The 72,089-nt window shown below is 35.6% G+C and overlaps 8 protein-coding genes across 8 annotated transcripts; 4 read left to right on the top strand and 4 right to left on the bottom strand.

Moving 5' to 3' along the window:
• Window positions 1–8,150: 8,150 nt before the first annotated feature.
• LOC131801742 (larval cuticle protein 9-like) lies at window positions 8,151–8,504 on the bottom strand. Its single transcript, XM_059120685.1, has 2 exons — window positions 8,493–8,504; window positions 8,151–8,423 (listed from the first exon to the last, which is right to left on the bottom strand). The coding sequence occupies exons 1-2, from the start codon at window positions 8,502–8,504 to the stop codon at window positions 8,151–8,153; spliced, it is 285 nt and encodes a 94-aa protein (XP_058976668.1).
• A 4,342-nt stretch (window positions 8,505–12,846) lies between these two features.
• Window positions 12,847–13,306, bottom strand: LOC131801602 (larval cuticle protein 9-like). Its single transcript, XM_059120417.1, has 2 exons — window positions 13,269–13,306; window positions 12,847–13,206 (listed from the first exon to the last, which is right to left on the bottom strand). The coding sequence occupies exons 1-2, from the start codon at window positions 13,278–13,280 to the stop codon at window positions 12,934–12,936; spliced, it is 285 nt and encodes a 94-aa protein (XP_058976400.1). The 5' UTR covers window positions 13,281–13,306; the 3' UTR covers window positions 12,847–12,933.
• Window positions 13,307–22,739: 9,433 nt separating this feature from the next.
• LOC131801601 (larval cuticle protein 9-like) lies at window positions 22,740–23,182 on the top strand. Its single transcript, XM_059120416.1, has 2 exons — window positions 22,740–22,818; window positions 22,879–23,182. Exons 1-2 carry the CDS (start codon window positions 22,807–22,809, stop codon window positions 23,149–23,151), a joined length of 285 nt encoding a protein of 94 aa, XP_058976399.1. The 5' UTR covers window positions 22,740–22,806; the 3' UTR covers window positions 23,152–23,182.
• A 9,332-nt stretch (window positions 23,183–32,514) lies between these two features.
• LOC131801603 (larval cuticle protein 9-like) lies at window positions 32,515–33,073 on the top strand. The gene is made up of 2 exons (XM_059120418.1): window positions 32,515–32,674; window positions 32,761–33,073. The coding sequence occupies exons 1-2, from the start codon at window positions 32,663–32,665 to the stop codon at window positions 33,025–33,027; spliced, it is 279 nt and encodes a 92-aa protein (XP_058976401.1). The 5' UTR covers window positions 32,515–32,662; the 3' UTR covers window positions 33,028–33,073.
• A 14,063-nt stretch (window positions 33,074–47,136) lies between these two features.
• Window positions 47,137–47,678, top strand: LOC101891609 (larval cuticle protein 9-like). Its single transcript, XM_005190156.4, has 2 exons — window positions 47,137–47,295; window positions 47,369–47,678. Exons 1-2 carry the CDS (start codon window positions 47,284–47,286, stop codon window positions 47,633–47,635), a joined length of 279 nt encoding a protein of 92 aa, XP_005190213.1. The 5' UTR covers window positions 47,137–47,283; the 3' UTR covers window positions 47,636–47,678.
• A 7,683-nt stretch (window positions 47,679–55,361) lies between these two features.
• LOC131801599 (histidine-rich glycoprotein-like) lies at window positions 55,362–56,878 on the bottom strand. Its single transcript, XM_059120414.1, has 2 exons — window positions 55,988–56,878; window positions 55,362–55,920 (listed from the first exon to the last, which is right to left on the bottom strand). The coding sequence occupies exons 1-2, from the start codon at window positions 55,997–55,999 to the stop codon at window positions 55,453–55,455; spliced, it is 480 nt and encodes a 159-aa protein (XP_058976397.1). The 5' UTR covers window positions 56,000–56,878; the 3' UTR covers window positions 55,362–55,452.
• A 7,118-nt stretch (window positions 56,879–63,996) lies between these two features.
• On the top strand, window positions 63,997–65,053 carry LOC131801598 (uncharacterized). The gene is made up of 2 exons (XM_059120413.1): window positions 63,997–64,131; window positions 64,203–65,053. Exons 1-2 carry the CDS (start codon window positions 64,120–64,122, stop codon window positions 64,770–64,772), a joined length of 582 nt encoding a protein of 193 aa, XP_058976396.1. The 5' UTR covers window positions 63,997–64,119; the 3' UTR covers window positions 64,773–65,053.
• A 5,262-nt stretch (window positions 65,054–70,315) lies between these two features.
• LOC101892070 (histidine-rich glycoprotein-like) lies at window positions 70,316–71,094 on the bottom strand. Its single transcript, XM_005190159.4, has 2 exons — window positions 70,942–71,094; window positions 70,316–70,856 (listed from the first exon to the last, which is right to left on the bottom strand). The coding sequence occupies exons 1-2, from the start codon at window positions 71,044–71,046 to the stop codon at window positions 70,395–70,397; spliced, it is 567 nt and encodes a 188-aa protein (XP_005190216.3). The 5' UTR covers window positions 71,047–71,094; the 3' UTR covers window positions 70,316–70,394.
• Between the last annotated feature and the right edge of the window lie 995 nt (window positions 71,095–72,089).

Genomic DNA, 72,089 nt, shown 5'->3' with positions numbered 1-72,089 from the left:
TAGTTTTTAATTTTTCACGGTATTTTAAGTTCGTAATGGGTACCAGTCTATGCCGGAAAATTGTATATGCAGGCCCAAGTCATCGTATTGCCCCAATGTAACGGAACCTCCTTATATTCGGTATTTTTATGATTTAAGCGACATTATTCATGGGATATGTTTCAAAATTGAAGTGCATAATGGGCACTACAATCTGTCTTCGTATAGACCCCAGAATAACGTTACTTCCCTATATTCGGAATTTTTAAGATTTTAAACTCCAACTCCAACGGATTCTGTTTTTATACCCTACTACACTATGTGTTGGGGGTATTATAAGTTTGGTAATATATAGTTGGTGAAATAGATCATAACATTTGTGTTAAGTAAAAGTCAAATTTTCCATTGAACCGGGTATATTTTAATCCCGGCGAAATAACAAATAAATGAACAGGTCAATTCTGATCGCTACGTAGACGCCGATAGTAAATATATCGGATAAATATAGCAAAATATATACAATGTGTATATACAAAGGAAGGGGATGTTAGCAAGAATGCTTATATCTCGAAAATGGCTGTACCGATTTTGACAAATGTTGTCAATTCAGAATGCCCTCTTGGCATAGAAGTATAAAATCTAAAAAAACTCACCAGAAGATGCCAATAATGATATTAATATAGATTTTGTATTATTTTGCGATATTATTTTATTTTTTCATATTTTTTATCGCATGCGAATTTTTCAATTTGATTTATAATATTGGAGTGTATATATTTTGTAGTATTTTTTTACCTTACAACACAGGTTGGGGTTATTATATATAGATTGCAATTATCTCCCGATCCAAACGAAAATTTTACAAGAGCAGGGTTAGGATCAGGAGGACTAGCCCTATTGCTTTCGAAGATGTCCGCAATATATTCAGGTATTGCAATGGCCCAACAACTAAAATGTTCCTGATTTTGTAGCCGTTATAAAGGTCACAAATAGAAACGAAAGGACACGAAATCTCGCATTAAATTAGAGATTAGGGCAGCGGGTAGAATGGACCACTACCTTTGTGTGAAAAAATCCAGCATTACTTTCAGGCGATATCCGAAATACACAAACGGCGAATTTCGGGATTTTTATGCTGATTTAGTTGACGAATATAGTGAAATATCGTAGAAAAGCAAATAATATAGATGAGTCTAAAGTTGGAGATACATAGCGGCCTCTTGCTTTCGGAGATGATCGGTCACGTACTCGTTTAGGTACATGTATAATATAATGTTATCTCCTAACACTCTCCGACCAGACGAGCCTTATTTCAATCCAATGGGATTGGAAATTTGCTATAATAAAACAGTAAGGCTACGTTTCAATACAAACCTTCTCTAGCTGTAATTTTAGTAACTTTGAATCTCTTAGTCCTTAGTTCTTTCAACTTCTGTGACTTTAAATTCATATTTTCAATGATAGATCACAATTCTAGTGAAAATTTAAAAATGGGGATCTTTTCTTTGTCCCTGCCGAACATAACACGTTTTTTATTTCATTATATTTTAATGCAGTTTACCACTTCAGTGAATACAGGGTTAGATAAAAAACTGCAACAAAATCAAACGCCATAATTTTTACATTTCTTTTTTAAAATTTTATTGAATGAAAGCAAAAAAGGTAGAATATAGCATCAAATTTTAGAATAAGTTTCGAATTAGTCACCTTTGGCACGAATTATGGCCTTCAAACGGCCAATGAAACCGTCACACCCTGCCCGATTGTTGCTCTGCGGTATTTTGGCCCATTCCCAGGGGAAGCGCTTGCTTGCTTGCCAAAATACTCCAGACACAATAGCCCAACGGTTGGTATCCGGAGATTTTGGTGACCATTGTGCGCTGGAAATGAACCGAGGAACCTTATTTTGTAACCATTCTTGGGTGGCGCGTGCTGAGTGCGATGGTGCTGAGTCCTGTTGGAATGTCCAAGGTCTGCGGCCAAAATGTTTGCGTGCCCAATGCTTTAAGCCAGAATATTTTCGCGATACACCATCACCATGGTCGGAGCTTGAGTTCTGGTGGCCAACTGAGGATGCACATTTTCATCTGACCTCTTTGGCAAGTAAACACGATCATTTTGTTTGTTTACAAACTGCTGGACAACGAACGTTTTCTCATCGGATAAAACAAAAGTCGGCAGTCCACAACTTTCGTCCAAGCGAAGCAACTTTTTAGCTCATATTTTCTTTCTGCTGCGGTGTAAGTTCTTGAACTTTTCGGAATTTCAATTGCCTTACCACGAGCTCATTTTTCAATATTTGCCGAATGGAATAGTGCGATATGTTCAGCTTACGAGCCATTTTTCGGCCACTGCGACGCGAACCATTTACTTCTCGAACCATTTCTGCTGATGTTGCTGTTTTCTGTCGTCCATTTCCTTGACGCCGGACTACGCTACCAGTATCACGGTAACGAGCGATGGTACGAGACACAAAAGATTTATTCACATTTAAATGCTGGAGTGCTCTGGCTGGGTTTCTAGCCAAATTTTCTGGAAAATTCTCACTAAAAAGCTTTTGTACGCTTTTAAACAATATAATGAGCCGTCACAAGAATAATTTTAACAGCTGTCGGACGAGTGGCCTAGAAATGGCAGCAGTCTGAAGTTGGTTACAGTTTTTTCATCTCATCCTGTATGTATCTACAAAAGCGTTACTGTGTGACACTAATTAAGCACTATTTCCAAATTTGAATTTAGAATCATACAAATCAATTATTTAATTTGCTATTTTTTATATTTATTTATAATTGTTATATTATAACAATTTAATTATCCTAATAAGTTAATAAACATTTACTAATTTATTCGGAATGTTCTACTTTGGGATGATAACCGTAGTCATCGGCGGTGTAAGTCACTTTGACGTGTTTGCCATCCTTGGTGACGAATTCGTATTCACCCTTGACCAACCAGGTCTTCTCACCCTCCAAATGACCTTCTTGGAAGGCACGGATTTTGTTGGTCAATTCGTAGCCATATTTGAAATCTTCTTTGTTAACTTCACGGAATTCTTTGATGACATCGGCTTCCTCGTTGGCGAAGGCAACGGCGAAAAGACAGGCAAGGAGAACAATCTAGAAAATATTTTGTTATGTTAGTTTCAGGTTTCATATTTAAGGAGGACAACGAATACTCACAGTGAATTTCATTTTGATTTTGGGTCTAGTTTGATTATGTTTCCAGAACTTAACTGACTTTCTTAGGATTGCAGCATGCATTTATATGAAGAAGTTTTGTAGTTGTTCTAATTAATAATATGAAAAACTAGTTCGGTAATAATAATTGTGATTATTATGTTAATGGGTTGCTGCAAATTGGTTTATGTTTTGAAATCTAAAAAAATCAGGTTTTAAATAATTTAAAAAAACGGAAATCCGAATAGTATTTCAAATCCCATATGGGTCATCCATTAGAGAAAGAAAAGGTGTGGCAACGAGATCCTATCTTAAAACTTGAGACATGGCATAGATTTAAAACAAAAACAAGTTAAATATATGTTTATTTCTCCTTTGGGACGAAATTAAATTCGCAATTTATTTATTTTGAAAGAAATTACATGAACAGCTGAACTAGAATCTAAGTGTCTGTTGTGGTGTGAGGAAAGATATTGTTCTGTTCAAACTTTGTTGAATTTTAGCAACAATAACAACAATAAGAAATCCACAAACACACATCCAAAGAGGATATAGGATAGATGGTCCGAAGGCTTCTTTAAATAAATCAGTTTTTTTGAAAATTCGAAAAACAAGAACAAGAAAAGTACCTTGTTGTGCTAAATATGGTATAACTTTGAAATTCGGCATAAGGTTCCCTTTTAGTGTGTAGGTTTGAGATTTGCAGGTGGCTATTGGTAAACGTACTTAAAAATATGAAAAATTCTGAATTTGGTATTTGGGGAAGGCATAGAGTTAGATATGTAATATTTGGTATAAAATGTAACGTGATTTTCTCTCACAGCATCTCCATAAGGACCCACTTAACGTTTTGAAATAAGAGGAGTAGAATTCTCCCGTACCTGGCGGTAAAAATCGGGTGTTTTTATACCCTACACCACAAGGTGGTCAGGGTATTATGTCTTTGTGCATTTGTTTGTAACAGGCAAAAGGAAACGAGATAGACCCATAGTTCCTTTTGATGATCTGCATAGAATCACATTCTGAGTCAATTTATGCATGTCCGTCCGTCCGTCCGTCTGTCCATGTATTTTTGTAAACAAAGTACAGGTCGCATTTATTGCCCGATCCAGATGAAATTTTTCACAGATCACAGAAATTGGAGATAATCGGTCAAAATTTAGATATAGCTCCCATATATATCTTCGTCCGATTTGCTTTTTATTGTGCACCAAACGTGTAATATCAGCCCGAATTGTATGGAATTTTGCACATACAACCAAATTAGGCCTGAAAATATGTATGCCAAATTTGATCGAGATCGGTTCAGATATAGCTATAGCTCCCATATATATTGTTCATCCGATTTGTTATTTTTTTCCACCGCTGCCGTAATATGCACTCTGCAACAACAATATTTAGGGAAATATATCAAATACAGCTCAGAAATACATTTGCAAAATTTTATCGACATCGGTTCAGATTTGGATATAGCTCCCATATATAACTTCGGCCGATTTACCTTTTATTGTGCACCAAACGTCTAATATTTGTCCAAATGGAATGGAATTTGGCACATACGACCGAATTGAGTCTAGAAGCTAGTATGTCAAATTTGGTGAAGATCGGTTCAGATATAGCTATAGCCTCCATATATATTATTCATCCGATTTGTTACATTTGTTACCCACAACCGTAATATGCACTCCGTAACAACGATATTCAGGGAAATATATCAAATACAGCTCAGAAATATCTTTGCCAAATTTTATCGAGATCGGTTCAGATTTGGATATAGCTCCTATATATATATTTATCCGATTTTAAATTAATTGTGCACCAAATGGTCAATACAAGTCCGAATTTAAAAGATACAAATGCTTCGGCATGTTTAGTCCTTTGAACTTTAAATTATAATTATAATCATAGCGTGTATGATTAAATTCTCCCATAAAAACTTTTAATTGTTATGTGGAGCTCTACTAAATTAGCAAAGTGGTGTAGGGTATCATAAAGTCGGCCCCGCCGACTTTAAGACTTTCTTTACTGGTTTTTTTTTTTGATTTTTACTAAAACAAATTACAATCTACTCATGTAGAAATATGATAAGATGAATATGGGATATTAGATGGCGAATGGACTTCGGAGATGTTCGGGAATTCAAAGCAGTGTTGTTGAAATGATAATTGGGAATTTAACATTCATATTCTAAGGGTAAACGATTCGTGAAAAGCCAGGAACTATGATGTCGGGTTGTTTGCGATTGGTACTCGGGCCGTTGATGTGAAGTGTGATTAGCCGAAAATTCGATAGGTACTCGTGGATACCAGTCGGATGTTGACAAGTGATGAAGATCAGAGTTATGATGTATGTGTTCGGGTGACGCTGGCGTTTGGGAATGTTGACGATTTGAATGTAATCGGGAACTTATGGTCGTCGTTTGCCTCGATTTGAACGTAGTCAGGAATTGCAATGGCTACGTAGGCATTCGGAGCAGTGACGATACTACGGCTTATGACTACCTCTAATCCATTACCAATGCTTGTGCTATGATACGGAACAGTGAGGCGAACTTCCTGCGAAACAACGATTCGAAACATCTGTTTGGAAAAACGTATAACAAAAGTACGAATAGTCCTAAATAGTTTTTAATTTTTGTATTTATTAAAAGCTATAATCCTGAAATTAAAAATGAGATTCGTTGACGGGATGCAGAATAAATGTACAACAAGTTTTTTTATATAATCACTCTAGCTTCCGAACAAATTGAAATAGGCCAATAACATTTTACTCAAATGTGTGTTTCGTTCGCAAGACATTTTGGTATTGAAAATGGGCTATATAAATTCACTTTTAGTTATGGCCCCCATATATATGTACCGCCTATATTCGATATTTTTATGACTTTAGCGACATTGTTCGAAGGAATCGTTTCATATTTCATAATTATGATTTTAGTGACATTATTCGCCGGAATTGCTTTAACTTTCGTATTTAAAGTTCGTAATAGGTGCTACAACCTGTGACAGAAAATGGTTTTTGCAGATCCAGATCTTCATATAGCCCCCATAAAATGGTACCTCTCCATATTGGGTATTTGTAAGGTTTTAACTTTTAGTTTATAATTTTTAACTGTATTTTAAGTTCTTAATGGGTACCGGTCTATGCCAGAAAATTGCATATGCAGGCCCAAGTCATCGTTTTGACCCAATGTAACGGATCCTCCTTATATTCGGTATTATTATAATTTAAGCGACATTATTCATGGGATATGTTTCAAAATTGATGTGCATAATAGGCACTACAGTCTGTCTTCGTATAAACCCCAGAATAACGTTACTTACCTATATTCGAAATTTTTAAGCTTTTAAACTCCATTTTTAACGGATTCTGTTTTTATACCCTACTACACTATGGTTGGGGGTATTATAAGTTTGATTGGGTTAAACATTATGTAACACCTCGAAATATTGGTTTTCCGCATAGGAAAGTATATATGGATCTTCCTATCTAGCCGAGCTAAGTCAATCTAGCTATATATGTCCGTCCGTCTGTTCTTCTCTCCGTGTTCATTTGTAATCACGCTACATGTCGCAATTACGGCCGATCCTCACAAAATTGAAAATGGTGGTGGGGCTATGTTCAGAATAGAAGCCTGTTGTTTCTGGAGATGATCGCAAAATATTTAAGGGTTGAAATGGAGCAAAAACTGAAAATTTTCCTGAATTTTCAGTTGCTTTGCAGGTCGAGGAAGTTAGCATGGGGCTAGAGCTTCGGGCTGGGTGGAAGTCTTGCAATTTTGATTATCATCGGGTAACATTTGTTAAGTAAAAATCATTTGTGTTAAGTAAAAGTCAAATTTAAATTTTAATCCCGGTGAAATAACAAATAGACGAACAGGTCAATTCTGACCGTTACGTAGACGCCGATATATATAATAAATAATATATCGGATATATATAGCAAAATATATACAATGTGTATATACAAAGGTAGGGGATGTTATCAAGAATGCTTATATCTCGAAAATGACTGGACCCATTTTGACAAATGTTGTCAATTCAGAATGCCCTCTTGGCATAGAAGTATAAAATCTAAAAAAAGTTATCAGAAGATGCCAATAATGATCTTAATATAGATTTTGTAGTATTTTGTGGACTAGCCCTATTGTTTTCGAAGATGTCCGCAATATATTCAGGTGTTGCAATGGCCCAACAACTAAAATGTTCCTGATTTTGTAGCCGTTATAAAGGTCACAAATAGAAACGAAAGGACACGAAATCTCACATTAAATTAGAGATTAGGGCAGCGGGTAGAATGGACCACTACCTTTGTGTGAAAAAAATACAGCATTACTTTCAGGCGATATCCGAAATACACAGACGGCGAATTTCGGGCTTTTTATGCTGATTTCGTTGACGAATATAGTGAAATATCGTAGACAAGCAAATCATATAGATGAGTCTAAAGTTGGAGATGCAGAGGGGCCTCTTGTTTTTGGAGATGATCGGTCACGTCCTCGTTTAGGTACATGTATAATATAATGTTATCTCCTAACACTCTCCGACCAGACGAGCCTTATTTCAATGCAATGGGATGGGAAATTTGCTATAATAAAACAGTAAGGCTACGTTTCAATACAAACATTCTCCAACTGTAATTTTAGTAACTTTGAATCTCTTAGTCCTTAGTTCTTTCAACTTCTGTGACTTTAAATTCATGTTTTCAATGATAGATCGCAATTCAAGTGAAAATTTAAAAATGGGGACCATTTCTTTGTCCTGCTGAACCTAACTCTTTTTCATTTTTATTTCATTATATTTTAATGCACTTTACCACTTCAATAAATATGGATCTACAAAAGTGTTTTTGTGTGCCACTAATTTAACTCTATTTCCAAATTTTAATTTAGAATCATACAAATCAATGATTTAATTTGCTATTTTTTATATTTATTTATAATTGTTATATTATAACAATTTAATTATCCTAATAAGTTAATAAACATTTACTAATTTATTCGGAATGTTCTACTTTGGGATGGTAACCGTAGTCATCGGCGGTGTAGGTCACTTTAACGTGTTTGCCATCCTTGGTGACGAATTCGTATTCACCCTTGACTATCCAGGTTTTTTCATCCTCCAAATGACCTTCTTGGAAAGCACGAATTTTGTTGGTCAATTCGTAGCCATATTTGAAATCTTCCTTGTTAACTTCACGGAATTCCTTAACGACATCGGCTTCTTCGTTGGCAAAGGCAACGGCGAAAAGGCAGGCAAAGAGAACAATCTGGAAAAAATTATTGTTTTTATTAACAAATTAGAATTTAAAGAGAAATTTCGATTTTGAAATACTTACGGTGAATTTCATTTTGAATATGCTTTTAGTTTGATTATGTTTCCAGAACTTAACTGTCTTTCCTGTGAAAGCATCCGCTATTTATATGGAGAAATTTGTATATAGTTGTTCTAGTTATTAATATGAAAAACTAGTTAGGCATTAATAAATGTGATTTAGTATGTTAATGGGTTAGTGCAAATTCATTTGTGCAATAAAATTAAGAAGTGTTGAATCAAGTTTTGCTAAAAATTAATATTATTATTTAAAATTAAAGCCAATAGTTGCTAGTAAAAACTGCTAGCATGAACATTTTGGGATGCTCATATTGGATTAATAGCAGTAAGCGACGGACTCAAATACAAAATCTTATGAAACATATACATGCGACCTATAGCTATATCCGAACCAATTTTCAACTAATTTGGCGCAATTTCTTCCTGCCCTAATTCGATTGTACGGGCCCAAAATCAATTCAATTCGAACATATATAAACAATTTGTGCACAATAAAGATATATATGGGACCTTTTGTCAAATCTGAAGAGAACAGAACAATTTGGCAAATGTATTTCTGAGCTGCTTCTGATACTGTTTCACGAATATTGTTTTATGGAGTACGTATTACGGCTATGGGGGACAAAAATACAAATTTGATGAACAATATCCATGAGAGCTACACCACACTGTAGTCGCACTATTACGTCTTTAAACATTTGTTTGTAACATGGATATATGTGTTCCATCAGGTTTTGTATTTATTTAGTTGGTAGAATGTAAAGTTTGCGATGGAAAAACTGCAACCAATCTCAGACTGCTGTAATTTTTAAACCACTCGTCCGACAGCTGTTAAAGTTATTCCAGTGACAGCTCATTATATTGTTTCGAGCGTACAGAAGTATTTTGTTTAAAATTTTCCAAAAAAAAAGTTATTCGTGATGGAATTCAAGCGTGATAGTGTGATTTCTTCATATTTGGCTGGAAAACCACAAGTGGCTGTCGTTAGAGCACTCCAGCATTTAAATGTGAATAAATCCTTTGTGTCTCGTACCATCGTTCGTAAGGCAGCCCGACGTCAAGGAAGTGGACGGAAGAAAACAGCAACATCAGCAGAAATGGTTCGAAAAGTAAAGAAGATCGAAACCCGCGTCGGGCTCGGGGTGAAGCCATTGAAATTCCAAAAAGTGCAAGAACTTACACCGCAACAGGAAGAAAATAGACTCAAATGAGCTAAAGAGTTGCTTCGCTTGGCCCAAAGTGGTGAACTGCCGAATTTAGGTTTCTCCGATGAGAAAACATTCGTTGTGAAGCAGTTTGTAAACAAACAAAATAATCGTGTTTACTTGCCAAAGAGGTCAGCTGTCGGTTGGCCACTAGATATCAAGTGCCAGCCATGGTGATGGTGTAGGGAGCAATAACAGTCGATGGTTGCTCTCCGCTCTTAATCGACCGTGGCACCAATGGCCTCCAAGGTTGGCACTAAAAAAAATACCAAAAAATACCTCAATCAAGCGCTTCGCCGGGAATGGACCAAAATACCGTAGAGCAACATTCGGGCAGCATGTGTTTGAAGGCCACAATTCGTGCCAAAGTTGTCCAATTCGAACAAATCTGAACTTATTCTAAAATTTGATACTATCTTCGACATTTTTTGCTTTCATTTAATGAAATTAAAAAAAATGTAAAAACTAGGGTGTTTGACTTTGTTGAAGTTTTATATCTCACCCTTATATATTTATAAAAGAGGAAAATGTTTGTTTGTTTGTAATGTTTGTAATGTAAAAGTATACTACAACAGCGCTTGAGAGTAACATAGGCTGTATAAATTTTTGAAATTCCAGTTGGAACTGTAGATATAACATCAGAATCGGAAGAACCTCCCAAAAATTTAAATTTTATAAGCACATATATATTGATTGATTACAGATACAGCCCTTAAATTTGGAATGCGTAACGGAATTTGGACCAAAATAAATTCGCTAAATTATATTGAAATCGGTTCAGATTTGGATATGGCTCCAACATATATTTTCGCCGATTTCATATATTTGATGCATTAAACAGGCTTTGTACGCCACATTTCAATGAAATTTGGAATGTGTAATGGAATATGTCTAAAAAATTTTTTTCCAAATTATATTGGTTCAGATTTGGATATAGTTCCCATATACATATTCCGCCGATTTCAAATATTTGATGCACCAAACATGATACGTATGTCCGATTCCAATGAAATTCAGCATGAGTGACTAAATTTGGTACAAAAATAAATTTGTCAAATTACATTCAAATCAGTTCAGATTTGGATATAGCTCCCATACATATTTTCGACCGATTTCGTTTATTTGATCCACCCAATGCGATATGTATGTCCGATTCCAATGAAATTCGGACGAAATTTGGTACCAAAAAAAAAAAAAAAAACAACAAATAACTTTTTATACCCTCCACCATTTGGTACAAACTTGGCAATTTGCAGAAAAAAAATCCTGCTAAAATCTTAAAAATACCGAATGTAGCCGTATATTAGGATCTATACGACGACGTTGTCCAGCATAGGCAACTTTCGTCATAAGCTATTACAATATTCAAATTCGAAATTGAAATTCGTGGACCTGCACAGATAATTTTCTGGCATAGGCTGTAGTATCCATTACGAACTTCAAATACAAAGTGTGAAATAATTCCGGTACATAATGTCACTAAAATCATTAAAATACCGAATATCGGGAGTACCGTTATATGGGGTACTTCCGAATATCGGGAGTACCGTTATACGAAGACTTCGACCTGCACAGACAATTTTCTGGCATAGGATGTAGTATCAATTACGAACTTCAAATGCGGAATTTGAAAAAATTCGGGTAAATAATGTCGCTAAAATCATCAAAAAACCAAGTATCGGGGGCTACCGTTATATGGGGGCTATACGAAGACGTGAACCTGCACAGACAATTTTCTGGCATAGGCTGTAGTATCAATAACGAACTTCAAGTACCAAATTTAAAATAGTCCAAATATCGAATATCGGAGGTACCGTTATATGGAGGCTATACGAAGACGTGGACCTGAATAGACAATTTTCTGTCACAGGGTGGAGTATTCATTACGAACTTAAAATACCCAATTTGAAATAGTTCCGGTAAAAAATGTCTCTAAAATCTTCAAAATACCAAATATCGGGAGGAACCGTTATATGGGGGCTATACCAAGACGTGAACCTACATGGCCCATTTTCTGTCTTATGCTGTAGTATCTATTACAAACTTCAAATACCGAATTGGAAACAATTCCGGTAAATAATGTCGCTTAAATCACCAAAATACTGCATATCGGGAGGTACCCATATATGGGGACTATACGAAGACGTGGACCTACATGGTCCATTTTCAATACCAAAAGTCCTGCAGACATAATACACATTTGAGTAATTTTTTATCAACTTACTTCATTCGGAATCTAGAGGGATTTCCACAGACGGACAGACTGATGGTCAAACGGACATTGCTAAAGCGACATTGAATTTTATGCTGATCAAGAATATATACACTTTGCGGGGTCTAAAATGTATATTTCGAGGTGTTACAAACGGAATGACAAACTTAATATACCCTCCATATTATGGTATACATATCAAACACGATATGTATGGCCGATTCCAATGAAATTCAGAATGTGTGGTGGCATTTGGTTACAATAACAAATTTGAAAAATTAATAAGAAATCAGTTAAGATTTGGATATAGCTACTTTATATCTATTCTCGGCAGATTTCTCACATTTGATGCACTCAACACGGTATGTACCTTCAATGTCAATAATATATGGAAGGATTGACGGAATTTGGTGTAAAAGTAAATTGTGTCAAATTATATTTAAATTGGTTCAGATTAACAATAAAAAACTACACAGCAATTTAATTTAGATACGCTTATTATGGGGAAGTATGTTGTTACCTCGAATTCAATAAAGGCAAAAGAAATACCACTCAACTTCAGAAGATTGCAGTTTCTTGCATGCTTGGCATTTGCTATGAAATTAATAAATCCGAAAGAAAACTAAATTTGGCATGTTCCTGCTTCTGTCGAGCTTTTTGTTTGTTTACGCATTAAAGTATTACAATAAATACATTTTTTAAATTTTTGAATTTGTTTTTTTTTTAACAAATATTCGCATATCAAATTTGAATGCATATAAAATCAAGCGCTAGTCATATCTATAGAGATAATGTTATGACTTCTGGAAGCCTTGTGTGTACTAAAAGTTAATTTTATTTTTTTAAAATTTTCCACTCCTTTCTTTGACATTTTTTCAATCATTAACCCTGTGATTTTAAAAAATATATAACGACGAAATTATTTCTTAATATTTAAACACAATAAATTGTGTAATGTTTATTTCTTATTGTTATATTATAACAATTTAACGGCAAATAAATTAATAAATAAATATTAGTTTACTAATTTATTCGGAATGTTCTACTTTGGGATGGTAACCGTAGTCATCGGCGGTGTAGGTAACTTTGACATGTTTGCCATCCTTGGTGACGAATTCATATTCACCCTTGACAATCCAGGTTTTTTCATCCTCCAAATGACCTTCTTGGAAAGCACGGATTTTGTTTGTCAATTCATAGCCATATTTGAAGTCTTCCTTGTTGACTTCACGGAATTCCTTAACGACATCGGCTTCTTCGTTGGCGAAGGCAACGGCGAACAGGCAGGCAAGGAGAACAAACTGCAAATAAAGATTTTTTATAAGATATGTTTTTGAAAAATCGTTTCCTTCACTACACTTACGGTGAATTTCATTTTGTTATAAATGTTTAGTTTTTGTGGATTTCTTCAACTGAACTGTTTTTTGGTAACAATGCAATCCGTATTTATACGAAGACATTATTTTGTAGTTCTAGTTTTTGAAAACACAAACTGGAATTCGTTCAGTACAAATATAATTTGATTTAGTATGGCAATTCTGTGTTAATGGGTTAGTGGGAATGGGACATAAAAAGTAGTTTGGAAGATTCGCTTCATGTTTTATATAACACTGATTATATTGTTGTTGTAGAGAGAGAGGAAGAGAGAGTTGTGTAATCAAAGATACAGGAATAATGATTTCATAGCGATATCTACCATGATGTCATATGTTCCAGACAACTCAGTAGCATTTATGATCGCGTTCGCAAAAATAAAACTATTTCAAGAGTTAAATAATTTCCAATCAAATATCAATACTACGGGAAGAATGTTGTGACTTTGAGAATACTTCAAAATAAATCCGGATAAAACAACTTAATTGGACAAATATAGGAATCTGAACCAATCTCGACAAAAATCGGCAAAGAAATCTTACATCTTGTAACGAAAATTCTTGTTATTAAGTGTATAACACGGATTTGAAGAACTTAGATATAAAATAGGATGAAACATAAAAATGGGAGCTATAGCTAAATCTCATACTATTTGGGCTAAAGTTACACATTTTGCGAATGAAGATATACATGGGAGATAGAACTACATAAGAACCCATGTCGTTAAAATTTTACAAGAGTATTTCTTTATATTTGGCTGGAAAACCAAAGGGCTATGGTTAGGGCACTATAGCATTTAAATGCGATAAAGCAAAATATATACAATATCACATATCAAAGAAGGGGATGTAAGTTAGACAGCTTATAACTCAAGGACGGCTGGACGGATTCTGGGAACTCTCACCAATTCAAAATAGCCTTTTGGCAGAAAAGAAGAAAACATCATTTAAAGATGCTAATAACAGTAACAGTGTATATTTTTATACCCCCCACCAAAAAAGTATGGAGGGTATATTAAGTTCGTCATTCCGTTTGTAACTCATCGAAATAATCATTTTAAACCCAACAAAGTATATATATTCTTGATCAGCGTAAAATTCTAAGACGATTTAGCCCTGTCCGTATGTCTGTCCGTCTGTTGTAATCACGCTACAGTCTAAACGAATTAAGATAGGAAGCTAAAATTTTGCACAGATCTCTCTTTTGTCTGCAGGCAGGTCAAGTTCGAAGATGGGCTATATCGGTCCACGATATCGTATAGCCCCCATATAACAGTACCCCCGATACTCGGTATTTTGATGATGTTAGCCACATTTTTCAATGGAATTGTCTGAAAATCCACACAAGTAGTTCCTTGTGGGTACTTTATACCTCGGCAGAGAATTATCTATATAGGTCCACAATATCGTATGGCCTCTATATAACGGTATTCGGCATTTTGATGATTTTAGCCACATTTTTCAATGGAATTGTCGGAAATTCCACAAAAGGAGTCCTTTGTGAGCATTTTGCCCCCTTAAAAAAAATTGTTTATATAGGTCCACGATATCGTATATCCCCCATATAACTGTGCCCCCCGATATTCGGTATTTTGATGATGTTAGCCACATTTTTTAATGGAATTGTCTTAAAATCGACACAAGGAGTTCCTTGTGAGTACCTTATACGCAGACATAGATTTGTCTTTATAGGTCCACAATATCGTATATCCCCCCATATATCGGCACCTTCCTTTATTAGATATTTTAAAGATTTTAAAAGATTTTTTAATGGATTTTATTTTTTTGAAAATTTTCCAATTCGTTCCAAATGGTGGAGGGTATTCAAAGTTCGGCCCGGCCGAACTTACTGCCTTTTTACTTGTTTATGTAATATTTTGTGATATTTTTTATCGCACGAGACTTTTTCATTTTGACTTACCATTCTGAATTGTACATTTTGTAATACTTTTTCCACCTTGTGTTAGAGGTATCCTATTCAAGTTGCAATTATATCCGATCTACATGAAATTTTGCATGGGTGTAGGATAGGGTTAGGATCATTGAATGAAAAGAAAAAAATGTCGGAAATAGCATCAAATATTAGAACAAGTTTAGATTTGATCGAATTGGTCACCTTTGGCACGAATTATAGCCTTCAAACGACCAATGAAACCTTTACACGCTGCAACAATGTTGCTCTGCGGTATTTTGGTCCATTCCCGGCAAAGCGTTTGTTTGAGGTGATCGACACTATGGTATTTTTTAATGCCAAACTTGCTTTCCAAAATACTCCAGACACAGTAGTCCAACGGATAGGTATCCAGAAATTTTGGTGGCCATTGTGCGCTGGAAATGAAGCGAAGAACCTCATTTTGTAACTATTCTTGGCTGGCGCGTGCTGAGTCCTGTTGGAAAGTCTAAGGTCTGCGGTAAAAATGTTTGCGTTTTCGAACCTTTTTTTTACTTTTCGAGCCATTTCTGCTGATGTTGCTGTTGTCTTCCTTCTACTTCCTTGACGTCGGTCTACGATACCAGTATCACGGTAGCGATGGTACGAGACACAAAAGAGTTATTCACATTTAAATGCTGGAGTGCTCTAACGATAGCCACTTGTGGTATTCCAGCCAAATATAAAGAAATCACACTATCACGCTTGAATTCCATCACGATTTTTTTTATTTTTGTTTTCTGGAAAATTCTCACTAAAATGCTTTAAATATATAAAATGCTTTAAATATAAACAATATAATGAGCTTTCACTGGGATAATTTTAATAGATGTCGGGCGAGTGGCTTTGAAATGACAGCAGTCTGAAGTTGGTTGCAGTTTTTTCATCTCACCCTGTATGAATGGCAAAATTATGAAACAGAAATTATTAATCGAATGCAATAAGAAAATAGATACGATATGTTTATGGGCATTTATTTAAATTTTTCAATAGTTTGTTAGAGTTTAAACATATTTTAGATAACAAGTTTTGCGCTTCCCATTATGATTTTGCAGCAAACTGATTGTGGCTTTTTAAAAAATGCATAATGCAAATACATAAACTGTCTACAAACACTGAGTGGGCGGGCGAACATAAATTTGAAATATATTTAAATCGCATTCAAAATATGAGTCATAATTTCTATATTTTATTGAAACATAGTGCAGACAACAAAAACAAGTAATTTATTATGTATACATACATTAAATGTATTTAATAGATAATTATGTAACAACTCCATGGTAGATAAGAATTTTTGGAAAATTAAATTTATTTGCAAGTAGTAGTAACAATACCATTGCTAAATCTAATTTCTACCTCCATTTTTCAAAAGTATGCTATCAGTGCAAAAAATTGTGGCAAAGCCACATAAGGATGAATGCTCCGCTTTACATAATATTTAATTTGTATGAAAATAAGAAATTGTATATGCCAGATACAAAACTGAATTTAACAAGTAAGGAAAGGATGTTCGGGGCTGACTTTATATTACCCAAATGCAATATGCATATTTAGTACAGCTAATCGTAATGTACTAACGTTTATACAGGGTTGCCCATATTCGACGGACCCATCTGGCAACGCCATAACTTTTGACAGAGATGTCACATCGCTTAATGACATACCGCGTTTGAAGTGTCAGTCCTAGCAGATTTTTACCATGAACCAATACACGCCACGCGAAATAGTTGAAATTTACATTTAACAGAAGAAGTCAATTGTGAAAACTCAACGTGCTTTTAAAACTTAAAAAAATGTGAGAAGTGCGCCTTCTAAGAACACCATTAAGCGTTTATACGAAAAAATTTCGACTGGTAAGGCTCTTTCTAATCCGAAGAGGCGATATAAAAGTCGACCAAGGCGATCGGCGGAGAACATCCCAAAAACGCCGTTCTCAGCAGTTGGGCATGGCTCGGTCCACTTTACAACAGATTATTCGCATTGATTTGCATTTGTTCCCGTACAAAATTCAATTGACGCAAAGAATGTTGCCTGCGGACAAGCCTCGTCGATTGGAATGGGCCCAAAAGGCCCAAAGGTCCGTCGAATATGGGCAACCCTGTATTCGGAATTTATATGTAGTAAATGATGCAAAATATGATCGTTATTGATAGCGTGTTACGGCTTTAGAACGGTTTAAATTAAAAAATGGACTAACGTATAAATGTTATGTCTTAAACTTAATCGCTTTAAACCAAATTTGATGCAGATATTTTTATGTTTTCAGGCCAAAAATCATTGCAATAAAGCGCATGGTATGACCTTGAGAAGATTGAAATTTTAGTCGGCTAACACATATGGAATTTTATCTTCGAAAGACGGTAGATCACATTGCAAACTCCAAATGCCAACATGACCTTGAGAAGAGAAAATTTCGTATAAAAAATATCATCTATTTAAACTTTATATACTTGGACCTTTATGGACCGTTCCTTCCAAGAATGCTTTCCGCACGCAAACTGGCCGGACATAACCCCAATGCAATTAAGGTCCTGTTTTGTTTTGATCAGGACCCGCATAATAAAGTCCACTTCCAAAACGGATATAATCCCCATGAAGGGTATGACCGTTTGCTGTTGGGTTTATGTCCGAAAATTTTACGAACATAATCCTCAGAAGAAAACAAGGCTTTAGTTGGGTTTATTGTCTATGCTCGGATTGACCTGAAATTATGGAGGTATTTATACGCTACACCACGTAGTGGTGGTGTCTTTGTGCATGTGTTTGTTACATGGAAAAAGAATCGATATAGACTCATAGTTACTTTTGAGGATCTTCGTAGTATCACTTTCTGACACGAGTCATGCATGTCAGTTCGTCTGTCCGTGTATTTGAGATGAAAATTTCCACACAATATTTGTTTGGCCCAAGGACGAACCCTACGAACTGGTGGAAATCGGTTCAAATTTAGATATATCTCTCATTTATATCTTCAACCGATTTCGAATTAATTGTGCACTAAATGGCCAATATCAGTCTAAAAGAAATGAATTTTGGGCACGTCCGACCATATTCAGTCTAGAAGCAAATACATCAAATTTCGTGAAAATCGGTTCTAATATACTCATTGCTCCCATATATATGTTTTATCCGATTTGGTGTTTAAGTCCCTTATATTCCTAATATCCACTCCAAAAGAATGAAATTTGGTTTGGTATACATCTCGGAAATGCCCCAAAAATACCTTTGCCTAATTTTATCAAGATCGGTTCAGATTTAGGTATAGCTCACATATACTTTTATCCGATTTCAGGTTTATTGTGCACCAAATGACTAATACAAGCCCAAATGTGCAACTTCCGACCGAATTCAACCTAGAGTCATGTACTTTAAATTTGGTGAAAATCGGTTCACATATACCTATAGCTTCCATATATACGTTTCATCCGATTTGGTGCTAAAGTCCCTCACATGCGTAATTTGCACTCCACAACAATCGTATTTGATACTAGACATCAGATAAAGCTAGAAAATACCTGTGCCAAATTTTATCGAGATTTTTATATAGCTTCGATATGTATGTCTGTCCGTCTGTCTGTTGAAATCACGATACAGGCCACGTAGAGCGTCAAAATTTAGCAGAACAATTTGTATTGTGTCTAGGATGGTTGGTATTGAAAATGAGACATATCGGTCCACGTTTTGGTATAGTCCCCATATAACGGTACTTCCCGATATTCGGTATTTTGATGATTTCTGCCACATTTTTTTCACGGATTTGTCTGAAAATTGGCATTTGTAGGTCATAATAGGTCCTAGTTTGTGTGGTGGAATATTGTAGCCCCCATATAACGGTACCTCCCGATTTTTAGTATTTTTATGATTTTTGCCACATTTTTCATGGATTTGTCTAAAAAATAGTATTTGTTGGTCATAATGGGTTCTAGCTCCTGTGGCGAAACATTGCATGTAAACGTCCACGATTTGGCATAGTCCCCATATAATAGTACCTCCCGATATTCGGTATTTTGATGGTTTTTGTCACATTTGTTCACTGATTTGTCTAAAAAATGGTATTTGTTGGTCATAATTGGTTCTGGCTGCGGTGGCGAAACATGATATGTATAGGTCCACGTTTTGGAAAAGCTCCCTTATAACGGTATATTCAGATATTCGGTTTTTTAACGATTTTTGCCACATTTCTTCGCGGATTTGTCTAAAAATTGGTATTTGTGTGTCTTAATGGGTTATAGCTTTGTTGCAGAAACATTGTATGTAGAGGTTCACGTTTTTATAGCATTATATAGCAGTACCTCCCGATATTCGATATTTTTATGATTTTTGCCACATTTCCCAAGAATATGTCTAGAAATTGGTATTTGTGGGTCACAATGGGTTCTAATGTTCCCTTTCCCATAAGGTGGAAGGTCCGGCCGAACTTAATGTTTTTTTAATAGTTTAATATTATCTTAATGAAACAAGTGTTTTTCGAGCTTGAGGTCTTGAGAAAAACACATGTTTCATTAAAATATAAAAAGGTCGAATAAAAAGGAAAAACATTAAAAGTTTAATATTATCCTTATCGAAGTCATAAACTTTTTTGTTACGGGAGATCTTCAGAATACGCATAGTGGTTTAGGGTATCATATAGTCGACCCCGTCCAACGTTTGACCTTTCCCTACTGGTTTTAACATGATTGCTGCATAGTTATGCGATTCTACAAAACTGATATGTTCAAAACTACAAGAGATATCAGCACATTTTGCACCATTTTGAAAGGCAGGGGTATAGGCTATAATGTAGTAGGTAGATCTTAATTCCCAATAATAGATCCATTTTCGTTTTTTGGGAGTTTTCAAAAAGTCCAGATACAAAATTAATCATTTTTTTATTGCTCCAGAACCGGTTCAAACAACCATCATATGACCAGTTGTTGGATAGGCATTTTCATAAGCTTGAAAATCGTACCGTCAAAGGATGATACATTTTGTACATATCAATTTTCTAGAACCGAATTTTGTATTCGAACTTTCGGGTCGACTAACCGGGCAACCGGGTATTTCCCCCACGAAAAAAATTAATTTGCCATTTTAGGGTTTATGTCCGCTGTTTCTGGGGATTATGACCGATTTTTACGGAGATTATGGGAATTATTTCCTTTTTTGGGCCATAACCCCATAATGGAATGGGGATTATGTGCGTGGGGATTATGAAACGACAACTATAACGATACCAATCGATATTCTATACTCTGATAATTTAAGTCTTAATATTTAGCGAAATCGTTTTAAATTCGTATGTAGAGTTCGCCATGGGTTCTATCTTCTGTGACAGAATATGCCGGAATATGTCTACGATTTCTTACTCCTCCGGTAACTCGGCATATTTGGTATTTTAGTGATTGTAGCTACAGTTTTCAACAGAATTGTTTGAATTTTGAAATTCGCACTAAATAACAAACGCTCAAACTTAACGACACCGTTAGCTTTTTCAGACTTTTTACTAACCGATTTTACTTGCAAAAATAGAACTGGCTCGAATATTACATCCCAGTACTATTATTATTTTTTTATACCCTCCACCAAAAAAAGTATGGAGGGTATATTAAGTTCGTCATTCCGTTTGTAACTCATCGAAATAATCATTTTAGACCCAACAAAGTATATATATTCTTGACCGTCCGTCCGTCAGTCTGTCCGTCTGTTGTAATCAAGCTACAGTCTAAACGAATTAAGATAGGAAGCTAAAATTTTGCACAGATCTCTCTTTTGTCTGCAGGCAGGTCAAGTTCGAAGACGGGCTATATCGGTCCACGATATCGTATAGCCCCCATATAACGGTACCCCGATATTCGGTATTTTGATGATTTTAGCCACACTTTTCAATGGAATTGTTTGAAAATCCACACAAGTAGTTCCTTGTGGGTACTTTATACCTCGGAAGAGAATTATCTATATAGGTCTACAATATCACTTAATATCAAAAAGAATTGTCTATGTAGGTCCACGATATCGTATATCCCCCATATAACTGTACCCCCCGATATTCGGTATTTTGATGATGTTAGCCACACTTTTCAATGGAATTGTCTTAAAATCCCCACAAGTAGTTCCTTGTAAGTACTTCACCCCCTGAGGGCGAGTTGTCTATACGGGTCCACGATATCGTATATCCCCCATATAACGGCACCCCCCGATATTCGGTATTTTTATGATTTTAGCCACATTTTTCATCGGAATTGTCTGAAAGTCCACACAAGGTGTTCCTTGTGGGTACTTTATACCTCGGCAGAGAATTATCTATATAGGTCCACGATATCGTATAGCCCTCATATAACGGTACCCCCGATATTCGGTATTTTGATGTTTTTAGCCATATTTTTCAACGGAATGATCGCAAGGGGTTCTTTGTGAGCACTTTACACTTCACTACGTCCATGAAATGAGGTACGGACATTTGATGCAATATATTTATACCCTACACCACAAGGTGGTCAGGGTATTATGTCTTTGTGCAGAAGGAAACGAGATAGACACATAGTTCCTTTTGATGATCTGCATAGAATCACATTCTGAGTCGATTTATTGCACGATCCAGATGAAATTTTGCACAGATCATTTGTTGGGCCCAAGGACGAACCCTATTGAAATTGGAGATAATCGGTCAAAATTTAGATATAGCTCCCATATATATCTTCGTCCGATTTGCCTTTTATTGTGCACCAAACGTGTAATATCAGCCCGAATTGTATGGAATTTTGCATATACGCCCAAATTAGGCCTGAAAATATGTATGCCAAATTTGATCGAAATCGGTTCAGATATAGCTATAGTTCCCATATATATTGTTCATCGGTTTTGTTATTTTTGTCCACCGCCGCCGTAATATGCACTCCGTAACAACGATATTCAGGGAAATATATCAAATATAGCTCAGAAATATCTTTGCCAAATTTTATCGAGACCGGTTCAGATTTGAATATAGCTCCCATATATATCTTTATCCGATTTCAAATTAATTGTGCACCAAATGGGCAATACAATTCCGAATTTAAAAGATACAAATGCTTCGCCATGTTTAGTCCTTTGAACTTTAAATTATAATTATAATCATGGCGTGTATGATTGAATTCTCCCATAAATTGGCAAAGTGGTGTAGGGTATCATAAAGTCGGCCCCGCCCGACTTTAAAACTTTCTTTACTGGTTCAACATTACGGTTTAAATAACCGATTTTCAAAATATGTATAATATTCGATATGTAACATAGCATACCTTACCATAAATTAATCAACTAACCAGGTTTGAAAACGAAACATTTTTCTCAATAGGAATTTCCTTGTTTCAGTAAGGATTTCATAAATAGATATTGGAATGCAAGTGCATGCATGAATTGACAAAACATGACAGACACATGTGCATTTTCTAAAGAACTTAATTAAAAACTAGAAAACTATTCCAAAAATAACTGTTACCGACACACTAAATCAAATTTCACATTCCGGTTTCGCTATCACTTTCAGACTTGAACTACTCCACGAATTTCCCATATAAATGCAGATTTCAGTTTTAGATTAATCAGTTCAAATTTCACTTGAGAACCAAACTGGAATCAAAATGAAATTCTCCGTGAGTATTGGGTGGAGAAACACTTTCTAAATAAACTTTAAATAACCAATTGTTCTACAGATTGTTCTCCTTGCCTGCCTTTTCGCCGTTGCCTTCGCCAACGAAGAAGCTGATGTTGTCAAAGAATTCCGTGAAGTCAACACGGAGGACTTTAAATATGGCTACGAATTGACCAACAAAATCCGTGCTTTCCAAGAAGGCCATTTGGAGGGTGAGAAGACCTGGTTGGTCAAGGGTGAATTTGAATTCGTCACCAAGGATGGCAAACACGTCAAAGTGACCTACACCGCCGATGACTACGGTTACCATCCCAAAGTAGAACATTCCGAATAAGAATGTAGCATATTGTCTGTTAATAAATTAGTACATCAATTTTTTTAGAAAATTACCTGAAAATGTCTTTAATTTAAATAATAATTGGTTTGGCGGCCAATATCAGAGTAGGTACAGTAGTTTTAATCGACCCTCATCGTGTGGTCAAATTTGCCTGTCCCGGCCGAATATAAAAATGAAACAAGTAAAAAAGCAGTAAGTTCGACCGGGCCGATCTTTGAATACCGTCCATCATTTGGAACGGTTTTTTCAATTTTCCAAAAAAATAAAATCCGTAAAAAAATCTGTTACAATCTTATGATACCCTACACCACTTTGCTAATTTAGCAGAGCTGCGCATAACAAGTAAAAGTATTTATGGGAGAATTCAATCATACACGCTATGATTATAATTATAATTTAAAGTTCAAAGGACTAAATATGCCGAAGCATTTGTATGTTTAAATTCGGACTCGTATTGCCCATTTGGTGCGCAATTAATTTGAAATAGGATAAAAATATATATGGGAGCTATATCCAAATCGGAACCGATCTCGATAAAATTTGGCAAAGATATTTCTGAGCTCTATTTGATATATTTCCCTGAATATCGTTGTTACGGAGTGCATATTACGGCTGTGGGTAACAAATATGTCAAATCGGATGAACAATATATATGGGAGCTATAGCTATATCTGAACCGATCTTCACCAAATTTGACATACTAGCTTCTAGACTCAATTCAATCGTAAGTGCCAAATTTCATCCATTTCGGACAAATATTAGACGTTTGGTGCACAACCAAAGGTAAATCGGACGAAGTTATATATGGGAGCTATATCGAAATCTGAACCGATCTCGATAAAATTTAACATATGTATTTCTGAGCTGTATTTGATATATTTCCCCAAATATTGTTGTTACAGAGTGCATATTACGGCAGCGGAGGACAAAAATAACAAATCGGATGAACAATATATATGGGAGCTATAGCTATATCTGAACCGATTTCGATCAAATTAGGCATATTCTGATCGTACGTGCAAAATTCCATACTATTCGGACTGATATTACACGTTTGGTGCACAATAAAAGGCAAATCGGACGAAGATATATATGGGAGCTGTATCTAAATTTTGACCGATTATCTCCAATTTCAATAGGGTTCGTCCTTGGGCCAAATAAATGATTTGTGCAAAATTTCATCTGGATAGGGCAATAAATGCGAACTGTACTTTGTTTACAAAAATACATGGACAGACGGACGGACGGACATGCATAAATCGACTCAGAATGTGATTCTATGCAGATCATCAAAAGGAACTACGGGTCTATCTCGTTTCCTTTTGCCTGTTACAAACAAATGCACAAAGACATAATATCCTGACCACCCTGTGGTGTAGGGTATAAATACCGAATGTAGCCGCTATATTAGGGTATATATGAGTAGCTAAAATCATCAAAATTCCGGATATAGGGGTACCATTACATTGGGGCTATTCGAAGACGTGGACCTGCACAGACAATTTTCTGTTTTAGGCTGTAGTGTCCATTTCAAGCTTCACATACCAAATTTGAACAATTCCGCTAAATAATGTTGCTAAACTATGGGTCTATCTCGTTTCCTTCTCGATATTACAAACAAATGCACAAAGACATAATACCCTGACCACCTTGTGGTGTAGGGTATAAAAATTAAAAAATTATGTCATTTTACTTTTTGCATTTTTTCTTCTCACCCTGTATATTAAAGAAGGGGATGTTAGTTATTCCGCATATAACTTTAGAATGGCATTTTGGCAGAAAAGAATAAAATCCAGGAGAATCGCATAAAAAATGCCAATAAAAAACGTGAAAAATATTCAAGATCTTTACGAAATTTTGCAATGTTGTAAGTTATGATCAGAATAAAAATCTCTAGTTGTGGAATATGCTCGCAAAATATTTAGGGCTTAAAAATAAACCAAACCTTAAAAATTGTATATCTTTCGCAGTTGCCATACAATTTCCAACTAAGAATCAATAGACATGGAATTTGTTATGAATTTTTACTTTAGAAGGCTTGGCATTTTGGATAGTCATCGGATAGTATTTAGCTGATGAATTGGACTACAATTTTCTGTGAAAATTATAAAAGTTTCCGAAATTACAAATACATGAAAGGCTCATCTTTGATCTTTATATTGACAAATAAAGCCAAATATCGGAGATAAGGGAAATTATATAGATTGCTATTAACCCGGCATAGGGCAAATGCTGCGAAGATTTGCATGACCTGGTAGTTTCGGTCAAAAGCCATATAAAACTTTTGCAGAACTATGTGATATTATTCCAAGAATGAAATGAAAATCAAATTTTCAATATGCATTGAAATAAATTTTTTAATGTGAAATTTTTACTCAATTCGCTAAAGCGATTTAATGAAATATCGATTCTTTTTTAGATATAGTATATATATTAGTTCCTGATTAATGATGATTTTTAGAAATGAAAAATACCGAATATCGGAAGGTACCCTTATATAAGACTATAGTAAAACGGGGAACTATACACTATATTCAGCCACCAGAAATAGAACCAGTTATAGACTCTTAATACTAAAATTTGAAGCAATTATGTTTATGAATGGAGCTAAAATCATCAAAATATCGAACATTGGGGGTACTGTTATATGGACGTTACAGGAGTACGTGGAACTAAACAGAAAGTGTTCCACAAACGGAGGTGGAACCCGTGACATACAATAACTTATTTGGAACAGTTCCGTGAACAAATGTGACTAAAATCATTAAAATACCGGATTTCGGAGGTACCATTATATGGGGGCTATACGAAAAAAAATACCGACATATCCCATTTTCAATACCAACCATGCACAATACCAACTATTGAGCCAAATTTAAAAGCTCTACGTCAGTTAATGTGGACATAATGATTTCAACAGGCGGACGGACAGACATACAGACTGAAACTGTTAAATCGACTTAGGATTTTATGATGATCATGATAATGGGTATACGACGAATATTAAGAGGTTTTAAAAAGGGAAGAACAAATTTAATATTTCCTCCTTTCCAAGGTGGAGGGTATAAAATAGATTCAGTGGAAGGTAGATCGGTGCGGTCCATTATATGCATTAAGACTTCTTCTACATATTTTGGCCAACGAATGTCTGCACCCAAAAATAACCAAGAATTATTGTATGTTTAGGTTACGGAGCCACAGATGTTTCGAAGTCTTTCTATTACGGTGGAGTGTATCAAGATAACTGATGTCTGTTATATCTGCCACAAGCTTTTATACTTGCAAAACGTGTACGTGATTGTTGCATTGGCCAACCGGTTAAAATTAAATGCAATTGCTATTATTAACTATGAATTTAATAAGATAATATTTATTTTCGTTTCTTTGAATTTACAATGCCTATATATTTCGAGCACGTTTCGGATGACCTAACAAACAAATTATCATTAAAATTCAATAAAATGGTAAATGTTTTAAGACGTTGTGCCGTAAACGAGGATAAAGTCCATATCATATAGTTGGTTGCTCCAATAAGTTATTGTAACTAAAGGTTTCGTGGGAGGGAGGGAGAAAAGTTGCGACAAAATGCAATTGTTTCAATAATTACAAGAAAGTTAAATAATAAAATTATGGCTAAAATAAATGACACGTGCATCCGTTTTTATACCCTCCACCATACATAGTATGGAGGGTTATTAAGTTCGTCATTCCGTTTTTAACTAATCGAAATAATAATTTTAGACCCAACAAAGTATATATATTCTTGATCATAGAACAGTGTTGGCTTGTTTGTTCGGGATACCGTAGTATTTTGTTGTTGCAAAATGGCCAGGCTTTATCCCTTTTTTGTTGTTTTTATAAAAACAACGTTTGTTTATTAGTGGAGAACGATGATAATGTTTACCAGGGGGTAAGGCAGGGAATACCTAGGTTTCGGAAAGAGCCACCAATCCTCATCAGTTCCCTTGTTTTTTGTCTGGGATATTCTCGCCAGATGTTATTTTAAAAATAACTTATATGACAAAAAACATTTTTTACCCAAGTGACGAGATCGTAAGCTCAATAGAAGAGGAACCAAAGAATTAAATCACAAGTAAAAAAGTAGTAAGTTCGGCCGGGCCGAACTTTGAATACCCTCCACCATTTGGAACGAATTAGAAAATTTTCAAAAAAAATAAAATCCATTAAAAATTCTTTTAAAATCTTTAAAATATTTAACATTGGGAGGTGTATATGGAGGGATACACGATATTGTGGACCTATAAAGACAAATCTATTTCTCCTTGTGTAGATTTTCAGATAATTCATTAGAAAAAGTGGCTAAAATCATCAAAATGCCGAATATAGGGGAGTGCCGTTATATGGGGGATATACGATATCTGACCTGTATAGACAATTCTCTCTCAGGGGATAAAGTACTCACAAGGAACTACTTGTGTGGAATATCTGACAAATCCATTAAAAAATGGGCTAAAATCCTCAAAATACCGAATAGCGGGGGGTACCGTTATATGGGGGATATACGATATCGTGGACCTGTATAGACAACTCTCTCAGGGGATAAAGTACTCACAAGGGAATCCTTTTGTGGAATTTCAGACAATTCCATTGAAAAATGTGGCTAAAGTCATCAAAATACCGAATACCGTGGGGGTACCGTTATATGGGCGCTATACGATATTGTGGACCTATATAGATGCATAAAGTACCTACAAGGAACTACTTGTGTGGATTTTCAGACAATTCCATTGAAAAATGTGGCTAACATCATCAAAATACCTACTATCGGGGGTACCATTATATGGGGCCTATACGATATCGTAGACCGATATAGCCCATCTTCGAACTTGACCTGCCTGCAGACAAAAGAGAGATATGTGCTAAATTTTAGCTTCCTATCTTAATTCGTTTAGACTGTAGCGTGATTACAACAGACGGACAGACGGACGGATAGGGCTCTAGGGACTAGGGCTAGGGATAGGGCTCGTCTTAGAATTTTACGCTTGTTGTAATTTTTGTTTTCTTCCGCAACATCAGCAGAAATGGTTCAAAATGGCTCGAGAGACGCAATATTCCATTCGGCAAATATTGAAAAATGAGCTCGGGGTAGAGCCATTGATATTCCAAAAAGTGCAAGAACTTACACCGCAACAGAAAGAAAATACCCTCAAAGAGCTAAAGAGTTGCTTGCCTTGGCCGAAAGTGGCGAACTGCCGAATTTGGTTTTCTCCGATGAGAAAACATTCGTTGTCCAGTAGTTTGTAAACAAACAAATTTACTTGCCCAAGAGGTTAGCTGAAAATGTGCACCTTCGGTTGGCCACCGGAACTCAAGCGCCGGCCATGGTGATGGTGTGGGCCGCCATTACAGCCGATGTTTGCTCTCCGCTCGTATTAATCGACCGTGGCATCAGAATAAATGCCGAACATTATCGCAAAAATATTCTGGAGGGTGTATTAAAGCCTTGGCACGCACACATTTTGGTCGCAGACCGTGGACATTTCAACAGGACTCAGCACCATCGCACTCAGCACCGTCACCCAAGAATGGTTACAAAATGAGGTTCCTCGCTTCATTTCCAACCAACAATAGCCATTTTGGAACTAAAAAACAGTGTCGATCGCCTCAAGCAAGCCCTTTGTCGAGAATGGGCCAAAATACCACAGGGCAACATTCGGGCAGCATGTGACGGTTTCATTGGCCGTTTGAAGGCCATAATTCGTGCCAAAGGTGACCAGTTTGAACAAATCTAAACGTATTCTAACATTTGATGCTCTTTCTAAAATGTTTTGCTTTCATTCAATAAAATTAAAAAAAAAATTAAATATTATGACGTTTGACTTTTTGCAGTTTATTGTCTCACCCTGTATGTACGATTGTAATAAAATTAGAAATGTGTGGCAGTATTTGGTACAAAAATAAATTTGACAAAATATATTGAAATCGGTTAAGATTTGGATGTAGCTTCCATATATATTTCGGCTGATTTCATGTATTTTGTGCACCAAATACAATATATGTCCGATTCCAATGAAATTCCGAATGTGTGGTGGAAATTGTTAAAAAACCAGTAAAGAAAGTCTTAAAGTCGGGCGGGGCCGACTTTATGATACCCTACACCACTTTGCTAATTAAGTAGAGCTCACCATAACAATTAAAAGTTTTTATGGGAGAATTCAATCATACACGCTATGATTATAATTATAATTTAAACTTCAAAGTACTAAATATGCCGAAGCATTTGTATCTTTTAAATTCGGAATTGTATTGCCCATTTGGTGCACAATTAATTTGAAATCAGATAAAGATATATATGGGAGCTATATCCAAATCTGAACCGATCTCGATAAAATTTAGCAAATGTATTTCTGAGCTGTATTTGATATATTTCCCCAAATATTGTTGTTGCATAGTGCATATTACGGCGGCGGTGGACAAAAATAACAAATCGGATGAACAATATATATGGGAGCTATAGCTATATCTGAACCGATTTCTATCAAATTCGGCATACATATTTCTAGGTCTAATTTGGATGTATATGCAAAATTCCATAAAATTCGGGCTGATATTACACGTTTGGTGGACAATAAAAGGCAAATCGGACGAAGATATATATGGGAGCTATATCTAAGTTTTGACCGATTATCTCCAATTTCAATAGGGTTCGTCCTTGGGCCAAACAAAAGATCTTCGCAAAATTTCATCTGGATCGGTCAATAAATGCGACCTGTACTTTGTTTACAAAAATACATGGACAGACGGACAGACGGACGGACAGACTGACGGACGGACATGCATAAATCGACTCAGAATGTGATTCCATGCAGATCATCAAAAGGAACTATGGGTCTATCTCGTTTCCTTCTGCCTGTTACAAACAAATGCACAAAGACATAATACCCTGACCACCTTGTGGTGTAGGGTATAATTAGTTTATGGCCATGACTGCCGAAATAGCTTATATCAGCAGGTACAAATGGACCAGCATTGAAATATACTGCAACCCTAAATTCGAATTGCTGGTGGAACACTTGGGCATCACACCGATGAATTGTTTTACCCTTCCATGTGTTAAGATGGGTACATAAAGTGTTAATATGTTTCTGATATAACTGCGATTGGAAGATCCATTTTTATACCCTACACCACATAGTGGTAAGGGTATTATGTCTTTGTGCATTTGTTTGTAACATGGAGAAGGAAACGAGATAGACCCATAGTTACTTTTGAGAACCTTCATAGAATCACTTTCTGAGTCGATTTATGCATGTCCGTCCGTCTGTCCGTCCGTCCGTCCGTCCGTCCGTTCGTCTGTCCATGTATTCTTGTGAACAAAACGCAGGTCGCATTTATTATCCGATTGAGATGAAATTTTCCAAACAATAATTTTTTGGCCCAAGGACGAACCCTATTGAAATTGGTGAGAATCGGATCAAATTTAGATATAGCTCCCATATATATCTTCATCCGATTTCGGGTTAAATGAGCACCAAATGTCCACTATCAGTCCAAATTACCTGAATTTTGGCACACCCAACCGGGTTCGGCCTAGAAGCAAGTATATCAAATTTGGAGAAAATCGGTTCAGATATAGCTATAGCTCCCATATATATCTTTCATCCGATTTGATCTTTAAGTCCCTCACATTCCTACTATGCACTCCACAACCGTGATATTTGGAACCAGGTATTAGATGGAGCACAGAAATAGCTGTTTTAAATTTTATCGAAATCGGTTCAGATTTGGATATAGCTCCCATGTATATCTTCATCCGATTTCGGGTTAATTGACCACCAAATGGCCAATATCAGCCCAAATGGCCCGAATTTTGGCACATGTGACCGAGATTAGCCTTAAAGTAAATACAACAAATTTGGAGAAAATCGGTTCAGATTTGGATATAGCTCCCATATATATCTTCATCCGATTTCGGGTTAATTGTGCTCCAAATGGCCGATATAAGCCCAAATGGACTGAATTTTAGTACATCGGACCAAATTCAGCCTAGAAGCAAGTATATCAAATTTAGTGAAAATCGGTTCAGATATAGCTCTAGCTCCATATATATGTTTCATCCGATTTGCTCTTTAAGTCCCTTACATTCGTAATATACTCTACACAGGAATGATATTTGGTACCAGATATCAGATAAAGCCCAAAAATAGTCGATTTTGATTTTATAAAAATCTGTTCAGATTTGTATATAATATAGCATAGCATACTCTTCACAGGAATGTTATTTGGTACCAGATATCAGATAAAGCCCAAAAGTAGTCGCTTTTAATTTTTTCAAAATCTGTTCTGATTTGGATATAGCACCCATATGTATCTTCATTCGATTTCGAGTTAATTGTGCAACAAATCGCCAAAATCAACCGAAATGGCATGAATTTTGGCATATCTGGCCAAATTCAGCCTAGAAGCAAGGACACCAATTTTAGTAAAAGTCGTTTCAGATATAGCTATAGCTCCCAAATATATCTTCATCCGATTTCGGATTAAATGTGCAGCAAATGGCTAATATTGGTACATCAAATTTAGTGAAAATCGGTCGGATACAGCTATAGCTCCTATATATACCTTTCATCCGATTTGTACTTTAAGTCCCTCAAATTCGAAAAATGTACGATACAAGAATAATATTTGGTATCAGATGCAGCCAAGAAATATCTTCTTTTTCAGTTTTACAAATATCGGTTCAGATTTGGATATACCTCCTATATATATCTTCATCCAATTTCGTGTTGATTGCGCACCAAATGTCCAATATCAGCTCAAATGTCCTGGGTTTTGGCAAATCTGACCGAATTCAGCCTAGAATCAAATACATCAAACTTGGTGAAAATCGGTTCAGATATAGCTATAGTTCGTAAAATGCACGATAGAATTAGATAGATTTTGATTTTGTACCAAATATCTCATAGAGCTCTGAAATGCTCTGTATAAACCTTTTTACGAGAGCTCTACCAAATATGCATAGTGGTGTAGGGTATCATATAGTCGGCCCCGCCCGACTTTTGAGCTTTCCTTACTGGTTTCTTATAAATTTATTTCAATCTATTATATAATCTCACAACAAACATATCCACCTAAATCGTTTTAACATAAAATAACCATAAATTTCATCCTGCTTCCAGAAATGTATAATCAAATTGAATGCATTCTAGCGCCAAATAATTAACTCGATGATAGACATTGGCTGGTGCCTTTGTGAAATTCCCATTGTTTGGCAAGTTTTACTGTGGAGGAGAATTGAGTTAATTATTATTTATAGTAGCTGCAAAAGGAATATCTCTGCGGACAGCTTATTGGGAATAAATTTGCCTAAATTTCGAAAACTGGCTGCAACTACAACTACCCGACTGCTACTATTCTTGTTCGACCAGATGTTATAGCCAATCATTCGAAATGTTATACTGAACCGAAATACAAAATCATATAAAAGAACATTATCCATTGTGAATCAGTAGTTCTTTCTCAGTAGCTAAACTCAATTCAATACAAAATGAAATTCACCGTAAGAATCTCTTCACATTTAATGTATTATTCTAGTTTGACGGGCACATCTAACATGATATTCTTTCTTAATTTTTCATCTCTCAGATTGTCCTCCTTGCCTGTCTTTTGGCTTTCGCTTATGCCAACGAAGAAGCTGAAGTTGTCAAGGAATACTCCGAAGTCAATCCTGAAGATTTCAAATATGGCGTCGAATTGACCAACCACATCCGTGCCGAACAGGAAGGTCATTTGCAAGATAAGGACAACTGGCTCGTCAAGGGTGAATACGAATATGTCTCCAAGGAGGGCAAACACGTTAAGGTTACCTACACCGCCGATGAACACGGTTACCACCCCAATGTTGAACAATAAATTTTCAAAAAAGAAAAAGGAAATATATTTTGCAAATGAAAAATCATTTAAATTGATATTGTCTTTTTAAGTGGTGCTTTGGAGAGAAATCTCTCCAGAATAAATTGTGCAGGTCATCATTTTCAATATTTCCTATTCGTAGAGCGAGTCTGATACGATTTTCTTAGTTTTTGAGTGATTTGTTAGTTTCTGTGTGGTTCCGTAACGAATTCTTGCGCTGTCTGAATTCTTGAAAATAAAATCACTTTTTTTCAAGGAATTCTTGACAAGTTTTTTGGGGTTATTTAAATGCTTCTTAAGTAAGAATCTTTTTATACCCTACAACACTATGTGTAAGTTTGATTGGGCCAAAAATTATGTAACACCTCGAAATATTGGTTTCCCACATAGGAAAGTATATATGGATCTTCCTATCTCGCCGAGCTGAGTCGATCTAGCTATGTATGTCCGTCCGTCTGTCCATGTTAGTTTGTAATCACTCTACAGGTCGCAATTATGGTCCGATCCTCACGAAATTGAAAATGGAGGTGGGTTTATGGTCAGAATAGAACCCTATTGCTTTTGGAGATGATCGCATAATATTTAGGGGTTGAAATGGACCAAAAACTGAAAAATTTCCTGATTTTTCATTTGCTCTACAGGTCGCAATTATTTACCAATCGACGCGGAAATTAGCATGGGGCTAGAGCTTAAGGGCAGAAGCTTTCCAATTTTGATGGTCATAGGCTAATATTTAGTGGGTGAAATAGACTATAACATTTGTGTTAAATAAAAGTCAAATTTTCCATTAAACCGCGATTATCTTTGTTCCGGCGAAATCACAAATAGACGAACAGGTCAATTCTGACCGTTACGTAGATGCCGATAGTAAATATATAGGATATATATGACGAAATATATACAATGTATGTATAAGGGGGAAGGGGATGTTAGCTAAAATGCTTATATCTCAAGAATGGCTGGATCGATTTTGACAAATTTTGTCAATTTTGTCCGTCCTGGCATAAAAGAATAAAATCTAGAAAAATCGCATATAAATATGCCAATAATGATGTTAATATACATTTTGTGGTATTTTGACATTTTTTAATTTTTTTCATATTTTTTATCGCATGCGATTTTTTCAAATTTAATGAGGTGTACATTTTGTAATATTTTCTCACCTTACAACACAGGTTGTGGTTATATATAGATTGCAATTATCGTTCGATTCTCACGAAAATTCTCAAAAGGGCAAGGTAAGGCTCAGAAGTGCTAGGCTTATTGTTTTCAAAGATGTCCGCAATATATTTTGGGGTTGAAATGGACCAACAACTAAAAATATTCCTCATTTTGCAGCCATTATAAAGGTCACAAATAGAAACCAAAGGACACGAAATCTCGCATGAAGTTAGAGTTTAGGACAGCGAGTAGAACATTACTAACAGGCGATATACAAAATACACAAGATGCGAAGTTCTGGATTTTTATACCCTACACCACATAGTGGTAAGGGTATTATGTCTTTGTGCATTTGTTTGTAACATGGAGAAGGAAACGAGATAGACCCATAGTTACTTTTGAGAACCTTCATAGAATCACTTTCTAAGTCGATTTATGATGTCAGTCCGTCTGTCCATGTATTCTTGTGAACAAAATGCAGGTCGCATTTATTATCCGATTGAGATGAAATTTTCCAAACAATATTTTTTTGGCCCAAGGACGAACCCTATTGAAATTGGTGAGAATCGGATCAAATTTAGATATAGCTCCCATATATATCCTCATCCGATTTCGGGTTAAATGTGCACCAAATGTCCACTATCAGTCCAAATTACCTGAATTTTGGCACACCCAACCGAGTTCGGCCTAGAAGCAAGTATATCAAATTTGGAGAAAATCGGTTCAGATATAGCTATAGCTCCCATATATATCTTTCATCCGATTTGATCTTTAAGTCCCTCACATTCCTACTATTCACTCCACAACCGTGATATTTGGTACCAGGTATTAGATGGAGCACAGAAATAGCTGTTTTAAATTTTATCGAAATCGGTTCCCATGTATATCTTCATCCGATTTCGGGTTAATTGACCACCAAATGGCCAATATCAGCCCAAATGGCCCAAATTTTGGCACATGTGACCGAGATTAGCCTTAAAGTAAATACAACAAATTTGGAGAAAATCGGTTTAGAAACAGCTATAGCTCCCATATATATGATTTATCCGATTTGGTGTTTAAGCCTCTCACATTCGTAATATGCACTCCACAAGAATGATATTTGGTACCAGATATAAGATACAGCCCAGAAATAGCTGTTTGTAATTTTATCGAAATCGGTTCAGATTTGGATATAGCTCCCATATATATCTTCATCCGATTTCGGGTTAATTGTGCACCAAATGGCCGATATAAGTCCAAATGGACTGAATTTTAGTACATCGGACCAAATTCAGCCCAGAAGCAAGTTTATCAAATTTAGTGAAAATCGGTTCAGATATAGATATAGCAACCATATATATGTTTCATCCGATTTAGTGTTTTAGTCCCTTACATTCGTAATATTCACTCCACAACCGTGATATTTGGTACCAGGTATTACATGGAGCACAGGAATAGCTGTTTTAAATTTTATCGAAATCGGTTCAGATTTGGATATAGCTCCCATATATATCTTCATCCGATTTCGGGTGATTGACCACCAAATGGCCGTTATAGCATCAATTTTGGCAAATCCGACCGAAACCAGCTTAGAAGCAAGTACACCAATTATAGTAAAAATCGGTTCAGATATAGCTATAGCTCCCATCTATATCTTTCATCCGATTTGGTCTTTAAGTCCCTCAATGATATTTGGTACCAGATATCAGATAAAGCCCAAAATTAGTTGATTTTAATTTTATTAAAATCTGTTCCGATTTGGATATGCCTCCCATATATATCTTCATCCGATTTCGTGTTAATTGTGCATCAAATGGTCAATATCAGCCCAAATCACCCATAAGACCGAATTCAGTCTAGAAGCTAATACGTCAAATTTGGAGAAAACCGGTTCAGAGATAGCTATAGTTCGTAAAATGCACGATAGAATTAGATAGATTTTGATTTTGTACCAAATATCTCATAGAGCACTGAAATGCCCTGTATAAACCTTTTTATGAGAGCTCTACTAAATATGCATAGTGGTGTAGGGTATCATATAGTCGGCCCCGCCCGACTTTTGAGCTTTCCTTACTGGTTTATGCTGATTTCGAATACGAATATGGCCAAATATCGTAGACAAGCAAATCATATATATGAGCCTAAGTTTGGAGACCCAGAGGGATCTATTGCTTTTGGTGATGTTCGCAAATGAACCAAAAACAGAAAAAATTTCCTGATCACACAATTGAAGCCAATCGACACGGCTGAGACGAGAGTTAAGAACAGGGAAGAATTTTAATATTTTGCATGACCATTGGATTATATGTAGCTGTAAAATGGACCACAACAACTAACAACACGACGGAGTGCGTAAATATTGGTCAAATGTCCCTGGTCAAAATGTAAAGGGTAATAACTGGACAGAGCTGTATGACATAATTTCAAAAGCAAAATCTTCCAAAATGGATTTGGACATAAGAGGGTTTCTAACATATTGTAGTATTGTAGGGTATCACATGGTCGGCCCCGCACGACTATAGCCTTTGATAGACTTGTTTTATATAGCACGACTATAGCCTTTGTTTACTTGTTTTAAATATTTCATAGACTTTTCGACTAAGTATTAATTTATCAAGGCCTTCTACTTAACAACTTTTTTTAAAGAAGGTTTTCCTTCATTTTTGGTTTTCGGGTAATCCTGTTAAAAATTATAAAGGGTTTCAAAGACTTCAGCAAAAAATTTTATGAATTTGTTTAACAATTTCCAAAAGCTTTTCATGTAGACATATCTGTCGGGAAACTGACTGGTTTTTGTATTGCTTTCGTTGGGCTGATCATTTTTTTTAATTTAGTAGTTTTCCAAGCTTTTGTTGCCAGATTCGAGCTGGAATTGATTCTGGAGTCGGAGTGTTAACAACTGCTTTCGTTAACATATTTCTGTGATAGATTTCTTTTATATAAATGTGAATTGAGCCCAATATTTGTCAAGTTATTTCAGCTTTCTCAGCAAGTTGACATCGCACATACTTGATTCAGTTAACAAGTGCTGTAAATCACAAAAAAAGAAAGGGAACAGGTTTTTGATTTTACAAAATCCAAATATGATTTACAGAGCTTAATTGTAATCCCAGGATTTTGATTTCTTTCCAGTTATTTTGTGGAGTTCAGTGTATCAAGTAGCAGTTTTGCCCCATAAAACCTGAAAAAAATTAATTAAGTGACGGATAAGTTCATTTTTAAAAAAAATTGGGTTTTCCCTTAAATATTTAAATATTTAAAAAAGCATTTATTTTATAAAAACCCTTTACGAAAAACTTAAAGGAATTTGAAAGACGCTAAAATGTGACGATCGATAGGATACATCTTATATTAGCAAAAGAGTGTGAATTTATATACATGTCAAAAGATACGCTTGAAAATGAAAACTTGTCTGATGTTGGCAGAAATCAGAGCATTATTGAGTGGCAAAATAGGTGTGCAGCATCCGCAAAAGGTATTTGCGGTATGGATGTATTCTCTGATACCAAATGTAGGAACGTGGTTAAATAGGAGACATGGTTATTTAAACTTTTATCTCACCCACTTTCTATCAGGACATGGATGCTTCAGGTCCTACCTATACCGATTTGGTCTGGACAATTCTTCGAGTGAGAGAGAGAACGTAGAACGGCATGTAATAAAATAGGTAATAAAATAGAGTTAATGCTGATATCAACACAGTTAACACAATGGACCAAAAGGTCTCCGAGTGGAGTGGTTGTTTTTCACAACCGCGCATCCTTTAACCTAACCTTTTAACCTAATGCTGATCTCTTTGGAGAACTGGGATCATTTCTGTGAATAATTAATTAAGTAATTATTGATCTTCGTAAAAAAGTATATACGAGAAAAAATGTTATAAATAACAGTGTTGTTTAAAACATTCCCACCCTACGACGATATGCTTTTACGGGGGTACCATAGGGATCGTGGGTCAGAATAAAGGGGTTATTTTAGCGTGCTAAATTCTCGCACACCTTGCGCAAGCAGGTAGTCAGAGTCTTTCGATCATTTTTCCCCGAAAAAAAGGATCTATAAAGACAAGTGTTTAATACAGTGATCGGCATATATTGCAAATTCAAAATACCAATTTTGAAATACTACCTTTGAAAATGTGGCTAAAATCACTCGATGGTACAATTAAATAGAGTTTGCGTGCCCAAGGCTTTAATACACCCTCCAGAATATTTTCGCAATAATTTTCGGCATTTATTCTGATGCCACGGTCGATTAATATGAGCGGAGAGCGACCATCGGCAGTTATGGCGGCCCACAACCATCACAACGGCCGGCGCTTGAGTTCTGGTGGCCAACCGAAGATGCACATTTTCGGCTTGGCAAGAAAAAACGAGCATTTTGTTTGTTTACAAAGTGGACAACTAATGTTTTCTCATCGAAGAAAACCAAATTCGGGAGTTCACTACTTTCTGCCAGCGAAGCAACGCTTTAGCTCTATCGAGTCTATTTTCTTTCTGTTGCTGTGTAAGTTCTTGCACTTTTTGGAATTTCAATGGCTTTTCCACGAGCTCATTTTTTAATATTTGCCGATCCATTTTTCGGCCACTGTGACGAGGGTTTCGATCAAGTCGTTTCTTTACTTTTCGAACCATTTCTACTGATGTTGCTGTTTTCTTCAGTCCACTTTCTTGACGTCGGGCTACGCTACCAGTATCATGATAACTAGCGATGGTGCGAGACACAAAAGATTTATTCTTATTTAAATGCTGGGGTGCTCTAAAGATAGCCACTTGTGGTTTTTCCAGCCAAATATAAAGAAATCACACTATCGCTTATGAATTCCATCACGAATAACTTTTTTTCTGGAAAATTCTCACCAAAATACATTTGTACGCTTGTAAATAATATAATGATCTGTCACTGGAATAATTTTAACGGCTGTCGGACAATGACAGCAGTCTGAAGTTTGTTGTAGTTTTTCATTTCACACTGTATCTACGATACATATCCTCGGCCGTTTATTGACCAAATCAGATGAATTTACCACAGAAGGAAGTCCGTCGAATGTGGTCAAATGCGGTGTTCCAGTCGATGACAGTCGAATGCTATCTGAAAGCTATCTGTATCAAACATCATATAAACCCTAGAAATGGCTCTGTAAAATTTTATTAAAATATGTTCAGACATAGATTTCCCTTACGTGTTGCTAGCAATTACCCTTTACTTCATCATCGAAAAATCTACCTTAAAATTTTTGATTCGTTCCAACAGTTTGTGTTAGGTATTTATACCCTACACTACAAGGTGGACAGAGTATTATGTCTTTGTGCATTTGTTTGTCACAGGCAAAAGGAAACCAGATAGACCCATAGTTCCTTTTGATGATCTGCATAGAATCACATTCTGAGTCGATTTATACATGTCCGTCCGTCTGTCCATTTTTTTTTTTTTTTGCGAACAAAATACATTTCGCATTTATTACCCGATCCAGATGAAATTTTGCACAAATCGTTTGTTTGGCCCAAGGACGAACCCTATTGAAATCGTCCGATTTACCTTTTATTGTGCAAACGTGTAATATCAGCCCGAATAGTATGGAATTTTGCACATACAACCAAATTAGGCCTGAAAATAAGTATGCCAAATTTGATCGAAATCGGTTCAGATATAGCTATAGCTCCAATATATATTGTTCATCCGATTTGTTATTTTAGTCCTCCGCAGCCGTAATATGCACTCTGTAACAACAATATTTTGGGAAATATATCAAATACAGCTCAGAAATATCTTTGCTAAATTTTATCGAGATCGGTTCGGATTTGGATATATCTCCCATATATAACTTCGTTCGATTAACCTTTTATTGTGCACCAAACTAATACTTGTTCAAATGGGATGAAATTTGGCACTTACGACCGAATTGAGTGTAGAAGCTAGTATGTCAAATTTGGTGAAGATATAGTTCTGATATAGTTATATTTATTACCCACAGCCGTAATATGCAGTCCGTAACAACGATATTCAGGGAAATTTATGAAATACAGCTCAAAAATATTTTTGCCAAATTTTATCAAGATCGGTTCAGATTTGGATATAGCTCCCATATATTTCAAATGGGCAATACAAGTCCGAATTTAAAAGATACAAGTGTTTCGGCATATTTAGTCTTTTGAACTTTAAATTATAATTATCATCATAGCTCATACAGGCTATTGAATTCTCCCATAAAAACTTTTAATTGTTATGCGGAGCTCTACTAAATTAGCAAAGTGGTGTAGGGTATCATAAAGTCGTCCCGCCTGATTTGAAGACTTTCTTTACTGTTTTTAATACTCCAAATTCACAATTCGAACAGTTTAACAAAAGTTTTTAATCATACAACCTACCAAATTTTCAGACCTTCAGGGTTTTATTTATTGTTCAAGTTTTCCTTTTTTCGGAGGAATAATAAGAAACAAGTTACCCTTTTTCACCAAAATGTTTTTAAGATCTTCCATTTTGAAGCTTTCCTAGGAGGATAACGCCTTCATATGTAAGCCCTAGAAATCAAGAGTGACATCAGTATCAAATTTTGGCATTCCAGCCCTATCGCTTCCCCCACTACTCAATTTAGTAATATTTAGAACGCATATCCAAAACCATCTACATCTCTCTATCCAAGATACCAACAGAGATCCAAAATTAGTAGCATTTAGTAGGTTTCATCAATTATTGTACGCATTTGAAAGACCACCTTCTAATTTCAACTTCAGAGACCAACATAGACCTGAATATCACCCAATTGCCCATTCGATGTCATTTGGTACCCAGTTGCAAATATCTCAATCCTAGACTAAAAAATAGTTATCTCACAGTCTCAGCACCGTCCCTGCACCTTATACCAAATATAGTACTATTCAGCAATTTCCGCACAATTATAGTACACCTATCCAAAACTAGCTCCTTTTCTTAACTAAAGACACCAACAATGACATTCATATTAAATTGCAGGATTCCAGCTCTATCCCTACACCCAAAACTAAATTCACTAGCATTTAGTTGCCTTTCCAAAATCCGTAGTACGCACTTTCCAAACAATCTCCACATATCAACCTAAATTACCAAAAGTGACCCTTATATTAAATTTCAGGATTTTATCTCTGTATTATTGCATTTCATCTCTGTATCATTACCAAATTCAGTACCATTAAGTGAAATTATAGTACATATTCCATTACTATCTTCTTCTCTAAATAACAGACACCAACATTGATATCAAGTTTCCGAATTCCAGCTCAATTACTTCACCCAACATCAAATTTAGTAAAGCTAGATCAACTAATTACAATTAGTAGTCTGAAACCACCTCCGCATGAACCAAATTTCAGATTTCAAGCACTATCTGTTCGCCAATACCAAATTGTACCAAAAACACCTCTTTATGGCAAACCTAATGCCGACATGGGTCTCCAATACAAAATTTCAAAATTCCAACTGTACCAAATTTAGTACCATTTAGTACATTTCGCACTCTTAGTACACATTTCCTAAAATATTCCACCTTCAAGTTTTTAGCTCTTTCCGTTTATTTTAAATTTTAGAATTCTACGTACTTCCGTTTGTTCAATACAAATATTAAATTTTGAGTAATTTTCGTATCCTTGAAGTACAAATTTCGAAACACCCTGCCTGCACACGCCCTAGCACCAAGACTGACCCTCGTGCAAAAGTTCAAGATTCTAGTTTCAGCCGTCTCGTCTGGGCGATGATTCTCAGCCAGTCAATCAGTTATTTCACTACTCCTTATATATGTATACTAGCTGAACTCGGCGCCCTTCGCTACTCCTTTCGTTGGTTAAAAAATATAAATAAAACAAATTCAAAAATTTTAAAAACGTTATTATTGTAATACTTTAATGCGTAAACAAACAAATAGCTCGGTCTTCCAACGCGTGAACGTGAATCATACCCTCAATCAAATTTTTGTGTAGTTTTTATACTCTCCACCATAGTATGGATGGTATATTAAGTTTGTCATTCTGTTTGTAACACCTCGAAATATACATTTTAGACCCCACAAAGTATATTTATTCTTGATCTTGATCATAAAATTCTAAGTCGATTTAGCGATGTCCGTCCGTCTATCCGTCTGTCAGTCTGTGAAAATCACTTTAGCTTCCAAATGATAAAATTTTACTCAATTTTTACCGATATTCGGTACTTTGATGATTTTAGAGACATTATTCGCCAGAATTGATTCAAATTTGGTATTTGAAGTTCGTAATGCATACTACAGCCTATGGCAATAGATTGTCTGTGCAGGCCCGGCCGAACTTACAGCTTTTTTTACTTGTTTACTGATAGCCTTATACCATTACAAAGGCGTTGTGGGTCAATGCTTCTTAATAAAATCATATTCCAATCTGAAACGATTTCAATATAATTTTACAAAATTTACATTTACAGCAAATTCCGTCACACCTTCCATATTTCATTGAAATTGGAGGTACATCCGTGTTTGGTATTCCAATTGGTAATTAATTTATTGCTTAAATGTCAAATTGCATGAAACATATGTTGCTGCCAAATGTTGCAAAAATTTAACACAACTGAAGCAAAGGGTTACTATTTTGTAGAGCGAAAATGATGGTTGTATTTCTCAGATTTAATATTTTCCGATAAAATGGACTGTTTTAGCACATGACAAAAATATTGACGCTAACAATTAATGGAATCTATGTTAATATATAACAATAAACCAGTAAGGAAAAGTCAAACGTCGGGCGGGCCCGGCTAATTGATACTCTACACCACTATGCATATTTAGTAGAGCTCCCGTAACAAAAGAATTTTTTGAAGTAGATCATACCAATCAACATACACCAATCAACATTTGGATTAGTTATAGTTTGGTTTCAGATGGAACTTATATATGGGAGGTATATTCAATTCTGAATCAATTTTCACTAAATTTGACGAAAACATTTTAATCTTTTATACCGAATAACATAGCCATAGAGTGCAGGCGAAGGATAATATTAAACAAGTAAAAAAGCAGTAAGTTCGGCCGGGCCGAACTTTGAATACCCTCCACCATTTGGAACGAATTAGAAAATTTTCAAAAAAATAAAATCCAATAAAAAATATCTAATATAGGAAGGTGCCGATATATGGGGGGATATACGATATTGTGGACCTATAAAGACAAATCTATGTCTGCGTGTAAAGTACTCACAAGGAACACCTTGTATGGATTTTCAGATAATTCCATTGGAAAAATTGGCTAAAATCATCAAAATACCGAATACAGGGGAGTACCGTTATATGGGGGATATACGATATTGTGGACCTATATAAACAATTCCGTTTCAGGGGTAAAGTGCTCACAAAGAACTCGGTGTGTGGATTTTCAGACAATACGATTGGAAAATATGGCCAAAAACATCAAAATACCGAATATCGGGGGTACGGTTACATGGGAGCTATACGATATCATGGACCTGTATAGACAATTCTCTCTCAGGGGGTGAAGTACTCACAAGGAACTACTTGTGTTGATTTTAAGACAATTCCATTGAAAAGCGTGGCTAACATCATCAAAATACCGAATATCGTGGACCTATATAGACAATTCTTTTTGAGGAGGTAAAATGCCCACAAGGGACTCCTTTTGTGGAATTTCAGACAATTCCATTGAAAAATGTGGATAAAATCATCAAAATACCGAATATCGGGGGTACCGTTACATGGGGGCTATACGATATCGTGGACCTGTATGGACATTTCTCTGCCGAGGTATAAAGTACCCACAAGGAACTCCTTGTGTGGATTTTCAGACAATTCCATTGAAAAATGTGGCTAATATCATCAAAATACCGAATATCGGGGTTACCGTTATATGGGGACTATACGATATTGTGGACCCATATAGATAATTCTCTGCCGAGGTATAAAGTACCGACAAGGAACTCCTTATGTTGATTTTCAGACAATTCCGTTGGAAAATGTGGGTAAAATCATCAAAATACCGAATATCGGGGGGTACCGTTATATGGGGGATGTACGATATTGTGGACCAATATAGGTAATTCTCTACCGAGGTATAAAGTACTTACAAGGAACTCCTTGTGTGGATTTTCAGACAATTCCGTTGAAAAATGTGGGTAAAATCATCAAAATACCGAATATCAGGGGGTACCGTTATATGGGGGATGTACGATATTGTGGACCTATATAGATAATTCTCTGTCGAGGTATAAAGTGCCCACAAGGAACTACTTTCGTGGATTTTCAGACAATTCCATTGAAAAATGTGGCTAACATCATCAAAATACCGAATATCGGGGGTACCGTTATATGGGGGCTATGCGATATCGTGGACCTATATAGCCCATCTTCGAACTTGACCTGACCTACTGGAGTTCCACAAAATGGAAATGTACGTCCCGAAATTCATTTGGGCTGATATTAGCCATTATTTGCACAATAAACCTGAAATCGGATTAAGGATATATATGGGAGCTAAATGAAAATCTTACCCGTTCTTGATAAAATTTTCCAAAGGTATTTCCGAGCTTCATAAGATATCTGGTACCAAATATCATTGTTGTTAATGCACATTACGAATGTGAGGGACTTAAACACCAATTCGGATTAAACATATATATGGGAGCTATAGCTATGTCTGAACCGTTTGTAACACCTCTAAACATTTGTTTGTAACACCTCTAAACATAGAGAGATGAATGAGATGAAAAAACTGCAACTAACTTCAGACTGCTGTCATTTCAAAGCCACTCATCCGACAGCTGTTAAAATTATTCCAGTGACAGCTCATTATATTCTTTACAAGCGTACAAAAGAATTTTGGTGAGAATTTTCCAGAAAAAAGTTATTCGTGATGGAATTCAAGCGTGGTAGTGTGATTTCTTTACATTTGGCTGGAAAACAACAAGTGGCTATCGTTAGTGCACTCCAGCATTTAAATGTGAATAAATTTGTTGTGTCTCGTACCATCGCCCGTTACCGTGAAACTGGTAGCGTAGCCCGACGTCAAGGAAGTGGACGGAAGAAAACAGCAACATCAGCAGAAATGGTTCGAAAAGCAAAGAGGCGACTTGATCGAGCAAAGAGGCGGCTGAACATATCGCAATATTCCTTTCGGCAAATATTGAAAAATGAGCTCGGGGTTAAGCCATTGAAATTCCAAAAAGTAAAGCAAGAACTTACACCGCAACAGAAAGAAAATAGACTCAAAATAGCTAAAGAGTTGCTGCGCTTGGCCGAAAGTGGTGAACTGCCGAATTTGGTTTTCTCCGATGAGAAAACATTCGTTATCCAACGGTTTGTAAACGAACAAAATCGTGATCGTATTTATTTGCCAAAGAGGTCAGCTGAAAATGTGCAACTTCGGTTGCCTGTGCAGGTCCAGGTCTTCGTATAGCTCCCATATAAAGGCCCTTTCTTATATTCGGTATTTTGATGATTTTAGCGACATTATGTACCGGAATTTTTTCAAATGTTGTATTTGAAGTTCGTAATGGATACTACAGCCTATGTCACAAAATTATCTGTACAGGTCCACGTTTTATAACCCCCATGGTACCTCCCTATGTTCGGTATTTTGATGATTTTAGCTACATTATAAACAGTTTTTTATACCCTCCACCATACTATGGAGGGTATATTAACTTTGTCATTCCGTTTGTAACTCCTCTAAATACTCATGTCAGACCCAACAAAGTATATATATTCTTGATCAGCGTAAAATTCTTAGTTGATTTAGCGAGGTCCGTCTTTCTTAACCGGAATTATTTCAAATTTGATATTTGAAGATCGTAATGGATACTACAGCCTAAGCAGAAAATTGTCTGTGCAGATCCACGTCTTCATATAGCCCCCATATAACGGTACCTCCCAATATTCTATTCTTGATGATGATTTTAGCGTCATTATTCACCGGAATTGTTTCAAATTATTTAGAGTTCATAATGGGAACTACAGTCTGTGACGGAAAATTATCTATGCATTTCCAGGTCTTCGTATAGGCCCCATATATCAGTACCTCCCTATATTCGGTATTTTGACGATTTTAGGTACAATACCCATCGAAATTGTTTGAGATGTCGTATTTGAACTTTGTAATGGATGCTACAGCCAGTGACAGAAAATTGTCTATGCTGGTCCAGGTCTTCGCACAGCTCCGATATAACGGTACCTCCCTTTATACGATATTTATATGATTTTAGCTACATTACTCACCGTTTATTTCAAGTTTCGAATTTGAATATGGTAATGGCTTGTAGGGTCCACGTCGTATAATATAATGGCTATATTCGGTATTTTTAAGATTTTAACAAAATTTTTAAGGATTTTATTTTTTTTTTAAATTTCCAAATTCGTTCCGAATTGTGGAGGGTATTCAAAGTTCGGCCCGACCGAACTTACTGCTTTTTATCTTGTTTTTTTCAAGTTTCGCATTTGCAGGTCCACGTTGTCGTATAGACCCTAATATAACGGCTTCAATAGGTCCACACCTTTATAACCTCCCCCATCAAAGGGTAGTGAACTCTGAAATCGGATGAACAACTAGGGGTTTTTCAAGGTTTTAATCCCAGTGTATGAAAATCGGATGAGCGTTAAATTCCAACGAATATTGAGCGGTTTGCATTCATTTATAAGTTTTATTCGAATACATTTGAGTTATATTTGATCAACCTACTTTACTTCGTTCGGTCCACATTTTCGTATATCCCCTTTAAACATATGCCGTCTGAGGGAGGACAGAACCGCAAAATTAGGGTCTAACATTTATTAAAACGTATCTCTCCCACAATGCAAATTGTGTTTGCATTTTGGAAACAAAATTGTCAATTCAAAAGTTTAAAATATAAGCCCCTATTTGCCCATATATCAATAATTTTGCAAATTTAGAATTTCAAATGAGTATGCAATTTACTTATGAAATTATCACTTTGCTTTGATGAGTTTCCGATTTGTTCGTTAATTCTTGTTAAACTAGAAGCTAACGGAGAAGCAACAAAATATATCATCGCTGCTACTAGAAAACAAATTTCGAAATTAGGCAGCATATAAAAAGGGAATACAGAAAGTCGATAATTATCAGTTAGTTTTGTGATCATCAAACATAACAAAATGAAATTCGCTGTGAGTATTGAGATCCAAAGGCCTTCAAAGGAGGAAAAATATACTAATATGTTGCTTTCTTTTTTGATTATAGATTGTCCTCCTTGCCTGCCTTTTGGCTTTCGCCTATGCCAACGAAGAAGCTGAAGTTGTCAAGGAATTCTCCGAAGTCAATGCCGAAGATTTCAAATATGCCCTCGAATTGACCAACCACATCCGTGCCGAACAAGAAGGTCACTTGCAAGATAAGGACAATTGGCTCGTCAAGGGTGAATACGAATATGTTTCCAAGGATGGTAAACACATCAAGGTCACCTATACCGCTGATGAACATGGTTATCACCCAAATGTTGAACAATAAATAAATGAATAAATAATGGAAAATCTCAAGTAGCAAATTTAAATGTTTTTTTTTTATTTTCGAATTTGACATCTTCAAAACATATAAGTTATGGTAGGATAATAAGGGAATGTTTATTACAAAATATGGCCTGGCAGAGACCAATTTTTATTCGGCGAATATATGATTTGCAAAATAGTAATTAAAAAATATATGGGATAACGGTATAATTTTTAATAATTTGTTTTTAAAGTTACTAAGTAATTCCTACCTTGTATACCCTCCACCTTGCAACACGTCGAAATATACATTTTAGACCCTAGAAGTTATATATCACCACAAAATTCTTTGTAAATTCAGCGATGTGCAGTCCGTCGGTCTGCTTGTCCATCTGTCTAAATCACTCTAGCTTCCAAACGAAATATATTAAGTTGATAAAATTTTACTTATGTGTGTGTTAGGTCTACCTTACAATTTCCGAAGAAAATAATTTATGTCATAGGGAGAGACAGGATCATTCGATTTTGCTCATATTTTGCAAGTCCCAATATTTTTTTTACAGTGCTAGGTCAAGTTACACTCCATAAAGTAACTTCCCCACAAAGGGTCAACATATTGAATCATTATGACTCTCATGAAATCTGAAAAGTTGCGTATGTCTTCAAGTTTCACGCATCCCAACATTTTTGTCAACACAGGCTCTGGTATGAAGATGAACTATATCGGAGCTGATATGAAGATGAACTTCTTCCGGTAGCTCCCCCACAACGGCTCAAAATTTTGAATAACCACGACTGTCATAAAGTGCGGAATGAACATCCGATTATTTTAAAACTTGGCACACCCTAATAGTTCTAAAGATGATGTAAGGAGATGGAACACATCGGTGTGCTCCTTGTGGACCCTCCCCAACAAAGTGTCAGAATGTTGAATAAATTTATCTCTCATAAAATGCGAAATAAACGTCCGATTCATTCTAAACTTCACACATTCCAATATTTATACTGATACAAGATCTGGGTTGAAGCAAAGCTGTCAAAATTTTGAATAACAAAACGCTCATAAAAGCGGTATAAGCATCCGATTCTCTTTAAATTGCACACATCTAAATGATTTTACTGGTGTGAACTTGCGATCTTCTGGTACATTACATATAAATAACAAACCTCTCAAAAATGCGTAATAAGCATCTGATTCTTTTTAAATATCACACATCCAAATATTTTTACCACAGAAGTGAAGGGGTTACAATTTTGAACAACCAGACTGCTCATTCAATTCTAAACAAGCGTCTCATTCCTTCTAAACTTTGCACATTCCAATATTTATACTAACACAAGACTTGGTATGAAGATGATAGATATCGGCCTGCCTCTTCTGGTACCTCCCCCACAAATTGTCGCAATTTTCAGTATTTTTATATGGTGGGTATATTAAATTCGTCATTCCGTTTGTAACTCATCGAAATAATCATTTTAGACCCAACAAAGTATTTATATTCTTGATCAGCTTAAAATTCTAAGACGATTTAGCCCTGTCCCTCCGTCTGTTGTAATCACGCTACAGTCTAAACGAATTAGGATAGGAAGTTAAAATTTTGCACAGATCTCTCTTTTGTCTGCAGGCAGGTCAAGTTCAAAGATGGGCTATATCGGTCCACGATATCGATAGCCCCCATATAACGGTAACCCTATATATTCGGTATTTTGATGATTTTAGCCACATTTTCAACGGAATTGTCTGAAATTCTACACAAGGAGTTCTTTGTGAGTACTTTACTCCCTGAAAGAGGGTTATCTATATAGGTCCACGATATCGTATTTTGATGATTTTTTCCCAATGGAATTATCTGAAAATCCACACAAGGAGTTGCTTGTGAGTACCAGACATAAATTTGTCAATATAGGTCCACAATATCGTATATCCCCCATATATCGGCAGCTTCCTATATTAGGTAATTTAAAGATTTTAACAGAATTTTCAATAGATTTTATTTTTTGGAAAACTTTCTAATTCGTTCCAAATGGTGCAGGGTATTCAAAGTTCGGCCCAGCCGAACTTACTGGTTTTTTACTTGTTATCTCTCATAACTTGTCAGCGATGCTTATCAAACTTGGTATATCTTAATATCTTTCTCAACCAGAGGTCTGATGTGAATATGGAATTTATCGGCCAAATCGTACCAGATGGATTTCCCCCATAAAAGTACAACGCTATGTATGGCACCTCACTCATATTTCAACACTAATAAATGAAGCAAAATTTTAACATGAAATTGTTAACGTTTCATTTATTTTTCCCAATTTTGAAAAAAGAAATAAGACGATTTAACAGAAGCACTTGTTACATTTCTTATTATTTATTATTTATTTTGAAGTCCTACCTTACATATGATTGTATATAATTAGCTTCAATATGAAACACATTAATCGCTTTTACCATTTAGAAGAAGTTAAATTTAGTTGAGGATGTGAGGTGCGCCGGATTTTGCTAGTACATTGTACATTTTTTTATTGAAAACATTAATGCCAGATTTCATATTTTTAGTATTGGTATAAATGCAGATTATTTGAAGATGCAGTTAAATTCATTAAAGCCATAATTCCATATTATATTAAGCACCAAAAACGATCATAAAAATATTGGCATGATGACAATAAGTAGGAATATATAACTGCTAACAAAGCTATGACACGAGTATGCATGTTAAATAATGCGATAAAATTCTTCATTTGCATAAAGTTTGAAATAAGTCACATTTGCATATGCACAGGGTGGGCCACAATGAAATAAAAGGCTGTCAAGAGGAGAAATTGGTAAGCAACTTCATTTCATTAAACCTAGTAATAACAGTAGTAATAATAACAAGTAAGCAAAGGCTACAGTCGAGCGGGGCCGACCGTTGAATACCCTACAACACTATAATAAATGATACAGTTTATATAGGCCAGATACTCGAAAGAATTCCACAAGATATTGTGACAAATAATAAAAGAAAATCATCAGGTTTCGTTCTAATTTTCGAATAATAGAAACTTGAACTAATTTGCTCATTTCCAATTTACACATAAATGGTCTTCCTAGATCTGGAACCAATATTTTTCAAAGAACTATAGTCTCTCAGAAGTGGCAAAAGATTAACATTTATTATTGGTTTTTGACTTAAACGCATCTATATGAGATACAGACATTTGACTATATTTTTCAACGAAATCAGCCTTAACGAAATAGTCAGAAGTGCGTCTTTCCTGTATTTGTGAATTCTCCAAAAAGACACTGGAATGATATTTTCGTATTTTGTCTATAAAAGTTGGCAAACTATTTCACACATTGAATATTTTGGATGGCCATCCAAAACTATTTGGCTTTTGCAATGTCCGGTAACCTCCATTCAAATGCGATCGGGCGATAATTACGACTTGCTGACAATTTTGTAGTTTTTTTGTCCATTTCAACCCCTAAATATATGGCGATTATCTCCAAAAAGAGTAGGCTTCTATTCTGACCCTCATCTTATCCCCATACAAAATTTCATAAAGATCGGGCCATAAATGCGATCTGTATATGATATCCTGATATCCTAACTACTTAGTTTTGTTAGCTGTAGAAATATTACCAAATGTTTAATTCAAAATGAAAATATGACAAAATTGAAAAAATATGAGAAAATTTTACAAAATCAATATTTTCATCTTTAGAGAGATATTTTTATGCGATTTTTTTAGACGTTTTTTCTTTTCTGCCAAGAGGCCATTCTGAATTAATGAGAACTGTCGAAAACAGTTCAGCCGTTCTCGATATATAAGAGATCTTTCAAGCATATCTTGTTTGATAGACATATATATCGCACATATTTTGCTATATATTCGATTTGATGGATGTTAACATCAATGTAAAGATCAGAGTAACCTTGTCATGGCTTTTAATTTCGCCGGGATTTAAAATATTCGCGGTTTAATGAATACAGGTCGCAATTATGGTCCGATCTTCACGAAATTTAAAATGGAGGCGGGGCTATGGTCAGAATAGAACCCTATTTCTTTTGGTGATGATCGCATAATATTTAGGGGTTGAAATGGACCAAAAACTGAAAAAAATCCTGATTTTGCACTTGCTCTACAGGTCGCAATTATAGACCAATCGACGCGGAATTTCGCATGTAGCTAGAGGTTAGGGCTGGCAAGAAGCCTACCTATTTGGGTGGTCATCGGATAATATTTACCGGGTAAAATAGACAATATCTTTTTTGTTGAAAAAATTCAAAATTTTTCATTAAACCGCGAATATTTTAAATCCCGGCGAAATCACAAAGCCATGACAAGGTTACTTCTGATCTTTATATTGATGTTAACATCCAACAAAACGGATATATAGCAAAATATGTGCGATATATATGTTTACCAAATCTTTCTGCTTGAAAAATCTCTTATATGTCGAGAACGGCTGAACTGATTTCGACAGTTCTCATTAATTCAGAATGACCTCTTGGCAGGAAACATAAAACGTCGAAAAAAATCGCATAAAAATATCTCTCTAAAGATGAAAATATTGATTTTGTAAAATTTTCTCATATTTTTTCAATTTTGTCATATTTTTGGCATATTTTCATTTTGATTTGAACATTTGGTAATATTTCTACAGCTAACAAAACTAAGTAGTTAGAATATCAGGATATCATATACAGATCGCATTTATGGCCCGATCCTTACGAAATTTTGCATGGAGATAAGATGAGGGTCAGAATAAAAGCCTATTCTTTTTGAAGATGATCGCCATATATTTAGGGGTTGAAATGGAACAAAAAACTGCAAAATTGTCAGCAGGTCGTAATTATGGGGGTTACCGGACATTGCAAAAGCCAAGCAGTTTTGGATGGCCATCCAAAAATATTCAATGTGTGAAGGAGTTTGCCAACTTTTGTAGACAAAATACGAAAATGTCCATTCCAGTGACTTTTTGGAGAATTCACAAATACAGGAAAGACGCACTTCTGACTATTTCGTTAAGGCTGATTTCGTTGAAAAATATAGTCAAATGTCTGTATCTCATATAGATGCGTTTCAGTCAAAAACTAATAATAAATGTTAATCTTTTGCCACTTCTGAGAGATTATAGGTCTTTGGGAAACATTGGTTCCAGATCTAGGAAGACCATTTAAGTGCAACATCTACCAATAAATTGGAAATGAGCAAATTAGTTTAAGTTGCTATTATTCGAAAATTAGAGAACGAAACCTGATGGTTTTCTTTTATTATTTGTCGCAATATCTTGTGGAATTCTTTCGAGTATCTTGCCTATATAAACTGTATGGTTTATTATAGTGTTGTAGGGTATTCAACGGTCGGCCCCGCTCGACTGTAGCCTTTGCTTACTTGTTACAAATTAACATGGACAGACGGACGGACGGACATACATAGCTAGATCGACTCAGCTCGGCGAGATAGGAAGATCCATATATACTTTCCTATATGGGAAATCAATATTTCGAGGTGTTACATAAATTCTGGCCCAATCAAACTTATAATACCCCCAACACATAGTGTTGTAGGGTATAATAAACAAGTAAGCAAAGGCTATAGTCGGGCGCGCATCACACTTAATTGTGATCCTTTTCACCGTTCAAATGCTTGGTGGCAGAGCTGTAAACTCAAACCTCATAAAAAATTGCATATCTATTGGTCCTTAGTTGAGGGCTATAGGCGACTGCAAAATCTAGACAATTTTAATATTTTGGTCTATTTTAAACCTTAAATATTTTGCGAACATCTTTAAAAACAAAATGCTCCTTATCTAATCCTGAACCTAACATCATCTAAAATTTTCAATACCAAAAGTCCTTGCAAGCGTACAAAAGCAGTTTGGTGAGAATTTTCCAGAAAGTGTGACTTCTTTATATTTGGCTGGAAAACCCCAAGGGGATATCGTTAGAGCACTTCAGCATTTAAATGTGAATAAATCTTTTGTGTCTCGTACCATCGCTCGTTACCGTGATACTGGTAGCGTAGTCAGACGTCAAGGTAGTGAACGGAAGAAAACAGCAACATCAGCAGAAAACGCGTCGCAATGGTCGAAAATGACTCGTGAGCTGAACATATCGCAATTTTCCATTCGGCAAATATTGAGCTCAGGGTAAAGCCATTGCAATTCCAAAAAGTGCAAGAACTTACAACGCAACAGAAAGAAAATAGGCTCAAAAGATCTCAAGAGTTGCTTCGCTTGGCCGAAAGTGGTGAACTGCCGAATTTGGTTTAATTTAGGTAAAATATTGTTGTCCAGCAGTTAGTAAACAAACAAAATGATCGTGTTTACTTGCCATAATGGTCAGCTGAAAATGTGCACCTTCGGTTGGACACCAGAACTCAAGCGCTGGCAATGGTGGTGGTGTGGGACGCCATAACAGCCGATAGTCTCTCTCCGCTCCGCTATTAATCGACTGTGGCACCAGAATAAATACCGAATATTATCGCGAACATACTCTGGAGGTTGTATTAAAGCCTTGGGCACGCAAACATTTTGGCCACAGATCTTGGACATTCCAACAAGACTCAGCACCATCGCACTCAGCACGCGCCACCCTAGAATGATTACAAAATGGGGTTCCTCGCTTCATTTATAGCGCACAATGACCACCAAAATCTCCACATACCAAGCCGTTGGACTATTGTGTCTAGAGTATTTTGGAAAGCAAGGTTGGCACTAATAAAAATACAAAAGTGTTGATCGCCTCAAGCAAGCGCTTCGCTGGGAATTGGCTAAAATAGCGCAGAGCTATATTCGGACAGCGTGTAACGGTTTCGTTTGCTGTTTGAAGGTTATTATTCGTGCCAAAGGTGACCAATTCTAACAAATCTAAACCTATTCTAAAATGTAATGCTATTTCCGACATTTTTATGCCCTCCACCTTGGAAAGGAGGGTATATTAACATTGTCATTCCGTTTGTAACATCCTTAAATATTCGTCGTAGACCCCATAGAGTATATACATTTATAATCAGCATAAAATTCTAAGTCGATTTAACGATGTCCGTCTGTCTGTTGAAATCACGATACAGCCCACATTATTTGACGTAGAGCGCCAAAATTTAGGAGAGCAATTGGTATTGTGTCTAGGATGGTTGGTATTGAAAATGAGATATATATGTACACGTTCTGGTATAGTCCCCATATAACGGTACCTCCCGATACTCGGTATTTTGATGATTTATGCCACATTTTTTTCACGGATTTTTCTGAAAATTGGTATTTGTAGGTCATAATGGGTCCCAGTTCGTGTGGCGAGTCATTGTAATTATAGGTCCACGTTTTGGTATAGCCCCAATATAACGGTACCTCCCGATATTCGGTAATTTGATGATTTTTGCCATATTTTTTTTCACGTATTTGTCTGAAAATTGGTATTTGTAGGTCATAATGGGTTCTAGCTCCTTTGCGAAACCTTGCATGTGTAGGTCCACGATTTGGTATAGCCCCCATATAACGGTACCTCCCGATATTCGGCATTTTAATGGTTTTTGTCACATTTCTTCTAATGTTTCCTTTACCCTAAGGTGGAGGGTACTAAAAGTTTGGCCCGGCCGAACTTAATGTTTTTTTACTTGTTTTATCTCACACTGTATATTGCGAGGTATTACAAAGGGAGTGACAAACTCGGTACACCCACACATTCATTTTTTTATCGAGACATAAGCTTTCTTATCCTTTATCTACCCAGAAATGTTAATAAGCTTTACAAATTGTCTGTGATCATTACATTTTGTTTTATTCAAATCACAAATAAATTGAATGCCAAATATGGATCAGATCAATCTCGGTGGGTGACATCTCCGCGTGGATGACATCTAGGCTTGTTTTCCGTGTTTGCCGTGGTAATCATGTTTGTCGGCACCAACCTCCACTTTCTTCTTATCAACCACTGGACTGACGCGGACATACTTCTTTAGATCGCCCACATGCTCCTTGTGATGGCCATGATCATCGAAATGGACATGATCATATTCGTGGCCTTGAACCTCATGCTGTTCATGATCGTCATGATGACCGTGGAAGTCATGATGTCCATGTTCGTCATGATCGTCTTGATGTTGATTTTGATGTTCATCGTGATCATCATGGTGGCCATGATCATCGTGATCGTCATGATGACCATGATCATCATGCTCATCATGGTGGCCATGACTTTCATGACCATGACCATGGTCATCAATATGACCGTGGCCGTAATCGTGACGACCGTGATCTTCATGATGACCATGGCTCTCATAGTGTCCGGCCAATGCAAAGGCCAAAAGGCACGCAAATACGATTATCTGCAAGAGGAATAACAATTTTAAACCTTACAAATTTTACACGATGCCTATGAAACATGAAACTCACAGTGAACTTCATTTTTGATAACTTCAACCGTTTTCTTGGGATTTACAAAATAAACTGCAAGTCCTTTTTGGTTCTGAAGCCTTTATATATTTTTATTACTCTCTATAGGGAGATCATTTTTCATTGGTCAAGAGTAACAGAACCGGAATGTTTGATTTGTAAAATCCACGCCAGCAGAAAGCATTTATAAACTATTTGCCCCGTGTGTAACAGGAAGACATTGCAAAACAGCCACAGTAAAGAGGCATATCCAGTTGCCAAACTTCATCTTGGACGTTGCTTCGATGCGAGTTGAATACGATTCTTAAAGTTCAACTATAACTGTAAAGGTGTGTCTTAGGGTGAATAAACTGCTGGAGACCGGTGGCAAACGTGAAGGTCAACCACATCATGTGGAGATGGTAAGGGGCCGAAGTTATGCCTCCTTCTTTTGGTCATACATATGCATGTATGTATGAATGTAGAAGAAGGGGTGTGGTCATCATCTGGGAATGCATTTTAAGTTTGCAGAAGCATCTTCTTTTCGTTTTTCTTTAGTTTCCTTGATATAAACGACAGAAAATATAGTTTGAGCCATTTATTTTGCAGTAAAGTAAGATCTGTTTAAGCTATTATCCACGTTAAAAAACACGAATTGGTCAAGACACGGTTAAACATAGATAGGTCAGTTTTTTACATTGATCTTTGCTGGCGAATAGTAAAACATGAATTCTGTAATTTCAAAGATTAAGTTGTCTGCAAAATGAAAACTGACAAAAAATGGGATATATCGATCCTCAATCTCGTATAGCATCCACAGATATATACCTCCTGATATTCATCATTTTGGTGAATGAAGTCTCATTTTCAAAGAGAATTGTTTCAAATTTTGTGTTAGGCAGAAAGTTGTTTATATACGTCACATGTTTTTCTGTAGCACTCCATCTAAATTCCCTAATGTTCGGTATTTAGATAATTTTAGTTAAATTTCCCAATGGAATTGTTTGAAATTTCGTATTTGTACTTTGTAACACTACTACCACAGCTGGCGAAAATTAACTAAACATATTCAGGTTTGGTACCGCCCTCATTTTAGGTAAACTGCGGATACTTTATATTTTGCTGATTTTGGCAACATTTTTATACCATACAACAGTGGGTGTGGGAAATATTAAAAGTTTTATAGGGCCAAACATTATATAATGCCTCCAAATATTGGTTTCCCATATAGGAAAGTATATATGGATCTTCCTATCTCGCCGAGCTGAGTCGATCTAACTATGTATGTCCGTCTGTCCATATTAATTTGTAATCACTCTACAGGTCACAATTATGGCCCGATCTTCACGAAATTTAAAATGTAGGTGGGGTTAAGGTCAAAATAGAACCCTATTTCTTTTGGAGATGATCGCACAATATTAAGGGGTTGAAATGGGCCAAAAACTGAAAATTTTCCTGATTTTGCAGTTGCTCTACAGGTCACAAAAGTTAGCATGGGGCTAGAGCTTTGGGCTGGGCAGAAGCCTTCCAATTTTGATGGTCATCGGGTAATATTTAGTGGTTGAAATAGACCATAACATTTTTGATAAATAAAAGTCAAATTATCCATTAAACCGCGAAATCACAAATAGACGAACAGGTCAATTCTGACCGTTATGTAGATCCCGATAGTAAAAATATCGGATATCGGAAAGGAAGGGGATGTTAGCTAGAATGCTTATATCTCCAGAATGACTGGAGTGATTTTGAAAATTTTTTTAAATTTAGGATGCCCTTTTGGCATTAAAGTATTTAAACTAAAAAAATCGCATAAAAATATACCAATAATGATGTTAATATAGATTTTGTAGTATTTTGTGACATTTTTTTATTTTTTCATATTTTTTATCGCATGCGATTTTTTCATTTTGACTTATAATATTGAAGTGTATATTTCGTAATATTTTTGCACTTAACAACACAGGTTGGGGTTAATATTTATACACAGATTGCAATTATCATTCGATCCTCACGAAATTTTTGACAAAGGTAGGGTTAGGCTCAGAAGGGCTAAGCCTCTTGTTTTCAAAGATGTCCGTTATATATTTAGGGGGTGAAATGGACCAGCAACTCAAAATGTTACTGATTTTGCAGCCGTTATAAAGGTCACACATAGAAACCAAAGGACACGAAATCTTGCATGAAGTTAGAATTTAAGACAGCGGTTAGAATGGACTACTACTTTTGTGTGAAAAAATACTAACATTACTTACAGGCTATATCCGAAATACACAAAAGGCGAACTTCTGGCTTTTTTATGCTGATTTCGGTGACGAATATAGCCAAATTGCTTTTGGAGATGATCGAAATATTTATGGGTTCAAATGAAACAAAAACAGAAAAAAATCATGATAACACAATTGAAGCCAATCGACACGCCTGAGAAGATAGTTAAGCACAGTGAAGAATTCTAGCATTTTGGATGACCATTGGATTATATTTAGCCATAAAATGGACCACAAAAACTAACAGCACGACGGAGTGCGTAAATATTGGGCAAATGTCCTTGTTCAAAATGCTAAGGGTAATATCTAGGCAGTGCTCCGTGATATAATTTCAAAAGCGAAATTTTCCAAAATGGATTTGGACATGAGGGGGCTTCTAACATATTGTAGTGTTTTCATGTTTGGCCCTTATTAGGCATCTTGGTTTCAAAGGGGATAAACGCATAAAATTTTCAATTTTCGGAGAAGGGTCGATCTTGGTCTTCACCACATTCATCAATTGATGTGGATAAAAAAATGTATTTAGGCTACCCTGTGGTAGAGAACCATCTTACAGATAATTGTCAACATTGGCATTTATTTATGTGTAGTCCCCACATTATTGTACCCCCAAGTCCATTTTCTCAACCAATGTATGGTCAGGAAAGAAAATGTTGTATTCTATTGAATTTGTTATCCCAAAAGAATATTGGTTGGGAAAGTAAATGTGGGATGTACGTCTATTTGAAATAATCTCCGAAATGTCAAACGGAAATTGTGTCAGAAACACGAAAAAATTACGAATATTTGAAAGTAGGACGGGACCTCAATCGTCATTGAGTTATACTATGATGAAAAATATGGACTTTAAGGGGTCTCCAACGTCCAATTTAAATAACAAAAAAAAAAAAACAATTCTCATCTTACGGCAATGGATGTAAAAGAGTAATTTAATTTAAATTTTTAATTTTATTTTTTTAGTAATCCTTGTGCTATTCTGATATCATTCTACCTCAATTATGAGGTGGACAAAACTAAATACCACGCAGCTTGGTAATCTAAACTTTGGAAACACAAATTCCAAATAACAGCTCAGTTGAATGGAAAATGTTGCTAAGCTCTTTACAATACCAAAAAATTGAGCTGAGTTTTCACATCGCGCTATTTAAGATGTTCATATAGGTTTTTAACACTCCACTGCCATGAATATTTATTTCTATTTAGAAATTACTATGGAGATGCTTTAAAAAATATCTATTACAGACTAAAAATACGTACCGGCAACGCGGTCTAATATAAAAACGTTGTTTTTATTAAAACAACAATAAAGGGATTAAGCCTGACCATTGTGCAACAACAAATTTTTCTATAATATTTTGTGATAATTTTCTATATTATAGATTCATGTCCTAATATAACTGCACTCTGCAATATTCGGTATTTTGTATACTTTGTGCCACATTATTTCACGGGAATTTTATTAAATTTGATATTTGATAGAAAGTTGCTTATATATGTACACGTCTTCGTATAACCCCCATATAATGATGCCTCTCACTATTCTGTATGTTGACGATTTTAGCTACATTTTCCCCATAGTTGTTTATACCCTACATCACAAGGTGGTCAGGGTATTATGTCTTTGTGCATTTGTTTGTAACAGGCAAAAGGAAACGAGATAGATACATAGTTTCTTTTGATGATCTGCATAGAATCACATTCTGAGTCGATTTATGCATGTCCGTCCATCTTTCCATGTATTATTGTAAACAAAGTACAGTCCGCATTTATAACCAGATCCAGATGAAATTTTGCACAAATCATTTGTTTGGCCCAAGGACGAACCCTATTGAAATTGGAGATAATCGGTCAAAATTTAGATATAGCTCCCATGTATAACTTCGTCCGATTTATCTTTAATTGTGCGCCAAACGTCTAATATTTTCTCAAATGGCATTAAATTTGGCACTTACGACTGAATTGAGTCTAGAAGCTAGTATGTAAAATTTGGTGAAGATCGGTTCAGATATAGCCATAGCTCCCATATATATTATTCATCCGATATGTTATATTTGTTACCCACAGCCGTAATATGCACTCCGTAACACCGATATTAAGGGAAATATATCAAATACAGCTCCGAAATATCTTTGCCAAATTTTATCGAGATCGGTTCAGATTTTGATATAGCTCCATATATATCAAATGGGCAATACAAGTCCGAATTTAAAAGACATAAATGCTTCGGCATATTTAGTCTTTTAAATTTAAATTTAAATTTTAAATTTAATTTATAATTATAATCATAGCGTGTATGATTGAATTCTCCCATAAAAACATTTAAAAACATTTAATCTACTAAATTAGCAAAGTGGTGTAGGGTATCATAAAGTAGGCACCGCCCGACTTTAAGACTTTCTTTACTGGTTTCGGACTATAAATATGGTATTTGAAGTTCGTAGAAAGCACCACCCTCTCTGGCAGATAATTGACTGTAAAAGTCCACGCTTTTGTATGTCCTCGTGTTACTTTAGCGCCTGATATTTGGAATTTTTTAAATTTTAGCGATGTTTCTTAATGGATTTTTTACATTCTGCAAATTCCTTCCAGAAGACAGAGGGCCGCCAGGCCGAACTTAGCTGCTTTTTATCTACTTTCATAATCTACTTGGTCTTTTCTGTAATTATAAAAAAATAATTTCTTAGCACAGATTATTCACGAAATATTTTTTACATGGGGCACCTCACTCTTTCAAATTCATCTTATCCACTGTATCCACTCCCCCACATTATTATATGTATACAATTTCTCAGAAACCACTTAAAGTATTTTAATTTGTCTATTGGAAACTAAACTTATCTTAAGAATTTTCGAAACGTGATTTTATGTATGTATTTTACATTGTTTATTATTTTTTTTTCCCTTTTTGTTTTTGAAAACTCCTGCTTTTTGTTGCTGCTAAAGCGTGACTAAATTAAACATTCCATTTCTCAATCGAATTATTTGATTGATAACAAACTAAACCATGTGTAGGATGCGCTAAATGAAAAATGGGCCAATAAATTATAAAATGTCGTACTTCAAACTTCATCATCGTTTCATTGAACTTCGTGTAAGCTCAAGGTATTGAACTTCCAAAGATGACTAAGTAATATCAAATTAATAATTCCTTCAATGCCTTTCATTTTGACGTTTACCCACCTAACGGGTTTTTATTGTTATTACCCTTAGATATTGATACTTTGTTAATAATTTTATGTGAGAATTACAGAACTGTCATTTGCCAAAAATTCTGGGCTAAGTCCATTTTTCAGAAAATAATTCAGAAATTCTAAAGCGGTGGCGTTTTGTATTTCAAGAATTTAAAATATAATGATAGCCTAACTGAATGAATATTTTGAATATCGAACTTTCACATTAGAGCCAAAATTGCTGCATACGTTTGGGATAAGGCGAGATTTTTGGAATTCCGAACCATAATGGACCTAAATAAACTTGAAATTTTGGACGAAAGCGTAGCAACTGATTTTTTACACGGAGAGCAATTACAATCCTAATAAAATTGGCTATAATTTTGCGTCCGCTGAGCAAAATGTGAGGATTATTTTGGTCGAAACCCAAAACACTGAAGCAAGTCAAGTTCTCTTTAAATTTAAAAGCTCTTTACTTAATGTGGGGTAAAGTAGGCAAATACAGCGAAAATGCAAACAATAACAAATTTTTTATTTATAAAAAAATTACCAAGTCCAATAAAAAATTACTATACATACCAAGAAATGAGATTAGTCGATTAAAGATCGATTTAAGGACACTCATTCCTTCAAGGACACTCATTTAAGGACACTCATTCCACCAACTTCAGACTGCAGTCATTTCTAAACCACTTGCCCGACAGCTGTTATAATTATTCCAGTTACAGTTCATTATATTGTTTACAAGCTTACAAAAGCATTTTGGTGAGAATTTTCCAGAAAAAATGGTTATTCGTGATGAAATTCAAGCGCGATAGTGTGATTTCTTTATATTTGGTTGGAAAACAACAAGTGGCTATCTTTAGAGCACTCCAGCATTTAAATGTGAATAAATCTTTTGTGTGTGGTACCATCGCTCGTTACCGTGATACTGGTAGCGTAGCCCGACATCAAGGAAGTGGACGGAAGAAAACAGAAACATCAGCAGAAATGGTTTGAGAAGTAAAGAAGCGACTAGATCTAAGCCAGCGTCCCAGTGGCCGAAAAATGGCTCATGAGCTGAACATATCGCAATATTGCATTGGGCAAATATTGAAAAAATATCTCAGGGTAAAGCTATTGAAATTCCAAAAAGTGCAAGAACTTACACCGCAACGGAAAGAAAATACGCTCAAACGAGCTAATAAGTTTCTTCGCTTGGCCGAAAGAGAAAAAATTCGTTGTCGGATGATCGTGTTTACTTGCCAAAGAGGTCAGCTGAAAATGGCCACCAGAACTAAAGCGCCGGCCATGGTGATAGTGTGGGCAGCCACGACAGCTGATGGTCGCTCTCCGCTCGTGTTTATCGACCGTGGCATCAGAATAAATGCCGAATATTATGACATTTGGATTGTGCTGAGTCCTTGGACATTCCAATAGGACTCAGCACCATCGCACTCAGCACGCGCCACCGACGAATGATTACAAAATGAAGTTCCTCGCCTCATTTCCAGCGCATAATTGCCACCAAAATCTCCGGATACCAATCTGTTGGACTATACCTTGCCGGGAATGGCTCAAAATACCGCAGATCAATATTCGGGCATCGTGTAACGGTTTCATTGGCCGTTTAAAGGTCATAATTCGTGCCAAAGATGACCAATTCGAACAAATCTAAACTTATTTTAAAATTGTATGCTTCTTTTTGTTGATTTCATTCAATAAAATTTAAAAAAAAAATGTGTAAAAATTATGGCATTTGACTTTGTTGCAGTTTTTTCAGGATTCCAGGTCTATCCCTTCACCCAATACCAAATTTAGTAGCATTTAAACTTCATATTTATACCTCAGATACCAGAAGTGACGTTAATAACAAATTTCAGGATTTCAGCTCTAACATTTCCCCCATTACCAAATTTAGTACCAAAACCAGCTCTTTCTCTCAACCACAGGCACAAATATGGGAATACATATCAAATTTCAGGATGCCAGCTCTACTCCTTCACAAAGTCAATATTTACCACTCTTCACACATTTTCAAACAACATCTATGTCTCAATCCTAATTACCAACAGAGACCTTAATATCCAATTTCGGAATTCCAGCCTTCACCCAATACCCAATTTAGTACCACTTAGTACTGCTCGATCAATTAGTGTCATAGGAAATTTCTAGTTTTACACATAACCATTCACATAACACCAAATGGTACAATTCTAAAAGTTTAGTACCATTTTAGAACTATTCGTAACCTTAAAGTACGAATTTCAAAAGACCCTTTGGTGCATCTATCCTGCACTCCATCATTCCAAATTTCAGAATTCTAGCTTGTCCCGTTTGTCCAATACAAAATATCTTTTAGTACGAGTTTCAAAAAACCCAGCCAAGGCTGGTTGGTCAGCCATGACTGAGTGACTGACTGATTTATCAATGCCCAACCAATATATATGTAAAAATAAATCGCATATTATGTGTGTCTATATTTAATACATTAGTGACATTTTTTTTTTTGTAATTGTGACTTAGGTCATTTCATTATGAAACCACGGGGGAGCATTTGTGGTTAGTTTTTTTTTTTTTTTTTTTTTTGTTGTTTTTGGAGAAAGTGATAAAGTTTTGCAGATATAATGTACACCCCCAAAAAGTAACAGTTGATTACAACATCCGCAACATGAAAATTTAAATATAAAAAGGCATTCAAGAATATCACTTCGCAACGGAATAATTAAGGCACAACAACATGAAAATTATTGTAAGTTAATTATGATATTTTTTGAAGCACAAAAAAATTAATTTCATACTATATTCATATTTTATCTGCAGGCGATCCTTGGTATTTGCCTTCTGGGTGCTACAATTATTTTGGCTCAAAATGATGGTGAGCACAAAGAGGATGATGGTTACCATTATGATGCCCCACACAAAGTGGATGATGGTTACCACTATGATCCTCCCAAGAAACAAGACGATGGTTACCACTACGATCCTCCAAAGAAACAAGATGATGGATATCACTATGATCCACCAAAACCGGTAGAACACAAACCCGACAATGGCTATCATTATGAGCGCCCAAAGGATTTGCACAGTGCCGATGTACTTGAAGAGAATAGTAAAAAGACCAAATCCAGCACCACTGACTTTGAAAAAGAATTCAAAAAATTGGATCCTTTCCCGGAAAATAAAATTAAATATCATCAATTCAATCCAAAAGATTACAAATATGTTGCCGAATTGGATGAAAAACCAGTTGCGAATCACGAAGGAGATGCTGTCAAGTCGAAGACATGGCAAGTCGAAGGAGAATATGTGTATAAATCCAAGACAGGACGTTTGGTAAAAGTTACCTACACAGCTGACGAAAAAGGCTATCATCCAGTTATACATCAATAGGATACATACACGTGAAGTCGTAGATATACATTTGTTATTTATTGTTAAGTCGTTATGTTTGAATGCATTTCGTTTTGCTGCTTTGTAATTCGTAAATGGAGTAGTTAAGTACTTTGCGGTATATATAACTAAAATACGGAATAATAGTATTTAGAATTATATGCTTAATCGTACATTTAAATATATTTTAATGTGTATAGTATTTTGCCAATCTACAATATAATTGTCCAACGCAAAAAAAAAATAATAACAAGAAATATACAGCAGATTATGAAAGTGGAGCTAGCAAGTGAGAAAGCGGTCAAACTTTGAATACCCTCCACCATTTGGTACAAATTTGGCATAAATATAAAATAAAATGCATTAAAAATTCTGTTAAAATCTTAAAAATACCGAATATAGCCGTATATAAAGGTATATAAGACGACGTGGACCTGCATAGGCAACTTTTGTCATAAGCTATTATAATATTAAAATGCTTAACTTGAAAAAAATCTGTTTATAATGTAGCTACAATAAATAAAATACAGCATATAGGAAGGTACTATACGTGGACCTGCAAAGACAATTTTCTGGCATAGGCTGTAGTATCCATTCCGAACATCAAATACCAAATTTGAAACAATTCCGGTAAATAATGTCGCTAAAATCATCAAAATACTGAATATCAGAGGGTACCCTTATATGGGCTGTACTATTCATTACGAATTTCAAATACCAAATTTGAAACAATTCCGGTAAAAAATGTCGCTAAAATCATCAAAATACCGAATATCGGGGGTACCGTTATATGGGCTATACGAAGACGTGAATCTTCACAGACAATCTCCTGTCATATTCTGTAGTATCCATTGCGAACTTCAAATACCAAATTTAAAACAATTCCGGTAAATAAAGTCGCTAAAATCATCATCAAATCGGGGGGTAGCGTTATATGGGGGCTATACGAAGAAGTGGACCTACATAGCCCATTTTCAATACCAAAAGTCCTGAAGACATAAGACACATTTGGGTAAATTATTATCAACTTACTTTTTTTCATTCGGAAGCTAGAGTAATTTCCACAGACGGACAAACGGATAGACGGACAAACGGACGGACATTGATAAATCGACATAGAATTTTATGCTGATCAAGAAATGTATATTTCGAGGTGTTACAAACGGAATGACAAACTTAATATACCCCCCATACTATGGTGGAGGGTATAAAAATACCAAATATAAAGAGTTACCCTGGTGTATAAAGTACCGGAAAAAGTGGTCCGATCTATCATTTTCATAATATATAGAGAGTTAGTAGAAATATATGAATGTACGACATTTAAAGATAAACGGTCTCTTCCTTCACATTTTTAATCATTGTGATTATTGAAAATTTTGATCATTTGTGGAGAAAATGCCAGAAGAAGTGGACCGACTTTGTCATCACCTTACTCGATCTAATTTTAATAATATTAGTACCAAGTTAGATCACATTTATTTTTCGATTGAGATGAAATTCTGCAAACAATATATGTTTGGCCCTATTGAAATTGGTGATAATCGAAACAGATTTATGTATAGCTCCCACAAATCTTCAAGCGATTTCGGGTTAATTGTGCACCAAATGGCTAATACAAGTCCAAATGGCCTGTATTTTGGTACATCCCACCTAGAAGCAAGTAAATCAAATTTGGAAATCGGCTAAGATATAGCTATAGCTCCCATATATATGTTTCATCCAATTTGGGATTTTAAATACCTCACATTTGTAATATGCACTCTAGAAGGATGATATTTGGTACCGGACATCAGATGCTGCTCGAAAATACCTCTGCCAAATTTTATCAGGATCGGTTCAGATTTGGATATAAATCCCATACATATCTTCAACCGATTTCGGGTTAATTGTGCACCAAATGACCAATATCTGTCAAATAGTCCCGAATTTTAGTACATCCTACCTAATTCAGTCTAGAAGTAGGTGCATCAAATTTGGAGAAAATCGGTTCAGATATAGCTATAGCTCCCATATATATGTTTCATCCGATTTGGTGTTTAAGTTTTTTAATATAACCATTCTCCAAGTGATATCATGCCCTCTATATGAAACTATAACTGCTCTAAATCCAAATGTTGATAGGTGGTATGATCTAGTTGAAATAATTTATTTTGTTACGGGAGCTCTCTAAATATGCATAGCGGTTTAGGGTATCATATAGTCCACCCCGCCCGACTTTTGAGTTTTCCTTACTGGTTTTTTATATAGATGTCACTGTTGGTGTCTGTGGTTAAGATATGGAGAAGATTTTGGAAATGTGTAATATAATCGAAAAATATTAAATTGGGTAATGGGTGAAGAGATACTGCTGGAATCCCAAAATTTGATATGAAAGTCTCTGAGTGTATCTAATGTAGATATATGGAGATTGTTTTGAATATGCGTACTATCATTGTTCGAAAAATACTAAATCTTACTAAATTTTGCAGTAGCTGAAAGGATAGAACTGTTCAGCTACTACCAAATTGTGTAGCATGTAGTACATTTTGAGCTAGAACTTTGAATATTTTTCATTTTTCATATGGCGGTGGTTTCGAAAATGTGTCCTATATTTGTACGAAAAGCTAAATTTGGCAATGGGTTAAATTACAGACCTGAAATTTGGTATCTGAGGTTGAGGTATGCAGATTTTTTTCGTAAATGCGTACTTGAACTCTACGAAAAGAACTAAATGTTACTAAGTTGGTATTGGGTGAAGGGATAAAGCTGATGTAAGAAGTTCGGCCGTGCCTAAGGCTGCAAATACATAAAAAGCTTGAAGTCATGACTAGGCATATTAATGCCAAATTATAATGAAAAACGACGGCAGGATTTTAGTGCGGCTCTGTAATTCCTTTGTGAAATATCACAAAATAGGCCGTGCCATGACTTCAAGCTTCTTATGTACTTAGCCCTTTACTTTTAATACCTTACACCATTGTGCAGAAACTTGAATTTTTTTTCCGAAAAGAGGAAACGCGTTTCAGAAAAGGAAAAGCGTGTCAGAAAAGGAAAAGAATAATTTGAAACAATGTCTCTAACACCATAAAAAATAAATATTTGGAGGCATCGTTATATAGACATTGACCCACAGAGTAAGATAAAAAACTGCAACAAAGTCAATCACCATAATTTATTTTTATTTTTTGGAGTTTTATTGAATAAAAGCCAAAAATGTCGAAAATAGCATAAAATTTTAGAATAAGTTTAGATTTGTCCGGATTGGTCAGCTTTGGCACGAATTATGGCCTTAAAACGGCCAGTTAAACCGACACATGATGCCCGAATGTTGCTCTGCGGTATTTTGGCCCATTCCCGGCGAAGCGCTAGCTTGAGGTGATCGACTTTTTAGTATTATTTAGTGCCAACTTACTTCTTCTTTCCAAAACACTCCAGACACAATAGTCCAACGGATTGGTATCCGGAGATTTTGGTGGCCATTGTGCGCGGGAAATGAACCTTAGAATTGGCGTGCTGATTGCGATGGTGCTGAGTCATGTTGGAATGTCCAAGGTCTAATAAAAGCATTTATTCTAATGCCACGATACCACGTCGATTAATACGAGCGGAGAGCGACCATCGACTGTTATGGCGGCCCACACCATCACCATGGGTGTCGCTTGAGTTATGGTGGCCAACCGAAGGTGCACATTTTTAGCTGACCTCTTTGGCAAGTAAAAACGATCATTTCGTTTGTTTACAAACCACTACAACGAATGTTTTCTCGTCGGAGAAAACCAAATTCGGAAGTTTACCACTTTCGGCAAAGGAAAGCAACTCTTTAACTCTTTTGAGTCTATATTCTTACTGCTGCGGTGCAAGTTCTTGCACTTTTTGGAATTTCAATGGCTGTACTTCGAGCTCATTTTTCATCAGTTGTCGAATGGAATTTGCGATATGTTCACCTCACGAGCCATTTTTCGGCCACTGCGACACGGGTCTCGATCAAGTGGCTTCGTTACTTTTCGAACCATTTCTGCTGATGTTGCTGTTTTCTTCCGGTAACCAGCGATAGTACGAGACACAAACGATTTATTCACATTTAAATGCTGAAGTGCTCTAACGATAGCCACTTGTGGTTTTCCAGGGTAAAAAAAGTCCTAACACTAACTGTTTGAACGAATCAAAAATTCTATGGAGGACTTTTTGCTCACGACGTAGCGGGCAGTTGTTAGTATTTGATATTGTGATGATTTTAAGGGTATTTTTATCAATCAAGTAAAGAAAGGTCTGTTGCCCTGTACATTATGGAATTTAATTATTTTGCAATTCTAGATTTTGATTTATTTAAAAATAAAATATAACGCCCGTGAGAGAAGTCTCGACAAAACGGGCTTATTTCCCTAATGGTGGAATTGTGTGATTAGGAGAATTTTTTCTGTTTTTGGTTCATTGAACCCTTAAAAATTTTGCGATCATCTCCAAAAGCAAGAGGCGCCTCTGTGTCTCTAAATTTCGACTTATCTATATAATTTGCTTGTCTACGATATTTGGCTATATTCTTCAATGAAATAAGCATAAAAAAGCCGGAAGTTCGCCTTTTGTGTATTTTGGATTTCGCCTGCAAGTTATTTTCAGCGTTTCGGATGAATGGAAATGTTGGTATTTTTTTATACAAAAGTAGTGGTCCATTCTACTCGCTGTCCTAACTCTAACTTTATGCGAGATTTCGTGTCATTTGGTTTCTATTTGTGATTTTTATAATGACTGCAAAATCAGGAACATTTTTAGTTGTTGGTCCAGTTTAACCCTAAATATATTGCACACATCTTTAGAAACAATAGGCATAGGCTTTCTGAGCCTAACCCTACTCTTGTAAAATATTTGAGGTTAATGAAAAATCTGGCTTATATTTAACACAAATTTTATTGTCTATTTCACCCACTAAATATTACCCGATAACCATCCAAATTGGTAGGCTTCTGCCCAGCTCTAAACTCTAGCCCCATGCTAACTTCCACGTCGATTAGGCTATAATTGCGACCTGTAGAACAAATGCAAAATCAGGACATTTTTCAGTTTTTGGTCCATTTCAACCCCTAAATAGTAGGCAATCATCTCCATATTCTGGCCCTAGCCCAATCTCCATTCTAAATTTCGTGCCATAATTGCGACCTGTAGAGTGATTACAAACTAGCATGGACAGACGGACATACATAGCTAAATCGACTCAGCTCGGTGAGATAGGAAGATTCATATATACTTTCCTATGTGGGAAACCAATATTTCGAGGTGTTATATAATTTTTGGCCCAATCAAACTTATAATACCCCAAACACATAGTGTTGTAGGGCATAATAATGTGAGTGTATATCAACAACATCCTTACCTCTTACCATGGACATCTCGTAGGAAATAAGTACTTAGAAAATTATAAATTAAGTTTTGCAACACTTTTGGAATTTGGAATGAGATTTGTAAGTACTATAATTGAACATTTTGAATTTCTCCATTATGAAGATGCTTAATGTAATGGAAATTATACTACTCTAATGCCAGAAAAAAAAAAAAAATATAAGCGGTTCTATAACTTATGCAGATTCTAATATTTATTGTTCTTTAGATATAACGAAAGTTATTCATTCTTTCATTATTTGTAATTTATTGTTCGATTTTGGGATGGAAGCCGTGATCATCAGCGGTGTAAGTAACCTTAATTGGTTTTCCATGTTTATCTTTGTATTCGTATTCGCCCTTAACCACCCAAGTCTTCTTGTCCTCCAAATGGCCTTCGTGTGAAACGTGAGTGTGGTCACTTAAGTCCACGGAATATTTATATTCCTTGGGGCCTTGTTCAACATATTCCTTAACAATATCGGCATGGTGATTATGATGCTCGTCATGGTGGCCATGTTCCTCGTGGTGGTCATGTTCCTCGTGGTGGTCATGTTCCTCATGGTGTTCATTTTCCTCGTGGTGACCATGTTCTTCGTGGTGGTCATGCTCCTCATTGTGACCATGTTCTTCGTTGTGTTCATGCTCCTCGTGGTGACCGTGTTCTTCGTGGTGTTCCTCATGCTCATCAGCAAAAGCAAATGCCAAAAGGCAAGCAATAAGAATGATCTTAAAGAAATATTAGACAATAATATAATTAAGCAAATATATATTTTTGGTATAAAATTTGAATTTTCTTTCAAAAATATCTTACTGAGAATTTCATTTTTCTGTTTGAAGTCGGGAACTCAACTGATTTTTCTGTCCGATCTCTGTGATTTTTATATAAATTGAAGTTCAATAAAATTCTTAATAACATCAACTTCAGTTACAAAAACTCGATATCTTTATATGTTTTAGCGATTAAACAGTTCAATATATCCATTGACATTTGTTTGTTGCTGGCATTAAATGTTTGTTATCATTTGTAATTAGGCCTACTTTTTCCATTTTTTTTAATTGTTAACTCGCTTAACATTATTATGAGGAATTTTAATTATGCCAATAACTTTCCCTGCATAATTTACGATTTTAAGAAAGCCAACAGTCTTAATTCGATTAGTCCACATTTCTCTTTCCAATCAAAATCAACCAATTTTGGAAATTTGACATTCTCAAATTTATTTATCAATAAAATTTTTAATTCTGATCGAAATTTGAGGAAGGTGTTTAATAATCGCAAAAAAACAATTCCACTTCGTATTTCAAAAATAAAATGTAAATTTGGTTTCAACACTATCAAAAATTTTTAATATTTAAATCTATCCCTTTCGATAAAAAATGTATCTCTAGTTAACGTGGTTCTAACTGTGTCTTCGAAAAATTGCATCCACATAAGGATTATCTACGAATGACAGAAGCGCTAATCTTGGAATGTTCCAGAAACGGGGGACATAAAGGTTTTGAATATTGCATCATGGCCAAACGTGTTGGATCTATAATTTTTAATTATAGTGTCTGTAACGTGGTACTAAAAGAAATAAATCGTATGCAAAATAGAATTAATACCAGTGTACCTAAACTTCACTTCTTTAATGCACACAGTGAAAAATAAATAATTTCATATTTTAAACAAGTAAGCAAAGGCTATAGTCGTGCGGGGCCGACCATGTGATACCCTACAACACTACAATATGTTAGAAACCCCCTCATGCCCAAATCCATTTTGGAAGATTTCGCTTTTGAAATTATGTCACGGAGCACTTTGACCAGGGACATTTTCCCAATATTTATGTAATCTGTCGTGCTGTTAGTTTTTGTGGTCCATTTTACGGCTGAATATAATCCAATGGTCATCCAAAATGCCAGAATTTTTACCTGTGTTTAATTATCTTCTCAGGCGTGTCGAAAGGCTTCAATTGT

This window comes from Musca domestica, unplaced genomic scaffold, assembly GCF_030504385.1.
Source record: "Musca domestica strain aabys unplaced genomic scaffold, Musca_domestica.polishedcontigs.V.1.1 17, whole genome shotgun sequence".
NCBI classification, from domain to species: domain Eukaryota; kingdom Metazoa; phylum Arthropoda; class Insecta; order Diptera; family Muscidae; genus Musca; species Musca domestica.
This window is presented reverse-complemented; position numbering and strand designations above follow the sequence as displayed.

What these genes read in the sequence shown, in the direction of transcription:
- LOC101892070 (XM_005190159.4), bottom strand. Translation starts at nt 71,046, where the DNA reads ATGTTATTAAGAATTTTATTGAACTTCAATTTATATAAAAATCACAGA. An exon ending in ACAGAAAAATGAAATTCTCA is followed by an intron (nt 70,857 to 70,941) that starts GTAAGATATTTT and finishes TATTTCTTTAAG; the next exon opens with ATCATTCTTATTGCTTGCCT.